The sequence below is a fragment of the Sorex fumeus genome, unplaced genomic scaffold, assembly GCF_029834395.1.
Source record: "Sorex fumeus unplaced genomic scaffold, SorFum_2.1 ptg000122l, whole genome shotgun sequence".
Lineage (NCBI taxonomy): Eukaryota > Metazoa > Chordata > Mammalia > Eulipotyphla > Soricidae > Sorex > Sorex fumeus.
Window position 1 is genome coordinate 22810356 of NW_026606179.1, and position 70858 is coordinate 22881213.

Below are 70858 nucleotides of genomic sequence, written 5' to 3' on the forward strand. Positions count from 1 at the left end.
CTCCAGGACCAGCCACCACCATGCTGAGACCACTCTCCGCACACCTGAAGGTACTGGCAGAGGGACAAAGCCACGCGGGTTCCGGGGCCGAGACCTCCAAGCCTACTCGAATTGGAGTCGAGCATCTTCCACCCAGATCCTCCAAATTCCAGTAGGCGGGGGTCACACCCACCACCTGGCCCCCTGGCGCCGTGTAATCCCATCAGCGGCCAAGACTCAGAGACTATAAAATCCAGATCCCGGACGAGAGCAGTGCAGTCTCTGCCCCCGCTCCTCGGTGTTCCTTCCCGGAGTCCCTTGGAGGGGAGCGGGTTGAGCTTTCCTCCCCGCCCCGGCCAGGGCTACGGCAGCCGGAGACCTCCAGGACCAGCCACCACCATGCTGAGACCACTCTCCGCACACCTGAAGGTACTGGCAGAGGGACAAAGCCACGCGGGTTCCGGGGCCGAGACCTCCAAGCCTACTCGAATTGGAGTCGAGCATCTTCCACCCAGATCCTCCAAATTCCAGTAGGCGGGGGTCACACCCACCACCTGGCCCCCTGGTGCCGTGTAATCCCATCAGCGGCCAAGACTCAGAGACTATAAAATCCAGATCCCGGAACCGCGAATGCGGCCGCGCGACTTCTTATCAAAACTTTTCTTTATGACATCTTATTATCTCATTCCTACTTTGGACAAACTTGCAGGCTGTCGAATGTAGCCTGCCCACAGGGCAGAGTCTGGCAAACTCCCCGTGGCCTACCAAATATGCCAAATACCAGTAACAATGATGGGTCTCATTCTCCTAAAGAGCCCTGAATATAATCTCAGGGCTAGGATGAAAGAGACGTTACTGGGGCCTGCTCGAGGCAATCGACGATTAACAGGATGATGAAATGAAATGAAATTTTTCTTTTAATGGCCGTAGAATCTGTAGAGATGAAGTTTTCTTTTCTTTCTTCTTTTTAATTATTTTTATTAAGGTACCAGGGTTTACAATACTGTTAATTCCATTCTTGATGTATACATCATTCCAACACCAGCAAGCCCCCCACCCATGAGATGACTCTTATCTGATAATGAGTGTGTTCACTCTTTGTAATAAGTTTAATTGCAAGTTTATAGATTGTATATATTGTATAGATAGTCTTTTAAAATAATCAGATTTTTATCTTGCTGGTTTTCTCTATTTTTCTATTTTCAATTTCATCTATTTCTACTGTCTGTTATTTCATTTCTTTATTTTCTTTTGGATTTTTCTTCTCTCTGTCTCTCTCTCTCTCTCTCTTTCTCTCTCTTTTGTTTTTTGGGCCATATCCAGTGGTACTCAGGATTTTTCCCTGACTCTGTGCTCAGGAGAAGGAACCTGAATTGGCCCCATGCAATGCCAACATCTTAACCCCTATATGATTTCTCCAACCCTGTTAGTCTCGTTATGGTATTTTTGGTGAGAATTTAGATCACTGACTTTCTTCTTTATGTTCTTTTTGTAATGAAGAAAGATAGTTTTTATTGAATGAAATTTATTTAGAAAGATGTAAAGGGAGAGAAAGAGGAAGTAGGTGCTCAAAAAAGAATTTGAACTTCTCCAGCATGGAAAATGCAAGCAAGCAAAGACACAAAGAGACAAGCAATTGAGATGCATGCTTAAGGGAGAACATGAGTCTGAACAGAAAGCCAAGTTTCTTATTTTTAAAAATTATTTTTAATCATAATTTTTTTTAAAAAAATACATTTATTTTAATGTAGGCAAAAACCTGGCTGGAGCGATGGCACAGCAGGTAGGGCGTTTGCCTTGCACGCAGCCAACCTGACGGATCCGACTTCAATTCCTCCACCCCTCTCTGAGAACTCTGCAAGCTACCGAGAGTATCTGGCTTGCATGGCAAAGCCTGGCAAGCTACCCGTGAGGTATTCAATGTGCCAAACACAGTAACAACAAGTCTCACAATGTTACTGGGCCCACTTGAGCAAATCGATGAACAGGAGGACAGTAACAGTGACAGACAAAAACCACAATTGTTGGCACAATTCTGGAGTTGAAGTTTGAATTAATTAGATAAATTTCCAATATTAAAATCAATAAGTATAAAAAACCAATTTTATGTGAAAATTGCTAAATCGCTTTAGTGGGTTGTTACGTCCTTGTCTAAGAACTTAGTAAGATGCTTTATGCTAGTCGAACCATCTTCGTTATTGTTTAGTTGACTTCTCTGTTACTTTCCCATCTAATTTGGTGTGCTGCTACTGGAATTTCAATATTGCCAAATTAGTAGCTTTCCAGAGACTTCAGGATCTATATATTCCAGGTCAATGAGTTGACAGCGGAGTAGCTGTGGAGGTGGGCGTGGCTGTCGGGGCTTCGGGAAGTATGAGGAATGGGGAATGTGGGAGACTGCCCACCGGGATCCGGAAAGACCCCAGAGTTCTCAGGCTGGGCACTGGGTACCTGAAACTATTCACAGTTTGGCATCTCTGCAGAAAATAATCGTGAAGCGGTGAAATTGAGCCCGTGGAGTTGAGCCTTGGTATGCTACGGAGGTGAGGTATGGGTGCAACTGAGGGGGCTTCAGCCGGGCGGGGTCTGGGCCCGCCCACCTCCTGAGAGTGCCCAGAGTTTTCAGACGCTGGGACTGGTGCTTCCATGAATTTTAGCGTCTGTAAATTTTTGAGACTTTAAAACGTATCTACATTTGTGCTTTACAGTTAATTTTGGTGAATGATCTAGGTGCTACTGAAAAGAATTTTCATTTTACCATTATTAAGTAGAAAGTGCTACAAATATGTAATATCAAGTTGGTTGGTAATATTGTTTGAGATTTATAGAGAAACATCTATATTTTCCTGACATCCTCATATTTGATCCATTATTAGTAAAAGCAGGGAAATCTCCAACTATCATGTCAGTTTTATTTCTTTCTAGTTTTTGCTTTATTTATTTTGAAGCCCTATTTATTTTTTATTTAGTTTTGTTTTGGGGCTACATCTGACTGTGTTCAGTGCTTGCTTTTGGTTCTTCACTAAGGGGTCACTCCTGGTGGGACTGTAGAAATATATGGGGTGCTGAGGTCATTAAACCCAGGTGGACTGGGCACAAGGCAAGTACCTTACCTATACTCTGGCCCCATCAGGGTCTGTTAATAGTGAACATAATCTTAGTTTTTCATGCCCATTCATTAATTTATCCTTTCGTCATTATATAATGTTTATTGCCAAAAAAACTCTGTCCTGATGTGTCTGTGCATGATGTGCATAGAGCTACTTTATGTTCCATGTACGTATTTTCACCTTATATATTTTTCTATTTTTTATTACTTTTATTTATTTATTTATTTTGCTTTTTGGATCACACCCAGTGATGCACAGGGGTTACTCCTGGCTCTGCACTCAGGAATTACTCCTGGCAGTGCTCAGGGGACCATATGGGATGCTGGGAATTGAACTGGGGCAAATGCCTTACCCGCTGTGCTATCACTCCAGCCCCCTATTTTTTATTACTTTTAACTGTTGGTGTTTTTAATATTTAGAATGTCTTGTTAAAGTGTATATAACTGAGTCCTGGGTTTTAAAATCAGACTCACAATTTTGGCTTTTGGTATCTGGGCCATTTACAGTTGAAGTAAATATTAAATCCACTGGGATTAAATATACCATAGATGTATATTTATATATCTTCAGGTATACACATTTATATTTGGATATATATCATATATATACATATATATGGTTTGTGGCTATGCAGTCCTCAGGGGTTACTTCTGGATCTCTCCCCCTTTTTATATGTGTGTATATGCATATATATATTTATATTAATATATGGGGGCTGGAGCGATAGCACAGAGGGTAGGGCGTTTGCCTTGCACGCAGCCAACATGGCCGACCTGAGTTCGATTCCTCTGCCCCTCTCGGAGAGCCCGGCAAGCTACCGAGAATGTCTCACCCGCACAACAAAGCCTGGCAAGCTACCCGTGACGTATTCGATATGCCAAACACAGTAACAAGTCTCACAGTGTTACTGGGCCCACTCGAGCAAATGGATGAACAATGGGAGGATAGTGATAGTGATTTATATATGGATATATATTTTTTTTGAGCCATGGTGATGCTCAGGGCTTACTTCTGGCTCTGCACTCAGGGATCACTCCTGGCCAGCTTGGGGGACCATATGAGGCTTGGGGGATTTCCCCAATATTTAGGGGTTTCATTCAGTGCCAGGGATGGTCCTCGTAATTATATCTAGATATGAAAATCTGCAAGTTACACTCTCTGAAATGTGGGATTAAAAAACGTTGGTCTGCAATTCTGTACCCTGCAAAGGTAGACTTTAAAATGAAAGTTAAATATATTTTCAGACCATTTTTGAAGATTACCTTTGATAGAGGTAGAAATACAGATTTATGGGTTTGTGGGTTTTTTTTTCTCACTTTCAGCACGTAAAGATTTTTTTTAAATTTCTGATTGCATTTATTCAGAAAAAAAGTTAGTAAGGAACATGAAAGACTGGGCGCACACGCTTGCACATGTGAGGCCCCGAGTTCGATCCCTGGTTCCACACGGCCTCCTGCACTAGAACTCTGGAAGCCTCCCCAGCAGAGCCTGGTGTGATGCTGGTGGCCTCCAGCATCACTGAGCATCACTGAGGCTGAACACAGCACCATCTGGATCACTGGCTGAGTCTCCAGGAATGGTTCCCAGCCCCCTGAATGTTGCATGAAAGCCCCTTTTCACACCCTCACCTGACGCCCAAAGTTAATATGACAAACACAGGATGATCTCATTTATCTGTGACATGTAGAATAACTGAATGAGGACATGTTATGTGGTAAAGGGGGAATCCCTAGCTCACCCTTGACCCCAGAGTTTAGGGAGCAGCACAGAGAAGGAAAGAAATCAAGGCGGGAAGGAAGAAGATGAGAAAGGGAAGTAACGAGAAATAACCCTCACAGCTTCACTTATACTGGTGATGTGGGAGCATGGTGTAGCCATATAGCCGAAGCACGGACTTAACAACACTGAAAACATAAGATCTAAGCTGCAATCACTGGACTTTGTAATGTGCCTGTCAAGGTTGCAGGTGGGGGTAGTGGGGTGGAGGATTAGGGTCAGGGGATGGAATATGGAACACTGGTGGAGAGAAGTTGACACTGGTGGTGGGATTTGTTTGGGGTTTTTTTGTGGGGTTTTTTTGGTTTTTTTTTTGCTTTTTGGGTCACACCCAGCAATGATCAGGGGTTACTCCTGGCTCATGCACTCAGGAATCACCCCTGGCGGTACTCAGGGGACCATATGGGATGCTGGGAATTGAACCAGGGCCGGCCATGTTGGCTGCGTGGAAGGCAAACGCTCTACCCACTGTGCTATTGCTCCAGCCCCTGGTGGTGGGATTTGATGTTGAAATATTATATGCTTAAAATACAACTATGAGTAACTCTGTAAATCATGGTTCTTTACGTACAAAACTATTTTGAGGAGATTTTTTTCAAAGTTAATCTGATTTGTTTCTATTGTATTTGGGGTTTCTGAGATACTTCTATCTATGGATGGGCACTTTTAATCAAACCTAAGATTTTTGATCATTGATTTCTGAAAAAGTTCCTTCCTTTGCTTTCTTCTTTGTCTCCTTTAGTAGTAGAGTTAGACTGTAAGAGGTTACCATAGAGGTCACTGAAACTCTGTGTTTAAGTTATTATTATTGTTATTTTGCTTTAATTTTTTGATTGATAGCTTCAAATTCTATGTCTTGGGCTGGAGAGATGGTACAGGGTTTAAGGCGCTTTCCTTGCACATGGCAGAGCCAGGTTTGATACCCCAAGCAACCCCTGAGCACTACTGGGTGTGTTAAAAAATGAAACCAAAAACAAAAACCCAACCCCCCCAAAAAAAACCCTGGATGCTTGCTATTTTTATTTTTTATTTTCTTTTAGTGTCTATCGTAATATAATATAAATCTCCTTGAGTAAAAATTTCATTTTAAATATGTATTTTTATGACTAGAATTGTATTTGAGTCTTCTGTTTACATAATCCATTAGTCTCATTATATTCTTTTTAAGTCCTTGAATTAGAAAGCACGTTTTTTGGGGGGGAGGGGACCATATGAATCTTTAATTGTAATTAATTGAGCATGTATTGACATGCTCAGGGCTTACTCCTGGCTCTGCAGTCAGGAATCACTCCTGGCAGTGCTTGGGGGACCATATGGGATACTGGGAATCGAACCCAGGTTGGCCGCACACATGGCAAATGTACCTATTGTACTATCATTCTGACCCTAAAAAGCATTTTTTTTAGTTCTCTGATAAATATTATCTGGTAAGTCTGATAAGTCTATAATTTCTGTTATTTTGGGCATATTATAGCACAGCGGTAAGGTGTTTGCCTTGCACACGGCTGACTCAGGTTCGATTCCTCTGCCCCTCTCAGAGAGCCTGGCAAGCTACCAAGAGTATCTCGCCCGCATGGCAAAGCCTGGAAAGCTACCCATGATGTATTCGATATGACAAAAACAGTAACAACAAGTCTCTCAATTTGTTGTGAGACATTACTGGTGCCCGCTCGAGCAAATCCATGAACAATGGGAGGACAGTGCTACAGTGCTATTTTATTTTTACAGTGCTATTTTAGTTATGGTATAGGTCACATTTTCATATGTCTAGTAGTTTTTAGATATTTTTTATTGTTATTTTATAGAGGCCACATCCAGTGGTGCAGACAGGCCTAGGACCGATCCCAATCAGTGCTCACTGCTCATTAGGAGGCAGGAGTCTGTTCAGGAGACTCGAAAGTGCTAGATAAAAGTTCCACTACTGCTCCCAGATCCATCCAGTAGCTTTTTTATTAGATGCTAGACAGTGTTCATTGTTGTTTCCTTTAAAGAATATAATTTATTGTTGTTGTTTTGGGGCCCTACCGAGCAATGCTCAGGGTTCACTCCTAGTGGGCTCAAGGGACCATATGGGATGCAGGGGATAGAACCTGGTTGGCTACATGCAAGACAAGCGCTTTATCTGTACTATCACTCCAGCTGAAAATAATCCTTTTTGTGTCTGTTTTAATTGCAGAGCTGGGATTTGAACTCTGAGCCGCATATGTACATGGCAAATGCTCTACCTCTGTGCTACCTTGTTTTCACTTTGGTAGTGAACTCTGGATACTTGAGGCAAAATTGTTAAGGTTTGTTAGGGTGGTTCTGCACTGGTCTTTATGCTAGGGTTAGTTTAGCTTTAATCTTAGACTTGTGATCTTTTGGGGTATGTACTGCATGGCTTGGGTATTCAGTAAACTCTCTCCACTCTACATATTAGAAATCTAATCGTTCCTAGCTCTGTGTGAGCTCTGAAAAGTGTTTCATTTTTGATTTGGGGGGAGGAAGGGGGCCCTAAAATGGTGCTCAGAAGGCCCAGAAGCCCCTACTAGCAATTCTTAGCCAACCATGCCAGCCAGTCAACCTAAGGACCCAAGGTGTTCAGGCACTACAGTGTTGGAGATTAACCAGGCAGTGCTCGGGGCCTCCAGGTCTGCCCTGAGGTTGACTACATGCAAGTTGTGCTTTAACCCCTCACTGTCTTTCTGAATCTCCACCCCAGCAGTGTTCAGAGTTTAGTGCTCAGGGAATCCCTGAGCAGAGCCCAGGAGACCATAGATAGTGCTGGGAATGGAGCCTGAGTTGACAGCATGCAAAGTGAGCACTTACCCATTATACTATCGCTCTGACCCTCTTTTGATTTTCAGTGGTTTCCTTTTCCCTGATATTTGTTCCTTACTCAACCTCATGGAGTACATGTACATGCTTAATTAATTACAATTAAAGATTCATATGAGATGCTGGAGATCAAATCCAGGTGGACTGTGTGCAAGGCAGCCCCTCATTTTGAATTCTTTTGCCAGCCGTGCAGTCCAGAAGAAGCCTCTAAGCAGAAAACTCAATTCATTTGTTTCCCTTTTCTCACACAATTCTTTTTTTTTTTTCAGTGTATCACTGTCAGATACAGTTACAGATTTAAAAACTTTTGTGCTTACAGTTTCAGTCATACAATGGTTGAGTACCCAATCCCTCCACCAGTGTGTCTCATTGCCAAATGTAGACGTTTACTTGAAATCTTTTATTTTTAAGAATTTTTACATTCTAGTTTTCACCTCTAGGATCCTCCTCTTCAATTATTTAAGAATTAAGTTTTAGCATCCCATGTGAGACTTTACTTTTGCTGTATAAGTGATTCTATCTAACAGTAGTTTTTGAGTGGTTCCCCTTTCTCTGCTCATTTTAAAGTTACTTCTTTCCTAAGCCATTTCTATATTTGCATCTGTCAGTTCATCCTGTTCTGCTCTTGTTTTTCTGTTCCTGGCCCCTTAGTGCTAACACATCATCAGTGAGCCAGTGATCATAATTGTAGAGTAAGGCTGTATTTCTTCTTCTCTCTCTCTCTCTCTCTTTCTCTCTCTCTCTCTCTCTTTTGTTTTTTGGGTCACACCCGGTGATGCTCAGGCTTTGAACTCAGGAATTGCTCCCAGCGGTGCTCAGGGGACCATATGGGATGCTGGGAATCGAACCCGGGTCAGCCGAGTGCAAGGCAAATGCCCTACCCGCTATACTATCACTCCAGCCCCAAGGCTGTATTTCTTCTGAGAGAGAAAATCCTACTTTAAAATTTTCTGGTTATTTATTTGCCTTTCCCTCTGACTTCTAAGACCAATGTCTCAAATTTCACACATGAAAACTATGTGTGGGGGTGGCGCTGGGAGGGGTCGTGGGGGGTGGAGAGAGGAAAGAGAGGTTGCCTTGCAGGAATCTGAGTTCAATCCCTGGCCTACATCTATCCTCTGAGCACCACCTTAGCACAGAGCCAGAGCAAGCCTTGAGCACCGTTGAGTGTGGCCCCCAAACAAAAGGAAACAAAAAGAGAAAGAAAACTGTGCTGGTATTTTAACAGGAAGCATGTTGCATTTTTGCATTCTATATGTTTATATGGAAATTTTCATTGTCTTCATCCTCTCCTCTTTCCATCAATGACCACCGTATAGTCTTCCAAATAATTGAGTTATTTAGTCCTTCTGTAAAGTTGTTCTATTTGCTTGTTGAATTTGGTTTGTTTGTGGGTCACACCTCACAGCCACAACTGACTCAGTGCTTGGGGTGTCACTCCAGCAATGCTCAGAGCATCCTGTGGTGTTGGGCTGGAGTCTGGACCTCCTGCATGTGGTCCAGCCTATTAAACTGCCTGTCTGACCCCTTCTGTAAAGTCATTCATCCACAAAAGTGCTGCATTACCATAGAGGCAGGCTATGGGGGAGGGTGGGAGGGAAACTGGGCACATTGGTGGTGGGAAATGTACACTGGTGAAGGGACAGGTGTTGGAATGTTTTATGACTTAAACCCCATCATGAACAACTTTGTAACTGTGTGTATCACTATGATTCAATAAATAGCACTGTAGCACTCTTCTCCCTTTGTTCATCATTGGCTCAAGCAGGCAACAGTAACGTCTCCATTGTGAGACTTGTTACTGTTTTTGGCATATCAAATACACCATGGGGAGCTTGTCAGGCTTGTCAGGCAGATAATTAGTCGATGACATAAGGCAAAGGTAAAGGCCCTCCCGTTGATCGTCGATTTGCTCGAGCGGGCCCAGTAACGTCTCCATTGGAGACTTTGTTGTTACTGTGTCTGGCGTATCGAATGACATAACACATATAATCTTTTTTTCCCCTTTATTTTATTGAGCTGGTTAGAATTACCAGTACACGGTTAAATGCAAGCAGTTTTATAGTGGATATGTTCAGAGTAGATATAATGAACATATTCCCCTTGGTTCTGACTTTATTTTTTTAATTTGGGGGTTTCTGGGTTACACCCAGCTGAGCTCAGGACATACTCTTGGCTCTGTACTCAGTGATCATTTTCTGCTGGAGTATCCATGCAGGCGGGATACTCTTGGTAGCTGATTCAATAAAAAAATAAATAAATTGAACTATAATTTTTAAAATTGCTGCATTATATTTGACTAACTTTATTCCAAGTCACTTTGAAGATTTTGTTGTGAATGGACTTTTGGGGGTGAGGTTGTGGTATGAGATTGGGTCACACCTGGTGAAGCTCAGTGACTCTTGAGCTGGGGCTCACTTTTAGAGGAGCTTGGAGGATTCTAGCTGTCATCCTTGAGATCAAACATCTCTGAATGGCAAAGCCTGCACCCAGCCCTTTAAGCTGTATCCCTGGCCTGTGAATGAAATTTTTTAAAAATTACTTTTTTTAATTGTTGTTGCCATTAAGGCAGGCCATTTTGGTATGTAATCAGGATGTGTAGTGAGTTTGTTATTCTCTCATTTGTTCTAACTGCTTGCTTCAAGGTTTTTTTTTTCTATGCAGATAATTAGTCGATGATATAACACATATAATCTTTTTTTCCCCCTTTATTTTATTGAGCTGGTTAGAATTACCAGTACAAGGTTAAATGCAAGCAGTTTTATAGTGGATATGTTCGGAGTAGATATAATGAACATATTCCCCTTGGTTCTGACTTTATTTTTTAATTTGGGGGTTTCTGGGTTACACCCAGCTGAGCTCAGGACATACTCCTGGCTCTGTACTCAGTGATCATTTTCTGCTGGGCCTCAGGGGACCACGTGTGTTGATGGAGATTGAACTGGGGTCAACGGCATGCAAGGCGAACAACTTTCCTGTTGCCCTATCTCTCTGAGCCCGATATTATTAATTATTATTATTATTATTTAAAATTTAAAAGAGGGGGCTGGAGCGATAGCACAGCGGGTAGGAAATTTGCCTTGCACGCATTCGACCCAGGTTTTCGATCCCCAGCATCCCATATGGTCTCCCAAGCACTGCCAGGAGTAATTCCTGAGTGCAAAGCCAGGAGTAACTCCTGTGCATCACCAGGTGTGTGCCCCCCCCAACAAAAATAAATAAAATAAAATAAAATCTAAAAGAGGTTATCTTAAGTTTTGTTTTGAAGTCACATCCAGTGGTGCTTGGAAATCACTCCCAGCTTCTCAAAGATCCTTCTGGTACTGGGAATTGAATCCAGGTTTTCTGCATCCAAAGAATATCCTTTTTGGTCATGAGAGTTTTTACATTGTTTTGTTCAGTTTGGAACGTTTGATTTAGTATTTTTATTTATATGTTGATGGTGTGTAATTATTTTCTTTTTCAAACTTGCCCATTTCTTTTCTTATTATTCTAATTACTATAAGTCCTAATCTTTTTATTTCTTTTCTTATTTTTATGGGGAGTGGACATCTGGCAGTGCTCAGGGGGTAGCTCCTGGCTCCTGGCTCCTAAAACTGGCTGTGTCCGAGGGAACATGAGTGTAAGGTATCTAACCTCGGCTTTGGGGCCAGAGAGATAGCACAGCAGATAGAGTGTTTGCTTGCACGAGACCAACCCCGGTTGACTCTCCAACATCCCATATGGTCCCCTGAAAACTGCCAGGAGTAATTCCTGAGTACAGAGTCAGGAATAACCCTGGTGTGTGTGACCCAAAAAGCCAAAAGGAAAAAAAAGGGAAACCTTGGTCTCTTTCATGCCAAGTATGTGCTCAGCCCATTGAGCTATTTCTCCAGTTCTTATTTTATCTCGTATCATCTTATGCAGTTCTGATACTTTCAAAATGTTTCTTTGTTAGCTGGAGAGATTGTTTGACAGATTAGAACTCAGGCTTTGTATGCAGGTGACCAGGGTTCAACCCCTGACACCACATGGTTCTCTGAGTGAGCACTGTGGGTGTAGCCCCCAATCAAATTTTTTATTAAAAAATGTTCATACATATTTTATAGTCCTTTTAAATGTGTTATTTTACCTCAAATTTCTGCGCAAATATTTTCCTATCTGTTCTATCTGCTGGCGATCCTCCTGGCGATTTCTTCATACATAGACTTTTTAAAAGTTGTGACCTCATCTTCAATAGGAATTATGTTTTTGATGGAAGCGAGTTCTGTATACAATGAATACAGTGAGCGATGGGAGTTGCACAACATGATTATGGTTTTTATTGCCAGGAAGCCCAAAGGCTTCACAAAAATCTGTACCAGTCCTGTGCTTCCTTTCCTTAGGGATTATGTCATATACATTTCCTTAGGGATTATGTATTCACATACATTTGGATTTAATACCGATATCTTGGTTTTTATTTGGTGGCCATTACTGTTTTATCTGCTGTTGTTATTGTTATTTTGTTTGTATATTTGGTCTAGATGGGGAAACCAATCTTGTCTAGAGATGCTGGCACAGACCACCCTTCCTTCCTTTCTCCTCCCTCCCTCCCTCCACCCTCCTTCCTTCCTTTCCTTCCTTCCTTCCTTCCTTCCTTCCTTCCTTCCTCCTTCCTTCCTTTTTTCTTCCTTCTTTCTTTTCTCCCTCCCTTCCTTCCTTCCTTCCTTCCTTCCTTCCTTCCATCCTTCCTTTCCTCCCTCCCTCCTTCCCTCCCTCTCTTCCTTCCTTCCTTCTTTTCTCCCTTCCTTCCTCCCTTCCTTCCTCCCTCCCTTCCTTCCTTCCTTCCTTCCTTCCTTCTATCCTTCCTTTCCTCCCTCCCTCCTTCCCTCCCTCTCTTCCTTCCTTCCTTCTTTTCTCCCTTCCTTCCTTCTTTTCTCCCTTCCTTCCTCCCTTTCTTCCTTCCTTCCTTCCTTCCTTCCTTCCTTCCTTCCTTCTTTCCTCCCTCCCTCCCTCCCTCCCTCCCTCCCTTCCTTCCTTCCTTCCTGGGCCCAGCTCTGCACCTCATCCAAACTGCTGCAACTTCTGCTTTAGATCATAACTTGGGAACTGGCTCATTTCTGGCACTCAGGGATTTCTCTTTCTTTTATTCTTTCATATTCTTTCATATACTTAAAAGTGACTCTTACATCCTCAGTCTTTTTCTCTTTTGCTTGGGTTTCTGGTGGGTAGTGGATGTGGACAGTTGCCTGGGAAGGAAGCCTGTCCTTTGGTGCCTCACCACCTCCCTCTTCCCTGCCTCTCTGCTCTCTGACCGAGCGCTGGCTTCATATATATTGTATTGTGTTTTGTCTGCCTTGGAATTTCCCTGGGAGAATTTCTGGAGCCTGTGTTCTAATTCACTGATTCGGTTTTCTTTTTTCTTTTTCTAATCTACCCTGCGCTGACAGCTTCCCTGGCATTTTAAAATTCAGCCTCAGCTTTTTCATCTCCAGGAGTATCTCTGTCCCCAGATATATCCATCTTCGTGACCTTGTGCACTTAACGCCTTTAGATTTCGTCACTTCTCAAGATGATAAGCACAAAATCGACACTTTACCATTTCTCTGGTTTCTTACATGTCTCTGTTGGACTGCTGTGGGGGGAGAAATTCTAGCTCAGAGATGCTGGGCCTATTTATAACTTCCCTGTGGCTCAGCCCCACGCCCCAAGTCCAGCCCCCCAAGACCTGAGACGGAATCCCCAGCCCTGCCACCCATTTGTTCCTCTTGTCCTTCCCCACTGCAGGGAAGCAGACCACCTCTGGGCCTGGCTGCTCACAACCACCCAGGTCTAGAGTTTGTGTGGCAGGGAGGGGCCCTTGGAAATCCCACAGTTGCCCTTTGCTTGACTGGGACCATGCTACAGTGGATTATTCTTGTATAAATAACAACTGGAGAAAGCTCAACTGCCTGAGGACCGCAGAGGAAATACTTTTGCTCTCTGAATTGGTTTTTGTTGTTGTTGCTGCTGCTGCTGCTGCTGCTGCTATGCCAGGCAGAGCCTGGCAAGCTCCCCGTGGCGTATTCGATATGACAAAAACAGTAACAACAGACAACAGGTCTCATTCCCCTGACCCTGAAAGAGCCTCCAATCTTTGGGAAAAGACGAGTAAGAAGAGGCTGCTAAAATCTCAGGGCTGGGAGGAATAGAGACGTTACCGGCTCCTGCTAGAGTAATTTGACCACCAATGGGGTAACAGTTGTTGGGCCACATCTGGTGATGCTCAGGGGTTACTCCTGGCTCTGCACTCAGGGATCATTCCTGGTTATCTTGGGGGGAATTGAAATCCGGTGGAGCATGTGCAAGGCAAACGCCCTCCCCGTTGCACTCTCTCCAGTCCCAGGCTTTCCTAACTGAAAAGCCAGGGGCAGAGCAGGCCGCTGAAGCCCTCCTCCGCTCTCTTTCGGGGAGGAAGGGGGGCGCGGTCTGCTTTCTTCCCAGGTGTTTTTCTGGGACCGCCCCCAGGCACAGCCCAGTTGCTTCTGGAGCTTGAGTGCGCGGAACCAATCTGCCCCTGATCCTGATCCTGCGCCCACCAGAGACAGCTCCCGGTGGGTTCCAGATCCGAGATGGGGCAGCATGGGCAGGTGGAGAGAAGGTCAGGAAGTCCAGCGGGGGTGGCGGAGGGTGTGGCCACGTGGGCCACCGCTCCCTGGCCAGTGTCTGCATGCCTAGGTCTGACACTGTCCGCAGGGATGCTGGTTCTGGGTCTGAGCCCAGGTAACACAGTGTGGATGGAGGTTTCCGTCATGATCCCCAGTCGAGGGGACTCAAACTGGGTCTGGGCCAGAGGCACTGCCCATTGGGACCCAGCGGTCCATGCCCAGCCTCACCTCTTCTTCCCAGGTCCTCATTGCCCACCAGGTTTCAGCTCCCCTCAAGTAGTCAGGCTTGTCTGGGGCTCCGTTTTATTGTTTTTCTTTCTTTCTTTTTTTTTTGGTTATTTATTTATTTATTTATTTATGCCTTTTGGGTCACACCCAGCAATGCACAGGGGTTACTCCTGGCTCATGCACTCAGAAGTTACTCCTGGCGGTGCTCAGGGGACCATATGGGATGCTGGGAATCGAACTCGGATCAGCCGCATACAAGGCAAACACCCTACCCGCCGTGCTATTGCTCCAGCCCTATGGTTTTTTTTTGTTGTTGTTGTTATTTGGGGGGCATCTTGGGTCTTTGGGCCACACCCAGCTGTGTTCTGAGCTTACTCCTGACTCTGTGCTCAGGAGTCACTCCTGGTAGGCTTGAGGGACCCACTTGGATGCCAGGGGTCAAACCCAGGTCACCAGCACTTAAGGCAAGCACCCTACCCACTGTACTATTGCTCCAGCCCCACATTATCTTAATTAGAGGGGCTGTGTGATAACCTTAACACTGTGGAGAATGTGCCCCTGGCCCCATTGTATTCTCCTTTTCTAAATGAATTTTACCAAACTAGGGCCTTTCCATATAAAATTTATTTGCTTAGGTTTGGTTTTGTTTTGAAGGGGTTGGGTCACACCTGGTGGTGCTCGGGAGCTCTTCCTGGTCTGTGCTGAGGATTGACCCCTGGCAGTATCAGAGGCCATCACATGTGGTGCTGGGGATTCAGACCGGAGTCAGCTACAAGCAAGGCAAGCGCCTTAACCCTTGTACTATTCCTCTGGCCCTCCAGATAAATCTTAGAAGAAGCTTGTAAGACTGGGAGAGAGCTCAAAGGCTGGAGGGAGAACTTTGTAAACTGAAACCCTGGGTTCAATAATCCCTAGCCTTGACCCTCACCAAGCTGGGACAGACCAGAGTAGGAATGGCACAAAAATAGTAATAAGCTTGTCTGTGTTTAAAAAGAAAAAAAAATCTTTCTCAGAAGTTTCTAGAAATTGTAACTGATCATTTTAGAGCCACTTTACATCGAAAAGATCTTTCTTAGAATTTTCTAGAAATTGTACCACCGCTTCAGAGCCACTTTGCACCATTATCGTGTTGAGCACCAATCTGAGTAGAGCAGCCTCTCCAGGTCTGGACGCCTTTCTTGGTTTCTTTCATCACTGTTTTGTGATTTTCATCTTACAGCGCTTGTATATATTCTTTTATGGTTTGTACCACAGTGTTAAATTTCTTTGGAGACACTGAAACAGCATTGTATTTTATGTGTTTCACATCTTCAGTCTTTGATGGTGAATGCAAACATTTTCACGTGTTCTTTTCATATCCTTGTTGAACTCACTTATTAGTTGTAGGAGGTTTATTTTGGGCAGATTTCCTTGGAATTTTCCTCGTAGACAGCACATCATCTGGAAATAAAGATCACCTTATTTCTTCCAATTCAATTTTGATGCTATCAGTGTCTTTTCCTTGTCTTATTGCAGGAGTTAGATCTTCCAGAAGTCACATGTCACTTAACCATTAAGATATTTCTGAGACTTATGTTAGTAGCCATTTCCTCATCATGCAAACATCATAGTGCCATTACACTAGATGCCACACGTTATTGATTGAGGCACTGTGATTTATAATACTGTTAATGATGGTTTCCTGTGAACATAATTCCAATTAAGTATAATTGGAACTGCACTTGCATACGGAGTCCACTGGTCACTGCAAAGTCTAGTGATACACACCTCTCCGTATGTTGAATAAGAGTGAAAAGAACAGATTTCAGTTTCTGATCTTAACAAGCTCTCCATATTTTATTGTTGAGCCTGAGGCAAGCTGTTGGTTTCACAGATGCTCGTTAGTTTTTGGTTTGGGGGCCTCATCCGGTGGCGCTCAGAGCTGACTCCTGACTCTGTGCTCAGGGATCACTCCTGGCAGGACACAGGGGACCATCTAGGACGCTGGCAATCAGTCACGTGCACTATCACTCTAGCCCCATGAAGATACTTTTTAGGAAGTTGAAGAGACTCCATCTCTTTCTAGTGGACCAAGAGTTATCATCAAGAGTGGGAGTGTCATTCCCTAAGCAACCAGTACCTTCCAGCTGGACCAAACGCTTAGGCAGGGAACTGGCAACCGGAAGTTGCTGGGTCTGGTCTTTTCATCCACTGGGAGGAAGGCAACTCACACAGGGCTCAGCAATGGAGCCCCTTAAGCAGACCCCACTGTGCCCTGCTGCCAGCTGCAGAAACATCCATTCTGTGGAGGTGGAGCAGGGTCTGACCTCTCTCTGAGGTCTCTTTTGAAGATTTTCCCTTATATGTTCTTTTTTGGGGGGGGTCACACCCAGCAATGCTCAGGGGTTACTCCTGGCTCTGCACTCAGGAATTACTCCTGGTGGTGCTGGAGGACCATATGGGATGCTGGGAATCGAACCCAGGTTGGCTGCATGCAAGGCAAATGCCCTACCCACTGTGCTATCGCTCCAGCCCCTTATTTGTTCTTTACCCAGAGAGAGAAACATTGCTTTGTCCTTTCCTTTTTCAATGAGTATTCCTCGGGAAAGTTTGACCCGGTTGGACGAGAGCTATAAAACACAGAACTTGGAGCAACTCACTATGCCATTGTTCTTCAAGTCCTGAGGTCCTTAGCTAATCCACCTGTTCCTTTGCAGCACTGCGAGTCCTTAAAGGATTGTCTGCAAAATAAATCCAGGATAGTTCACTGCGTAGAAGGCAGTATTTTAATCACCTCATCTCCACACCATTAGTGAGGACCAGCTTCCTGCCCCCAGGGTTGTGGGGATGCTTGAATGCACCATGGCTCACACTGGACAAATGAGCCCCACAATCTGGGAACTGGCACCTTTAGTCCTTGCCCCAGGGGAGGGCACCGCATGCCAGGCGGTCACGTGTACACTCAGGGACAAAGTGAACAAGCAGGAATTGTGGGTGTCAGTAGCATGGTATCAAGGAGATGTGTGGCCCCTGGTTCCCACAGAAGTATGCCATGGGCTTGTGGAAACATTTTACTATTTGAAGGATCTGACACTGGTGTCCGGGAACAGCCTGGATCTGTGTCCAGTTCTTTGGAAAAGGAAAGTCATGAGGGGAGAAGGGTTATTTGGGTAGCAGAGTGGAAAAGGGGCTTGTTCTAGGCCATTCAATTTTCTCCTGGTTTTACCAATAGTCAGAGCTGGAGCGATAGCACAGCAGGTAGGGCGTTCGCCTTACAAGTGGCCAACATGGCTGACCCGAGTTCGATTCCTCCACCCCTCTCGGACAGCCCGGCAAGCTACCGAGAGTATTCGATATGCCAGACACAGTAACAACAAAGTCTCCAATGGAGACGTTACTGGGCCCGCTCGAGCAAATCGACGATCAACGGGAGGGCCTTTACCTTTACCTTTTTTACCAATAGTCAAGACCACACATAACATTGACCTGTGTACCACAAGGAGAAGCATGGAAAAAAAGCATCTCATTCCCAAGCTGGGTTTCAAGGCTCAGATTCAGGAGAATTTTGTACTCTGCACAGGCTGCTCTTCTCTGGGGCTTCTCTTGAAACTTCTTGGGCATCTTCTTGGGCCATCGGCCTGACCATCAGGCCAAGAATCTGATATGCAATTTGAGATGATTTATAAAATGCAATTTAAGTGATACGTTTCTTGAAATGTTTTAACTGAAAAGTAATATGTGGGGTAGGAGAGATAGTATAGGAGGATGGTGCTTGTCTTGCTGAGCCAGCCCGGTTCATATTCTTGGTACCCTGTATGGTTACCCAAGCACAGCCAGGATCACTCCTGAGCACAAAGCCAGGAATAATCCCTCAGGAGTTACTCCTGGCTCTGTGCTCCAGGCTTGATCCCCAGCACCCCATGCTGGGATTTCAGAGCCCAAGTAGGATGAGGAAGAACTTGGTGCTGAAGATGGGGAATACCATGCTGGCTTGTCAGAATCCAAGCGGGACGAAGAAGAATTTGGATTTGGAGAAAAGGGCATTGTTGAGATATTTTTCAAGCTAGGGGAGCTGGGTCTCCTATACTCAAAATAATTATGAATATAAAATATAAATATGAGCAGGAAGAATACTAGACCAAAACAAGTGGAAGCACTGGAAAGAACACATGATTTTTCTTTGTTCGTTTTTTTTGGGGGAGATTGTATTTTATTTTTTATTGATTGAGGCACTGTGATTTATAATACTGTTAATGATGGTTTCCTGTGAACGTAATTCCAACACCACACCCATCACCAGCGTACCCATCTCTCTCTCTCCCAAGGATTCCAATGCCCTTCCTTTTCAAGCTTCCCCCCCCTCTAAATACACCCACTAATAATAAGAAAACTCATTGTATGGACCAGCTTTTCATGTTGCCTTTGGCCCTTTCTTTGTCGCCTCCTTGCTGTGTATCCACCTATGAGAGGTTATTCACTATCTATCCCTTTCCTTCTGACTGACTTCACTCATTGGGCAGGAATGATAGTACAGCAGGTAGGGAGCTTGCCTTGTGCATGGATGACCCAGGTTTTATCCCTGGCACCCCACATGGTCCCCAGAACTTGCCAAGAATAATTTAGGAGCACAGAGGCAGGAGTAACTCCTGAGCATCCTCAGGAGTGCTCCCCCAAAACTAAAAACAAAAAAACTGATTACTTCACTCGGTGTGATCCCCTCTAGTTTCATCCATGTCTTAGCAAATTGCATGATATTGTTCTTTCTCAGAGCTGCATAGTATTTCACTGTGTAAAATTTTGATCCATTCATCTGTAGTTGGGCATTATAGATAGGTGTTTCCATGTCTTGGCTAATTTTACTAGAAGCTGTGATAAACATAGATGTCTATATATCCTTTCAAATTATCATTATTACTTTGTCCTTTGGGGATAGATGCCAAGAAGTGGTATCGCTGGATTGCCTGGGAGTTCTGCTCCTGCTTTTTGGAGAGATCTCCATGTTGCTTTCCATAGAAACTGAGCCAGACGACATTCCCACCTAGAGTAGACAAAGCTTCTTTTCTCACATATTTTTTTATTTTTATAAAGTTGTTCACAATAATTTATTATTTTGAATATTACAACACCAATCCCACCACCATTACTAAACCTTCCCACCACCATATTTAGAATTTTTCCAACCCGACATCCAAAGCCTGACCCCAAAACAGGACCTAAATAATTTATTTTGTATTGCTTGTTAGGAAGAATCTGCTAAAAAAATGATCCAAAAAAAGTTTCTTTAGAGGAAAGCATGTGAAGATTGTTGTATCTCAAAGGATTCCTTTCTCACCCCACTCTGTTTTCAGATTTTTTGATACCTGGAAGAAAGGAAAGAAACTGGCATGAGGTGATATCTCAGTGTTATTTCGATTCTCATTTCGAATCATGAGTGGTGATGATCACTTTTTCATATGCTTATCGGTCTTCTGTCTGGGGAAGTGTCTGTTCACCTTCTCTCCCCGTTTGTGAATGCAGCCTTTGGATTTTTGTTGTGGAGTTTTGTGAGTGCTGTCTGGATCTTAAATATTAGTCCTTTAACTGATACAGTGTGTGTAAATATTTTCTCCCATTCAGTAGAGTGTCTTTTTATTAGAGCTTGAGGGTTTTTTGTTTTTGTTTTGATTTTTGCTGTGCAGAAACTTTTTATTAATTTACTTTTTGTTTGTTTGTTTGAGGGCCCTGCCTGCTGTGCTTAGGGCTGACTCCTAGCTCTGTGCTCAGGGATCACTCCTGGGAGGCTCATGGGACCATAGGGGGTGTCAGGGATTAAACCTTGGTCGGCAGTATGCAAAAGTCCCTACTCACTGTATAATTTTTGGTCATGTTTGGGAGGGGATGGCAGGTCCTGCACTGCTCTGGATTTAGTCCTTGTTCTATGCTCAGAGATCACTCCGGGGCGGGGAGGGGGGTTGTGTGGTGCCAGGTTGGTGGCATGCAAAGCAAGCCCCCTCCCCACTATCCCATGACTATGGCCCCTGAAGTTCCCGTTTTCGGGCCTGCAGGGCAGTCTGAGACTCAGTGGGCTGTGTGGGAAAAGCCTCCTGAAAGGGCAGAGGCCTTCGGAGGAGGAACATGGGTACTGGCCTCACTTCTGCCCTTTGTCCTTCAGTCTCTGAAAGTATTTCTCACTAGCCATGCTCAACAGGAAGCCAGAGGGGAGGAGACCTCCCAAAGACTTCAGCCACATGCACAGGGGCAGTGAAAGTGACGCAGATGCCAGCATCATGGCTGAAAGAAGGCATGTACAGTCCTCTTTGCACCCCTTTCCCCTTAGCACTGGGCACTAGCCAACCTGCGACAGTTCACTTGTTTATGTGATATTCCACGGGAGCAGCAGCCACCAGACCAGGAAGTCTTGTTTTTCATTCACTGCTGGAACCCAAATGAGGACCGATGAATATCTACATCTGGTAAGGCTAAAGCAGCTCCCTAGATGTGGTCGCCCCCGAGTATGTGGACGGGAGCTCAGGGCTACATGGCAAACGGGACTAATGTTTGCAAGTGCAATGACGGAGCTTCTCCAGGATTATCTGGGTGGGCCCAACAGATGGGTGGGTCTGCCCAAGAGTCCAGTCAGAGCATTCAGGAGGCCACAGGGCGACTTGAAAATGAAGAGGTCCAGAGGCTCAGCCTGAAGCCAACCCTTTAGACATAAGGGACGGTGAGCGAGGCCACGCGCTGTTGGCTAGAGTCACCCGGAGAGAACGCAAGCTCTGCGGATGCCTGCTGTGGTCCGGGGAGAGCGTTTCAGAGCGTGACATCGAGAACCACGCCACGATCAATGTGTGTCCTTTCAAGCCTCTGAGTGGGTAGATCTGGCAGAGCAGCCGCTGACAAGCACACAGCGGCTCTGTTCCATGGCAGAGCGGGAGCAGGGGCTGCGGGCCAGCCCGGGCAGCTCTCCCAGTTCGCCGCTGCTCCCCTGCACCGCCCCTTCTCTGGCAGGGTAGCAGCCCACTCCTTTCCCCACACTTGTGCCTTAAGGATTTGGGGAGCTGTCCAGGGCTCTGAGCTTGGCCTCCAGGAACCCCTTCTTTAGGATGAGGCCCTGAAAGTACCTGGCAGACATCCTTGACATTCCTTAGATTGTCACCTGTCACCTTCCCACTGTTCATAAAGCTTTGGGATTCCCCCTCTGCTCCCCATTTTCCTTTTTTACTATTTAAATAATGTGAGGCAAGCTTCCTTCCTTCCCTCCTTCCTTCTCTTCCTTCTCCCTTCCCTTCCCTTCCCTTCCCTTCCCTTCCCTTCCCTTCCCTTCCCTTCCCTTCCCGTCCTTCCTACCTCTTGGGGATGGATTCTGGGCTCTACACTCAGGGATCACTCCTGGCAGGGACCATATGGGTGCGGGGGGATTGGAATCCAGGTCTGCAGCATGCAAGACAAACACCTTCCCTGCAATTCTATCTCTTGGGCCCCCAGAATCTCTTTGTGAACACTTTTCACCTTGGTCTTCAAAACAGGAGCCCCAAGTGGCATAGTCTGGCACTCACCATCGGATAGATGGGCTGTAGACTGCCACCTTAGGGATGCCATGGCCTTGCCCAGGACAGCCAGCCCCTCAGGCCTGCCAGGTGGGGCTGGAAGTGGGAGGGGAGAGGCAGAAGACCAGAGGCAGATTCCCATTCCCATCCAGGGTTGGGCGTGGGAACTGGGGGAGCCAGGAGCAGGGAGCACCCAGAGGGTGTGTGTGCTGTGGCCTCGTAGGGAGGAGGCCAACCCCTGAGTGTGAGGTGGGGTCCCTACCGGTCAGGGTAATCACAGCCAAAGCACCCTCCCTTCTGGGGCCCCATGTCCCCAGTCTGCACACCGGGAGGGTAGTAGCACTTAAGTGTGGAGACCCCAAGCCTTCTGCAGTGCCCCGGTGCCACTTTCCAGGGGGCATCCCTCCTTTTGGCCTCCTCCAAGCTACTCACTGGGGTGCCCCCAAGCCTTCAGAACTCAGAGGGGAGGAAAGGGTTGTGAAGTGGAGCCAACGGGTGAACAAAAGAGGCTTTGCAGAGTGGGAGGCACCTTCGACTTGGCCCCGGGGCCTGGGGAAGTGAGTCACGGGCCCCAGGGGGACCCACCCATAGGGGCTCTGCCGACCCAGAATGCAGCGCAGCTGCAGCTGCCCGGGGCCCGGGTGCCACTGGGAGGACAGGTCTGGAAGGCGCGTCCGGCTGTGCCCGACTCTCCTTCTCGACCTGATTGTGTGGGTCCGGCCCGGAGGCGGCCCTGGCAGGCGGGGTGCGGCTGGGCAGAGGAGTGGGGCGGGGGGACGTCAGGGTGGTCCTCTTCACCCAACTCGCTCTTTCTTCCCTGAGTCCTCGAGTGAGCGGGGAGGTTTGGGGGGTGGGGAGGCTCGGGACCTTCTCCGGCTCCCGCGGAGCACCACCCCCCCCCCCCGGGGACCCACCCGACGCGGGTGCCCTGGCGCAGGGGCTGAGAACCCCGAGGGCCCTCGCAGCACGCCCCGGCTTCGCGGGCATTGCGCAACCTCCCCCAATTATGCTCCGTACCCTGTGTGGCAACCGGGCGAGAATTCCAGAACCCTGTAGCGACTCGCCTCGCTGCTGTTTGGCTGCGGGGCGAGGCGGGGCGCTGCAGGCCCCGGGAAATGGGGGTGTGTGCGCGTCCAGGAGGGCGGGGCGGCGTCCGGAGCCGGAGCCGCCGCCTCTCGGGGCCGGGCGCGGGGTGCGCCCCAAACCGCAGCTTCCTCGGGAGCCCTGGACCAGCTCCAGGACACCGAGCAGGAAGCGCCCGCGACAAGAGAGACAAGGGCGTCGAGCCGCCGGCTTGGCCCGGAGCAGCCCGAGCGGGTGGCAGGTGGCGCGACCCCCCGGCGGTGCGCCCCACCTCCCGCGCGCGCGCGCGCGTTTTGGGGTGCGGGCGGGCACCCTCGGTGGCGGCGCTGGGCGGCCCACCCCGGCCCCGCCCCGGCCCTTGGGCTCTGTGTCCCGGTTTCTGTGCGGTGGCCCTGGGAGGCGGGTCTGGCTGACCCAGCTCTTGTCCCTCAGTGGTTCTGGGTCAAGGCAGAGCTTTGTCAGGCGAGGCCACGTGGCAGTTGGGTGAAATGGAAATAAAGACCCAAATCCTCGTGCCACCAACCGCCAGCCTTCCCCGTTTGTGAACCGTGCCCGCCTCCTGCCCTGGGTCTGGTTAGAATTTCAGGGAAGAAACAAAAACAGACAAAAGGGGGGGTCGGGGGCAGAGAGGACAAAGGCCACCGACAAGGGTCCATCCCCAGCAACGCACATGGGCCTCTAAGCGCCTCCAGGAGTCATTCCTGAGCACCGAGCTTGGAAAGCAATAGTCCCTGAGCACCGGAGGATGAGGCCCCCAAAACAAAACAAAAAAAAGGAAAGAAAAAAGGATTCAGGGAAGTCCCTGTTGAGAGGACAGCCTATGGCTAAGAGGGCCCTTGTCTCTCTGAGGTAGTCAAGGAATTTGGGGTTCTTCCTTGCTTGCCTTCTGAAAACGAACGTGGCTTCTCTAGCAGATGATGCCTTTGCAGAGCCTGGAGGTGAGGTAACTGTGGGGATGAACAAAGGACTTTTAGAGCAACGGGATAGTCCCGGGGCTGAAGGAGTGCAGGCTTTGCTGGAGACACAGGTTTCATCCCTGGCTGGCAAGATCTCCAGAGCACCACTGGCTCCACCACGTGTAGCCCCCCCAAAAGATCTCTCCCCTCAACAAACACCCCCCTCACAGAAGGCTGCTCCTCCACTCACAAGGCAAGACACAGGGGGCCGCCAGTGCTGGAGAGATGGAGACCCCTGTAACAAGCCGAGACCCCCTCCCCCAGGGCCAGACAGGGTAGCCACATCAGGCCACTCTTTGAAAGCGATGTGACCACACACCTTTCCTCCTTGGTAGCATGGCGGGTACAAGGCGGAGAGGGGGCACATGGTCCCCCCCCCAGGCAGTGATACAAGGTATGTGCCCACTCCATGCCGGGCTGTGCTGAGAGCCTCACTAGGAACCAGGATGATGCCATATTGGTTCATTTCTGGGGTATCGGCTGCCACCCGGTGTCCCTAATGAGAGGGGGTAGGACTTGGGGATGGAGGAGAGGTGACACCCAGGTCCCCCTCTCCCCGCCACCGGAAACCCTTAAAGCACCCCTGGCAGAGAGTGCGCGGGCACCAAGGCAGGGCTGTGTGCCACGCAGTTCCGACCTGCCAGCTTTTCCTTTCAGACCTGCAATCCCCACTGGGCTTATGCTCCCTTTGGGTCCATTTGATGTTCTACAACTTGAACATCATGCCTGTGATGCAGGCCTGTTCTCCGAATGGGAAAGAGGGCACTGCCTACCCCTACCTGCGTTGCTCCCTGGGCCCATAAGTTGGCACTCGATGGACATCACTCCCCATTGCTCACACCTGTGTCCCTTGGCACTCCTGATTCAGTTTGCACACATGCAGCCGGCAAATCAGCCCAGTACAAAAGGTCCACCCTGGTTTGACAGAGGTGAGGAAGTCCACGTGAGCCTGGTTCCTACAGGCCTGTGCCAGGCACCCTATGTGCTTAGGGCCAGAGACCCCATTGGTCTCATACATTGGCTAATAAGGGACCAATCCAAGTCCCCAAGCATGAGATCCAGTGGCTCAAAGGCATCTTTTTGAGGCTGTCTCAGTGGGTTAGAAACCAAGAGCTAGAGCTCTGTGTGTTGTTTAATAAAATAGCCTTTATTTTACGGAACACTCAAGTGTAGTTGCAAAAACACGCTTCGAAAGACCCTACTGGAGTGTGACCTGGCCCGAAGCGCTGTGGGCAGAAGGGCCCATGCTGCCTGCCACACTGGCAGGCTCAGGAGGAGACAGGATGCACAGGACCAGCTGCCTCTCAGCAACGATGGTTTCGAGATTTGTAATGAGCAGGGGCACCCAGGATGTTGGCGTTTGACCCCAAGATTACTTATACCCATCCCTGAAAGCATAGTAAAGGTAAAGGTAAAGGCCCTCCCGTTGATCGTCGATTTGCTCGAGCGGGCCCAGTAACGTCTCCATTGGAGACTTTGTTGTTACTGTGTCTGGCATATCGAATACTCTCGGTAGCTTGCCGGGCTCTCCGAGAGGGGCGGAGGAATCGAACTTGGGTCGGCCATGTTGGCCACGTGCAAGGCAAACGCCCTACCCGCTGTGCTATCGCTCCAGCATAAGCCTATTTTAATTTTTATTTATTTTTGGTTTTTTTGGGGGCATACCCGGTGACACTCAGAGGTTACTCCTGGCTCTGAACTCAAGAATTACTCCTGAGTGCTCAGGGGGCCATATGGGATGCCGGGGATCGAACCCAGGTCAGCCGCATGCAAGGCAAGCGCCCTCCCCACTGTACTATCACTTTGGTCCCCAATAGGCCTATTTTAAAAGGAATGGCTCGTTTGCACTTATATTTGGAGACTATGCAGATCAGCATTACCGTGGGAGCCCAGTATTTCTCTACAAATTTAGAAATTCTGTAGTTTATGTAAAATTGTGCTTCCTGACTTTAATTAGCAAAGAAATAAATTAAGAGTAACATTAAGTAAGGTAGTTACTTTTTTTTTCCCCTAGCATGACAGTTTAATGAGAAAACTGGTTTGCTTGAAATGTTAAGGGAATCCCCAGCAATCAGTTGCCACTCTGGTTACCAGTCCAGAAAACTCCATATAAATAGTGCTGAGCTGTTTTCACTTCTTTCTAATGAACACGTTTTCTCCTCCTCTCCGATAGGAACCTCAGAGGCCGAAATGCAGATGTGCCAACTGCAGGAGCGTTGCTAAGCAAAGCAGACAGTGAGTCGGTCGAGCAAATTAGATTGTCCGGCAGGCTGGTGTCTGCTCCAGGGCCTCTGCCAGGACAAGGCAGCTCCCTCCAGTGCCCTCAGCCCGAGGCTGGTTGAGGCTGGGGGTCCTCCCAGGATACAGGAAAGGGTGTTTGGGGTTAGCACCTACAGGCTCTGAAGAAACATCCCGAGGACCATTCATGTGACAGACCTCATGGAGGCTGCGAAGTGTCTTCCCTTGGCAACACTCAGGTCCTGTTCTGAATTCTGACCATGCTGAGGCTGCAGGCTGCACGTCCCCCTGGTCAGACCAAGCCGACTGCTCAGTGGGGCCCTAACGAGGATGAGAACCTCAGGGCAAAACCCAGAAAGCACCTCGCTAACCCTTAAGATGGGTCCCAAAGCCCCTGGCTGCGTCTCTGCCTCTGTCCAACAGCCACCTCTGCTTCGGGGCTGTGAGGCAGAATTGAGAATGTTCCACGCAGGACACAGACTGAGCAGTGAGGAAACACCCAAATGCAATCAATAAAGCTGGGGCCACCTCCCCCCCCCCACTCCCCCAAGTTCTGCAGCCTGTTCTTCCTCCACAACGAGGGGAGGCCCACCCAGCCTCCCTGCACCCCGGCAATGCGGGGAGCCGGCTGCAGCTTTGACACAGGATGGAGCCTCAGTCATTTGCTCGGTAGCATCATTTATGGCATGAACTAGGAACGCAATGTGTTCACACAAACACATGACAGTTGTACATCAGCATCTTTACAATATTAAAGGAGTCATATACAGGTCTACAGGCATCGGACAGAAGGCGGGGCCGCCAAGAAACCCCACCCACGAGTAGTTCTCCTGGTTCCTCGGGAAGCGTGACAAAACTGGGGTGTCCATCTCTGGGCCTGTCATCTGGGAGGCAGCAGGTTTCTGAGAACCCCTCGGGCCAGTCCTCATGGGAACGGGGGTGGGGGGTGGGGGGGGAAGCCCTGGGTCTGCCTGTGAATGGGTCTCATGGGCAGGCTAGTAGGCTAGTATAACAAGAGTTCATTAAAATTCAGTGTGCATATTCGTATGGAAAAAAAATAAATGGAGCTGGGGACACTTCCTGAGCTGGGGACCCAGAGGGCGCTGCTGATGGCCTGGCCCCTTCACCCCTTCGCGATGGGGGCCCATGCCTGAGGTAAGGATTGCTGTGGCCCTGGGGAAGGCCTTGCCCAGGAATGCCTGCACACAAGGAGGGCTGGACGCGTGCAGGTGTGAGGTCAGCCAGGGCCTGGGGCAGCCACAGTTGACTTCTCAGATGGCTCCAGAAGCCCCGGCCCCCACTCCCTCCCTCCCACCCACCACACTGCCACCCCCAAGTCTGTCCCTAGCACAGGGCCCCACCTCCCAACCCCGAGAGTCGCAGGTCCAGTTGAGAACTGAGCACCAGATAAAGAAGCGGGGTCCTTGTCGGCCTCTCGGCCTTGTGCCGCTATGGTTGCTTCTGTCTTAAATACTGTAGAAAAATAAGCCATCTCAGGCGCCAACGGACCTCGGCGCCTGCCCACGTGGCAGAGGATGCAGCGCCTTGCCGGTGGAGGCCCGGCAGCCTCGGGGCGCCACACCAGGCTGGGGCCCAAGGGCCCAGGGGGAACCGGTGGCAGAGTTCCCACGGCGCTTCTCTAGGTGCCACCAACAGTCCCCGAACAGGCACCCGCGTGCCTTTGGCACCTCGTGTCCTGCAGGGAGAGCACCAGGGTCGTGGGGCTTCCTGGGCCAGCTCCAGCCCCTCCAGCCCCACTGCCAGTCTCATGCCCAGCCGTCGGTGGGCACTGTCTGTGGGCAGGCGGCAGGACCTAGTCCAGGGGCTCCTGCTTTATCCGCACGGCGGTGGGGGTGGGCTGCGGCCGCCGCTCCTCACGGCACAGCACATACTCGCTGAACTGGGATGAGTCCACACCGCCGCCGCACGACGCAGCCACGGTGAACCCACGCTGGAAGAGCCGCTCCAGGACCTGCGGGGCAGAAAGGCGTCAGCCTCAGGGACTGGCCATCAGGGCTTGCCACGGGGTGGGGGTTGGGGGTTCCAGGCAGCAGACGCAGCACTGCTCCCAGTGGGGTCCAGAGTCGTGAGCCCCGAGAGCCCCGAGAGCCCCTCCCTGCCCTAGCCCAGCTCTCACAGTTCTGACCCCCATCTGTCAAAGAGCCGGGAGCCCCCTCTCTAAGTCCCGGGTGTGAGAAGCACCTAGGCAGCTTTTCCACCAGGTGGTATTTAAAATACAAACAAAACAAACAAAACAAAACACCTTGGTGTCAGTGCAATAGTACAACAGGAAGGGCGCTGGCCTTACAATGACCAGGGTTCAATCCCATACGGTCCCCTGAGACCTGCCAGGATTGAGTCCTGAATGCAGAACCAGGAGTAAGCCTTGAGCACTGCATGGTATGGCCCCAAACAAACCCCCACTCCCCCAAAGTGAGTAAAATAAAAACACATTAAAGATCATTAATATCATGACTGAAAGGACCCACATAGAGTTAAATCAACACAGTGGAAAGAAAGCACTTCCAAGTGGCCTGGCCAAGTGGGTCCAGCCAGGGCTGCAGGCCCAGCCGGTGACCTGCTACGGGTTTCTGCAGAAGCACTTGGGCAGGGGGCGGCGGGGGTGGGGGGCTGGGGGGGTGGGTGGGGGTGGGGTTGGGCAACCAAGGGGAGAGGGGCAGCCGGGCCGGATCTGGGTGGGTGGAGAAACCCCCATCCTGTTGCTCTGGGCTTCTGGTCTGGGAAGCCAGGAAAGAACCTTGATGGGGCCCATCGCTTTTCCGGGGTGTAAGCTGCCTCCCTCCACTCACATTGCCCCCTCCCACAGACGCCTGTCCCAATTACAGAGCCACCCGGCCCCTGCCCCGGGGCAGACACCTGCTCCCCTGAGCTGCGAGTCCCAGCTGGTAGGAGGCCCGGGAGCACAGGGCAGGCAGTCAGGGAGCTGTTGGGTCTGGGGGCCCATATCCACGTGGGTCTGTGCCTTTGGGGGGGGAGGGGGCCACATGCCTAACACCCACCCACCAGCCCCCGCCCCTCAGACTCCATCGGATCTGCAGAGGGCCCTGGGAAGTGGCCCCCTCCTCAGACCCATCTGGGGCCCGCCAAGCCAGATAAGCTCTGGGCAGCCACACAGAGCAGCCACATGGTGTCTGGGTCCCTGGGTGAGTGGGGTAAGGAAGGCTCCAAATGCCCGGGGGCGCCGCCCCTTCCCCCCACTCTCAGCTCCTGCTGACCTGCCTCTCCTAGCCTGCCTGGGTCTAATGGGGGTCCAAAGTGAGACGCTGGGTATCAAATGGGGCACAATTTGTTGAAAATACTCTGAGGCCATTTTTATAGAACATCTTTTTGGAACAGGGGGGAAAAAAGAGCACCGATAAATTTTTTTTAAGTCCACCCCCCAGGCACCATCATTTAATTATGAGAGGGCCATAAATTATGCATGGACACATTGTTGCTGCCTTTTCCACTGTGGCTGGGCTGGGCAGGGCTGCCCTCCCTGCCCCTCCCTCCAGGCTGCCCCTCCGGGGCCTCACCTGCACCGAGTTGAGCCGGCAGTAGCCATTGAGGGGGAAGCGGATGACGTGCGTGGGGTCCTGGTTCCAGCCGGCGTTGACCGAGTTGCACATGACGTCGCCCGTCTCGGGGAAGACCTCCTCGATGAGCGCCTTCTCGCCGCTGAGCGCGATGCGCTCGCCCAGGTCCGGCGTGACCCGCACCACCAGGCAGTCGCAGGCCCGGCCGCGGCGCCGCTGCTCCTGCTCCTGCTGCCAACGCTCCAGCTCGCGCACCATGGGCTGCAGCTGGTAGTAGCGCGCCTCCTCGTACAGCAGGTGGAAGTCCTGTGGGCGCAAGGCAGGGCATGGGGGCTGCCCGCTGGGAGGCAGGAGCTCCCCCCATCCCCTGCCTCAATGCACCCCGCAGGGGTCGTGGTGTGGACTGGGGTGGGGGCATCCATGGGGTTGGGGTTCCGGATGCCAGCCCCAGGAGTTGAGACGTGACCTGAGGAGGGGAGGGGAGGGGAGGGTGCGGGGGGGTGGGGCTAGCCGGGGTGCGTGAGAGCCAGATCCGCTGAGACTGGCAGTCCCTATCTGAGCCTGTCCGTCCACACCCGAGCCTGTCCATCCACATCCTGGGGCCCGGAGCAAAATTCTGCATCCCTACCCCCACCAACTGCAGGGACTGGGCAGTTGGTGCTCACCCGCCTGGAGGGCCTCAGCCCAGCGTGGATGGAGCAGACCTGGGTGTGTGTGTGGGGGGGGGGGGGGGGCTCCCCCACCTCTGCTAGCCTTGACAAGTGGGGGTGTCACAGACTTCTTCGAATCCCTGTTTCCCTGCATGTGAACTCAGCTCAGAGAGGGGCAGGAATTATGACACGGTCAAGAGTCTGGAGATGTGACCCAGCAGCCCCCTCCCACACACACCCTCCCCCAGCTTTAGGAGAAAGGCTCCCCCACCTTCCTCCCGAACACACACGCACCCCAGCCCAGTGGCCGAGGACTGCTGGCACCTGCCACTGACTAGGGCTTAGCTCAAGGTCTTCAGAGGAAAGGCAAGGAGACCAGTGGGGCCCCTCCACGGGCCTAAAGCCCTCCTCCCTCCCCCCCCCCCGCCACACACACACACCAACACTGATTCCACCCTTTGGAACTCTGTCCCCTTTCCCCTAGGAGGCTGGCTCTGCAGCCTTCTGGACCTCCTCCATCCGCGAGAACACCCTTACTCCTTACCCTCCTGGACCTCCTCCATCAGTGAGGACACCCTTCCTTCCTCTCCTGGACCTCCTCCATCACTATGGGCACCCTAACTCTTTTGGATCCTCCATCGGCCTCTCCGACAGCATGCCTCAGCCTTCCTCCAAGATCCAGTCTAGCCGTTTAACACACGGCTGGGTCTCTGCACAGGAAGGGGTACATTCCTGCATCCTGGTTCACCCCAGGCCTCTGTGTGTCCCCCTGCAGACCATAAGGGTCCTTTGGGAAGCCCCTCAAACCCCACCAAGACACCCGCATCCCACTCCTTTTGCAGCCTTGGTCTAACAGCAGAGCAGCTGTGTTTCCCCTCCTCTCCGCTGACCCTCTGCACCCCCAGTTCTCCCCCACACACCATCCCCACTTCTCAGGTCAAAGGTCAAAAGCAAACACCCAGGTGCCAACCCCAACCCTGGCCCAGTTCCCACCTGGTTCCCACCCTCTCCCATTCCTGGGGAACTTTGGCTCAGGCACCCCCCCCTTCCTCCCAACACCCCTCCAAGTCATCCCCATAGTCAGCGCCCAGAGACACAGCCTGAGCCTCGAGCCCCCAGACGTGGTCTCCCAGGACTACTCCCCCTTGGGTTGTGCTCCCTACCGAGTAGGGAGAGGTCAGCCCCAGGCCTCTGTAGCGGATGGCAAGGCAGATGGGACATTTGGGGGTTCATGCCCCATAAGCCCAGGCTTGTATCCCTCCCCTACACTCCCGAGAGGCTTGCTGAGCACCCTGGGGTGCCTCCTACCTGAACTAGAAGGGGTCAGGGTTGGATTGGGCCTTTCTCTGCAAACTGCTGACCCGGCACCCATCTGGGCACCCCCAACTCTGGACCACAGATGCCCACGAGAAGACAACCATGCAACCCAGGGAAGCCAGGCGGCCAGTGCCCTAATTGTTGTTACACCCCGATAAATAAGCGAAAAATGTGAGAAAACAAAATGAGTTTAGCCAAACTGATTTTGCCCTCGGCTTCATCGTTTAACTTTTGGTGGTTGCTATGACGACCGTGGGTCCATTTATTAAGTCCCAGCGTCCCCTGTGTAACGGCAACATGGCGCTGGGGGCCCCCTGGCCACAGACTTACCTTGAAGTCCTCCGGGAGCAGCAGTTTCGACGTCCGCAGGAAGCTCAGAATGTAGCGGAAAATCTCGCCGTCCCGGTCAATGAAATAATGTTGCTTCAAACTGTCCAGGACGATGGGCTCAGTGCCATTGAAGAGGCGGCTGATCCTGGTGGGGAAGACGGGTGCTGCTAAGGGTGGGCTCCACACCCATCACCCATCCATCCACGGGGCCAACCGGTAGGGACTTCCCCACACCAACGGTCACCAGATTACCCTACAGTGGTACATGCCACTCACCCACCCCACTGCCACATCTAGCTGTGCCAGCCAGCCAGTCCACCCGCCTGCTCTGCTTCCCATCCTAAAAATCGGTTCTGGTGAGCAGGAGCGATAATACAGTGGGTAGGCACTTGCCCTGCACTTGGCCCACCCGGGTCTGATCCCCAGCATCCCCTACAGTCCACCAAGCACTGCCAGCAGTAATTCCTGAGTGCAACAGAGCCAGAAATAGGAAGAACCTCTGAGCATAGCTGGGTGTGGCCCCCAACAACAACAACAACAACAAAAAAGAAACAGCCGGAGCGATAGTTCAATGGGGAGGGTGTTTGCCGATCTGGGTTTGATCCTCGGCAGCCCAGAAGTCCTCTGAGCAATGCCAGGACTACTGAGTGCAGAACAGGAGAAACCCCTGAGCATTGCTGAGTATGAGTCAAAAAGCAAAAAATAATAAATAAATAGATAAAAACCCATTCTGGGACATAGTCCCCCTCCCTCAGTCTGACAGACCCCTCCTGCAAACTACTCCCCACCCCCCAATTGACACTGAACCCCCAGCTGCAAGCCCCAATGCCAGCCAGCCTGCCACACAGTCACCACCCCAGCCCACCCATAGGGAGGATGCTCACACTCCATCTCTTGGGGGAACAGTCCCAGAGTCCCCACCCATGAAACACACATCACCAGCCTATCCAGGGGCCTCCAGGCAGAGGGCACAGGCTGATGGGAGCCAAGTGAGGGTTTGGCTGGATGGTTTGGCTGCAGCTGGGGAATGGGGTGTAGGAGGGGTCTGTCAGACTGAGGCTGGGGGGCGGGGGGCATGTGCCACACACCAACTCTCAGGACCCGCAGCCACGCCCATGCGCGCCCAAGGGCAGTGTGTGTGTGTGTGTGTGTGTGTCCCTCCTCCTGCCCCAGGGGCCGGCATGGAGGCTGCCTGTGGGACCTCGTGTAGACATGCCATGGTGCACATACACCATGTACAGCACACGTGAGGCTCCCGGCTGGTGCCTGTGCCCATTCAGCCCGGGGCAGAGGCGGCGGGTTTTGATCTGACTAACTACTTTCCCTGCAGTTCCCAGGCCCAGCTGGGGACAGTGAGGTGTCCTGGTGGGGGTGGGACGGCCAAGGGTGTGGCCTGGTGCAGGAGTGAGGCTGGCCATGCCTGCTGGGTGGACAGGTCCCAGCCGGCCCCCAGGGTCTGCAAGACCTTTCTGCTCAGCCTGTGCAAGTCATGGCCCTTATCCCTCAACCCTGGCCAGTGGCCACTCCTTGTCTACACCGGGTGCTGGCTCCTAAGACACTGCCCAGCGAGCCAGGACACACAGTGGGCAGACGCTGAGGGTGAGCATGTCTGACACGCCCCCTGTCCAGGGTCCTCCTTGCTGGTGGCCCAGGTGAGGCCATCACCTATGGGGGAGCCAAGCAGTCCTACTTCTCATCCTGTGCCCCTGGCCCACAGGGGCGTACCATAGGCAGATGGAGGTGGTCTGAGCTGTAGAGAGATGCGGAGAGGCCGCCTGAGACTGGAGGGCCTGGCCTGCAGTCATCCAGATACCAGTCAACAGAGAAAGTCAAATTCATGGGGCTGGAGAGATAGTACAGCGGGTCGGGTGTTGCCCGGGTTCAATTCCCAGCATTCCCCCTAAGCATTGTCAGGAGTCATTCCTGAGTGCAGAGCCAGGAGTAACCCCTGTGCATCACCGGGTGTGACCCAAAAAGTTAAAAAAAAAAAAAAAAAAGTCAAATCATGCCTCCTGAGCAAGCCCCCAGGCCTGGGGGGACGGACAAGTACCCAAAGGCTCTTCTGGAAGCCTCGTTCCAGCCAGTCCCACAGCAGACCTTGGCAGATGTGAGTGTTTCACTCTCAGGGTGAGGGCCCCTGGCTTCCTGGAGACTGAGTCTAGGGGCCGCCACAGGTGGTCTCAGAGCCGAGACACAGTGGGGCAGCCTCGGAGCCATGGCCTCCCCACTTTCTGGCTGAGCCGCAACTCTGCAGTGAGCAGACTCCCATGGCTGGCCGAGGGGCAGGACCCACAGCGGGCCAGGTTGTTGGGGCTTCCAGACCAGCCTGAGGCACAGTTTCCAATGTCTTCACACCGTGCACCACACTGGCCCACAGACCGACAATGGGAACCAGTTAAGCTTCTCAGATGGCAGGAGAATCCTGGCAGGCAGGAAGAACTCTGGAGGGCTGACCGGGGCCGAGGTGACTGTACGGTCAGAGGTGAGAAGGGTCCTGGTGTCTGACGGCAGGGGGGTGCTGGTCCCAGATCTCCCCGAGCACAGTGTCCCCAGAACACCAAGAGCCTGCATCTCTCAGGGCCTGGGGGATGCCAGCCACAGGTCAGGTCTTCTGAGTCGGCTTCTCCCCAGGCCCACCCTCCAGGTAGAAAGCACTCTAGAGATTTGGGGTGGCGACCACAGGACGCTCCTGGGAAGAAGCCAGACAGTTGTGACGCCTGCTGACAGGGTCATCCTTTTTTTTCTTTCTTTCCTTCATTTTAAAAGTTTGTCAGCTCCAACTTCCCGGATGTTTCCATGGAAGGTTCGATTCGTTCTCAAACACCTGGGGCCGCAAGAGCAGCAGGTAAATGATTTTGGGTGGGTACCAATGAGGGTGTGGGCACCCCGGGAAGCCAGTTCAGGGGCCAGACCAAACACCAGTCTGTGGGAACCAGCTCTTGGGCCTCCAGCTCTGACCCACCCTGCACACTAACGCCCCCTCCAGGCCAGAACCCACAGGCGTCCCAGGGACTTTGCATCAGTGCAACTCCATCCTCAGTGGCACTGGATGAGTAACTGATCTTTGTGTCCAGAACTGGGAGGGGAAAAAGCTTTATTTTTAGAAAGTTTAATAATTTGGCCATCAAAATGAAAGAAAAAAAATTAATAACTTGGGGCCAGAGAGATAGTATAGCAGGCAGGGCACTTGGCTTCCACACTGCTGACCAGGTTCGATCCCCAGTAACCCATATGGTCCCCCAAGCCCACCGGAGTGAGTCCCCCGAGTGCGGAGAAGGAGTAAGCCGTGAGCATCGCCAGGTGTGACCCTAAAACTGAAGGGGGGGAAGGGAAGACTTAGTAATTCAGATCTGATGGGTGCTGCCAACACAGCTGCCCCCTGACCTGCCCTGCTTGATGTTGGAGATCACATGCCCTGCAGGCCCAAGACCTGTCTCACATGAGCCAGAAGCCAACTGGCAGAACAGATTCTTCTAGAGCCCCAGCCCTGGGAAAGAATGCAGCCAGGCACCCCCTCTGAGCACACCCTGCCTGCAAAGGGGCCCCCGGGAAGAGGACTGAGCCTCCGGGGACAGCTGCCCAGAGGTGAGGGGCAGCCTCGGTGCAGAAGCAGTGCAATGGGCAAGGGTGAGCAGGGGGCTCTGGGTGGGGCCGGGCCCCGGCCCTGTTCCAGGCCACAGCCTGGGGACAGGAAACCAGGAGGCTCGGGCCGGTCTGCAGTATCCAGTTTTCTGAAACCCCAGGTAAGGGGATGGTGTAATTCCCTCGAACACTGCCCCCCAATGAGGGGATGACCCATCTCAACTCATGACGACCACAAAGGCAAAACTTAAATTAAAGAAGCAGAATTCATCTCCCTCCTTGTTGGGACTTTGCAGGCCAGAGCTCAGGTCCCAGGGCTGCTGCCTTTCCCAGCTACGGCCCCCGAAGTTCACAGGGGCTCCTGGGTGGGGCTGAGGGTGGTGCCCGGCCACCAGCTGTACCCTGAATTTCCAGACCAGATCCTGCATGCACCTGAGCCTTCCCTCCTCCAGGAAGCACCTGTGTCTGGTGGAGGCCCCGTACCCCGGCCAATGCCCCTCCCAAAGCAGCCTCCACCTACGAGCAGACCCCAATTTATGCCAAAGTCACCTGACAAGAATTCGATCCCAGAGCCCAACCCCGGGGCGGGGGGAGGGGGGTGTTAATGAACTCCTCGCTCCCCCTCGTTATTTTAATTGAATGAAGCAGGAGCCATGACTCCCCACATCAAGCCCAGCTGGGCCAGGGGCAAGCAGCACCCAGCAGAGGCTCCCAGACCCTGCTCACCTGGGGGCAGCCCTGCTGGCAGGCATAGGTGGGCCCGGGCGCGGGGAGGGGGGTGGGGAAGGGGAGAGATCCTGAGGGGCACAGTGCTCAGCACCTTCCAGACATCCCAGGAATCGGGGCGGGGGAGGGGGAGAGGGAGAGGCTGTACCTGAAGACCAGGAGTCAGGCACGTGCTTTCCAGCACCTCAGGTAGTACTAAACATCATGGAACTCCCAGCCAGCCCCTGTTCCACCAGCCCAGGCACCTGCTGGCTCTTGGGGGCCCAGGGGCAACCACCCAAACAGCCACCCACCCTTCTCTCTGCACATTCCCCAAGGTTGGAGGTGTCCACCAGGAGCCCAGGGGCACTTGGTGCCACACCTACTTGCTGCCCTGCAAAAGTCAGGCGAAGTCTGGCATAGGGGCCATGTGAAGGGACAATCTCCTCCATCACCACCACCCTGCCTCCCCAACCTCACCAGAGGGCCTCCAGAAACGTGGTCTCTGACAGGGGTCGGAATTGACTAACAAGCCACTTTGGGGAATAACTCCTTAGAGGTAACTCCACGCTCTGTGGCCTTTATAGGGGAAGAAAAATTACTCAGTGACCCCCTTCTTTCGGCAAATAGAAAGTGCTCCCTCCTCCAAGGCACTGAGTCTAATGCCAGCCCCTTAGGCCCTGGTGACGATGCCCACTTTGGGACACAGTGATCAAGGTTGACCCATGACCCCAGGTCAGGGGCACATGCCACGTGGCTTTCAGTTCCCAGGTTGTCAAATGTCAACCCCCAGAGCCCTGTGTGTCAGCTGGCAGGAACCGGGAACAAGCCACCTCATGCCGCAGGTCGGCTCTTACCTGGAGTCGGGGTATTTGGTGAGCGTGGCCAGGCTGCTGGTGTACATGTGACCACCCACGTCAATGTGGACAGGTGCGTTGGACTTGGTGAGCTGGGCAGGCAGGGGGATCCCCTGGGCCGCCAGGGGAGACACGGGCGACCGGGTCAGAGACAGCCGGGACATGCTTCCTCCTTCCTGCAGGGAACAGGCAGAAAGACCCGAGTTTGCCCGCGCCCCCCGGTCACGCACACCCTGTGCTATGCTGCGCCCACGGACCTCATCAGATCACTTCGCCTGTGCCTGATCACATATTCAGCTGACAGATTATGGCCACCACTGTAATTAAGAGTATTTGCATCATTTTCTTCAAAGGACCAGAGGGGAGAAAAGAAAAAAAAAAAGGAAAGATGCTTATTAGCAATAAGAAATCAAGAAAAAAAAATTTTTTTTTTCAAGGTGTCAGCCTCCAGGGGCATAAAACAAACTGCAAAATTCTAATTAAAGGTCGTGGGCTCATGTGTTAGATGTGAAATATCCCCTGACAAACGAATCACCAATTTGTGAATTGGGATTCAGGGGTTTTTTGCAAGTTTGTCTCAGTAACGAGACACCTCTAAATTAGTGACTTCCTCAGCACCTAAGGCGCTGAGTCTTCTCCATGTAGTAAATTTCACATCAAATTAAGAGCATTTTTGTTTCAGAAAATACATAACCGTATCCAGCCAGTCAACAGCCATCGCCCGGAAGCTGGGGCGGCGAGGCAGGGCACGCGGTGAGCAGGCGCGGGGGAAGAGGGGCGCAGAGGGGGCCGCGCCGCTGACCCAGCCCACCCTCCCGGCTCTCACCGCGGCGCCTGCGCAGCCTTGGGCGTGATGCGAGGACCCGCTCTGCCGCTCCTTGCGGTGAGGCATCTAGGCTTCCATCGCGGCCCAGAGTATCTGTGGGAAGCACCGACAAAACCAGGGGGCTTACTCCTCTGGCGTTGGCGGGGGAAGGGAGGGACGACGGTGTCTCCGTGGACTCTCCGCCACCCCGCGCTCCAGTCCCTGGAACCCAAGCCAGCCTGCAGGACCCGGCCTGGATGGCTCGCTGGCAAGCTCGCCCGCCCGTTTGGGGGTGGGGGTAGCTCCGTGTCTGCTAATTCGGCTAATGACAGGACTGAAACATATGCTCACCATTATTGCCCCCAAATGTTTCCGAACAAATCTGATTTTCGTGGTATTTTGGTTTAGAGCCATTTACCAAGCGTGTCTCCTCTTACATCAGCAAGAGAACCTTATGGGCTGTGGCTGGGGAGGGTCCCCCTCCACCACCACCCCCTCCCGACCCTCCACCCTTGGTGGGTTCAAGCCAGGCAGTCAGGACCTGTCAGAGGAGCAGCCCCATCTCAGAGGCAATGACAGTGCAGCAGGCAATGCAGAGAGAGAAGCGTCTTTAAGCAGAAGCCAGAAGTCACCTATCTCTCTCCCTCTCTCTCTCTCCTAGGCTCCTACCATAGGAAACTTGTCTTTGTTTGCCTGACCAGCAACTCTGCAGCTTCTCCCAGACCCCTCGAATTGTCTGTGCCTAATGCATTCCAGACCCCCTCAGGATCATAGCCCCTGAGGCAGCAGGGCGCTGGCCGGCAGGAAACAGAAGGCAGCTCAGCAAAGGGGCCAGCTCCTCTCCTCCCCGGGCAGCTCCAGGGACTTTCTGCTGCAGTCTGACCCAACCAAAGGGACAGAGTGCCCCTCTGCACCCCTATGTGGGAGGGGTGGGGCTTATACCTCGGATCTGGGGGTCCCTTCATGGGGGTTGGGGGGAGGGAGGTGGGAGAGGGGAGCTACCCAATGAATATCGCCCCTCTCTTTCTCAGACCTACCCTTCTCTTAGCTCGCCCAGGGGGACCACTGAAGGAGCAACCTCCCTGGGAGACAGGCTCAGAAGGCTACACCCTCCTGGAAACCACTAACCAAGGGCCAAGGAGAGTCCAATCCTGCACATTGGAAGTTAAGGTGACACTCTGAGGATTTCTTCTGCCCTGGGGAGCCTGGCAGGGTAGATTCCCGACATAATACCCGGGGTGGGGGTGGCAATTAGGATAGTGCAGGGTAATGTATACACACTTTGGGGGGGGGGGGCAGGGGAAGTGGTGCTTAATGCCACCCTGAGTTCCAACAGGCTTAAAGAAAAGCAGGTCACTTATCTCAAGGAAATTCTGAAAACCAGAGCAGATCTCAGGAATGGCTGAGTTACTCTGCCTGGGAAGCTCTGCGAGGGGCAGAGGAAGAAGGTAACGGAGGGCCCGCGGGGCTGCAAGGTAAGACATTCCCGGGAGGGAGGCAGGGGGACGCCTGAGAATGTGGACCCCACTCAAGAGTGACACCCAACACCAAGGCTCCATCCATCTCAGCAGCTGCTGGTGGTAGCTGAGCCCCCACCCTGGCCTCATCCAGGCAAGCACACCCCTGCACCCCTGGCCAAGGAGACACTCACCATTGGAAGCCCCAGGCTTTACGCCTGGACCCGAATCTCCAGTGCTCTCTTCCACAAACTCATCTGCGCTGGACAAGGCCCCTGTCCCTGAGACCCCTGCTGAGGCCAGAAGCAGAAAAGTAGTAAGAGATGGAATAAGAGACACAAGCGCATTCCACATCAGCACCACACCCCAGACCAGCCCCCATGGCCAGGGCTCTTCAAAGGCCGGGCAGCCTGTTGCAGGGGCCTGGGTGGCAGGACAGCAGGCTGGGGACCCGACTGGGAGCAGCCACAGCGGTGGGAGACCCCGGTTCCGAGCTTGCCACCACCAGGCCCCCGCCCGCCTGCCTGAGCAGAGGGAAGTGAGCAGAATGCCACGCTCATTTACACACAAAATGATTTTGTGTCCCATTGTGCTCGCAGTTGTTCAGCTCTCTGGGGGTGATTAAACTGGCTGAGCTGCGGCAGCTTGAGACGATTTCACTAAATCGCTTCTTCGCGAAGTCGCTTCTTGGGCTAAGCTGTTATTTTAACCATAAAAGGTAAACAGAAGACGCCTCCTGTGCTCCCTTCGGCTCCGCGCCCTGGGCGCCAGCCCCGGGGCGAGAGTGCCAGGGGCCCGCGGAATGGTCCCGGAGCTGCGCCCCCGGGGAGGCGGGCAGGCGGCCGGGCCACCTGGTGCGCGCCTGCCCAGCGCCCAGCCCGCCGGCCGCGGGGAACTTCGGGGCGTCTGCAGCCGGCTGGGCCGAGGCCCAGACCCAGAGGGAGTGGGGGGCGGCCCCGGCACCCCTGGAACCTAGCGGGCGGGGGCAATGGGGGGGGGGGCGTGCGGCGGGGGCGGGGCGGGGGCCAAAGTTAAATCCAGAGGCAGACACTCCGAGACCACAGATGGGAAGCTCGCCTAATTAAGGACGTAAAAGCGCTTTTGTTCTCAAAGTTTATTGTTGCCGGGGTTCGGATGGTTGGGGGGAACGGGGAGGGGGGGATTAAAGGAAACTAATGCTGTTCTTCACTCGTGCACTTAAATTCCTTCATGCACATTTGGAGACCGGGAGTGAAAACTTGGGGCTTCTCTGCAGTCGGGGCGGGAGGACGCGAAGGCGCCGGGCTAGGTGTGTGCGTATGCGTTGTCGGGTGGCGGGGCTGTGTGTGTGGCTGGGGTGGGAGGAGGGGGGGGTGTCTGTGGTGCTCGGCCCCGCGTGCGCACCCAGGTCAGGGAGTCCCTGCGGGCGGCGGCTGCGTGTCCACGCCGCGGGCCCCCTGCCCCGGGCGGCCGGGGCCACAGCCGGCGCGCCAGTCCCTCCCGCCCCCTTTCGGACTCGCGGTGGTGGGCGTCAGAGGACGCACGTCTGTCCCGTTAGAGACTTTTCCCTCGCTCTGATTTGGGCGCCCGGCCCGGCCGGCTCGGCCCCGCAGCCCCCAGCTGCAAGAGCCCGGCGGTGACCCCGGAAACTCGCCGGCCCTGCACTGACCGAGGCCCGAGCGCCCGGCCCTGCAACACGCACCCCCGCGCCCGGCCCGCGCGCAAGCAGAAACCTCGGCGCCCGGCCCGCGTGCACAGGGGCCCCCCGGGGCCAGGGACAACCCACGTGGGCCAGCCCCCCTCCCGCGCCAGGCCTTTGTGCTGGGTCCCCCCGCGCCGCCTGCCCCCCGCCACCCAGCAGCAGCACCGGGACAAAGCCGCCGGCCGGCCCCCCTCCCCCTGCCCAGGTCCGAACCCCGCGCGGCCCGGCGACTTTCCGGCCATCGCAGCCACTTTGGGGACACGGGGGCGCGGTGGCGGCGCGGTGGCCGCCCGCGCGGGGCTTACCTCGGAGCCGGAGCGGCCGATCGGGCGCCCCCGCCCCCCGCAGCAGCCGGTGTCGGGCGCCGGGAGCAGCCTCGCCGCCTGTGCTCGCTCAGAGCGGGTCGCTCCGGTCTCGTCCTGGAGTTACTTTCTCTCTCGCCCCCAACCCTCCCCCCACCCACCCCTCCCGCCCCGGCCCCCGCTTCGCGCGGCCCCTCGCGGCGCGGCGCGCCGGGGCCTCCCCTCCCCGCCCTCCCCTCGCCTCCTCCCCTCCTCGCGGCCGCCGCCGCCGCCGCCGCCGCCTCTTCGCGCCGCTCTCCGGCTGCCCTCCCGCCGCTCCCACCTCCTCTCCTCCCTCCTCTCTCGCGCGCGCGCTCCCTCTCTCTCTCTCGCTCCAGCGGCCTTCCCCGGTCGCCGGCGAGAAAACCCGCTCTCCCCAGCCCTCCGCGCGCTGCGAGCCGCTCGCCCGCGCCCCGTCGCGGCCCGGGCCCGGACGCCGAGGGCAGCGATCCGGCTCCCACTTCCCCAGCGCGGCGAGCGAGCGAGCGCGCGGGCGGGAGCGCGCGGCGACTCCTGGCTCGGGGCTCGGCTGCGCCGCGGGGCAGAGGATTAGAGTCGCAATTAGCTCCGCGCGCCCGCGCCTGCCGCGCTCGGCGACAAAAATGCGCCGTTCCCACTCCTTTCGCCCGGGTGGCTCCTCGCCCGCCCGCCTGCCCGCCCGCGCCTGCCCGCCGGGCCCCCCGCGCCCGGGCCCTCCCGGGAGCCGCGCGCCCCGGCCCCCGTGCGCCCCGGCCCCCCGCCCCCCGCCGGCCGGCCACGCGGCGCCCGGGCCTCCTCCGGGGCTCGGGAGGGGGCGGGGGAGAAGCTGATTTTAATCATTGTCATTTCATCTGATGTAATATTTCCCGGGGCGCTTTCAGCTGGGCATAAATTTTCGGCTCCCAAATAAGTAACACAGGGCACGTTTCTCACATTTCTTGACTCCTCGGTTACAAAGAGGAGAGCAGCCGCCGCCACGGCGCCCGCGGGCAGGGGCGGGACTGGGGGGCGGAGTGGGGGGGAGCAACTGGGCTGCGAGGCGGCCGCCGCTCCCACCGAGCCCCGGGCCGGGCCGCCCTTCCCCCCTCCCCGGCCCTCCTCCTCCTCCCGGGGCTCGGCCCCGACATCCCCTCTCCCGGGGAGCAGCGCCGCCCGCTGACGTCTGCCGACACCCCGGCGGCAGCCCCGCGGCCCGGCGCGCCATTTCCTGGGCGCGCGCCTGTGTGTGCGCGCGCGCGCGGGCGCGATGGAGACGGCGGCGGCCGGGGCTCCCCGCTGGCGCCCGGGGCGTCCACTGCGTGGAAATCGAGGGGGCCAGCTCCTTCCTCCTCCTCCTCCTCCTCTCCTATCTCCGCCCCTTGCTCTTTCTCCTCTCTCCGCTTTGCGCCCCACCCGGCCCTCCTGCGCGACCATTCCCCGGCTCCTAGGAAACGGAGCGCGGCGCCTCCAGCGCGCCCGGCCTGCAGTGCGCCCCCGTCCGGCTCCGGGGACGCGGGGGCCCGAGCCCGGCTCGGGCGGGGGCACGCGGGCTCCGCGCGGCGGGGAGTGCACCGCGCGCTCCAGCCGGACCCGGACGCCCTCTAGTGGCCTCCTCCACCCGGGGTGGTGGTGATGGGTGCGTGGGTGGGGGGGTGCACGCGCGGCCGGCCGGGGGACTTGGGGGGCGCTGGTGAGAGCGACCTAGTGGGGGCCTGGCTTCCCTCGACTGGTGGGGAATCTTAGCGCGGCCGGAGGATGCTTCTGTAACTTCAACACGCGGGCAGAAGCCGAAACTTTGCTCCTAAGGGAAGGTTTTATTTATTTATTTATTTTGGAGCAGGAACTACAGGAGAAAAGAAGGGGGAGGGGGAGGAGATTTTCTCATTAAAGTTACATCCCTGCAGTTAGTTCAATTACTTGATATATGCAGAAGATGTTGTAAATTTATAGATTTAAATAGCTTACAAAGATGCCGCGGGCCCCATCAGTTAATTTCCTTAATTTATGGATTCTTAGCTGCTCCTAGAACTGAAAGGGGCGCTGGAAGTAGGTCAGGGATCTGCTTGGTGGCTCCAGCACGACCCATGAGCTGCCCACTCTGCCCCCATCCCCACCCTATGCCTCAGCACCACTGCACTTGCGGCTTTCAGCCCGGCCCTGCCACCATTCTGCTGGTTCTACCCAGGCGGGGCCATGGAGCTATCTCCTTTCCACTGTCCACTCGGCTCCGTATTTGCCCCCCAGCTCTGGAACAGCAAAGGAGGGTCCCTTCACAGCCAACCTGACTTGAAATTATCAGAAGTGAGCAGTTTCCTGATACTCAAACCTATTCAACCTTCCCTTAGCATTAGTTGGAACCCTAGAGGAGAGCACTGGTACCTCTTAAGGTCAGCGGCAGAATCTTCCTCTGCTAGACCTTTGAGAATAGGGGGTGCAGGGGAAGGGGCACCCACTGACAACCTAGCCATGGCCCAAGTGGCCCCCAACGTTCTTCTCTTCTGTCAGTCTCTCCTAAGTGCCTACTAGAGCCGCTTTGTTTTGTGTTCAATATGGATGAATATATACATATAAATTAATACTTAAAAGATTGGTATAAACGAAACTGTTTTAGGAAGCCACATGGCAATGAGATTAGTATTGGTATTCATGATTTAACATTTCTTTTCCCACTAGATGAAGTTTCTAAGATTTGCAAGGTACATGTCAAGGACGGGTGTATAAATGGATTTTTATTTATTCACAACTCCAAGACTAATTGCTTCTCTTTGCCTCAAGGCCACGAGATGGGTTTTAATATGACACTTCAAAAGTATTCACAGAACTACAGAAATACTAAGTGTCATTGTTTTAAGAGACAAATCTCACTGTGGTACTGGTGACCCTGAAAAGTGGATGCACTGCTTTATTTTAAATTCCCGCATGTGTTTTTTTAAGAGGTTCACTTTTTACCTAACTGTATTAAAAATGCACAATTTAATCGAAACATGAACTGACCATTTTGAAGGAACTCTATTTCCTGAATATGGCTGGAATCTTTGTTTTCATATGCCTGGATCCTTTTATGAATGAGCCGAACTTTATACAGGTCATTAAGAAGCTTCAGTTTGGGTCATAACTTATTCTCAAGTGTTTTCAAAGTTCCTAGCTAAATGTCAACATTCTTTTACCTTGAGACACTTGGGTGTGGACCAGGGTGGGCCATTCTGGAACTGTGGTCCCATGCAATAGTTGAGACGTTAATTTTTTTTTTAAATCTAAGATAGATAATTAGTACTAGAGTTACTGAAGCATCTTGTGAAAAAACATTACTAGTTTACTAGTTCAAGAGATGATATTGGAGATGAATCTAATCAGAAGACATTAAGACTTGACCAGCACTTAAATCATTGGGATTTTAGCTTTTGAAAAAGTAGGTTCAATCCTGGGCTAGCTTTGGGGCTTCTCCACGGAGCATGATGTAAGCATGATGTAAGTCAGGCCATGCCTTAAGAGACCACTGATAAGCCCCCGGTCTCCAGATGTTTCAGAGCAGCTTCCAGTATGATACAATACTTGGTTGTGGTTGCTGTTTGCAGACTGTTAAAAACCAACAAACTAGGGTCTTGAGGCCAGAGATAAAAGTTTAGCAGGTAAGGTAGTTGCATTACACGCAGGCAACCCACATTCATCGTCCCTGGCACTGCATAAGCCCTGAAAACGTATGAATCTAGGACCTGAAAGGGTATGGCCCCCCAAAACGATATGAATCTAGGACCTTAACAGGGAAAGTAAAATGAGCCTGTAATAAGAGCCCAGGCCAGTGAACTTGACCTTCTGGAGAAAGCTAACCAAGGGAGGGACACAATGGCTGCCCCCTGGTGGGGAGAATGGTTGGGGTATTCAGACAGAGCTGTCTCCTCTCTTCCCTCCAAACTCTTGGGGTTCAAGCGGGCACTCGGAGGTCTGCCCTCCTGAAGACTCAGAAGACTTCTCACTATGCGAGCCTTGAACCATCCTGGCCCAGAGACCACAACCCGATGTTCTCTAAGCCTGTCTCAGCATCCTCCCACTTTCACCTTCCATCTCAGAGAACTTGGGGACTAACGGGACCGTTATGCTGTCCTCTCCCTCCACAAACCACACCTCGTGTCTTGTTACCCAGCCACTCCCCTCCCTAGACAGAAGTGGCCCAGACCTGCACACTGGCTGGAGCCCTGCACCTACATCCTTGAGGATCACAGCACTTAGGGTTTCCCACCGAAAAGGAAGTGGAGGGTGCCTCCTTGCACCCCTCTTTTCCAGTCTTTGCCTACAGCTAAATTCCTCTCAGAACCCAGTCAGCCCACGCCCTCCACCCTCCTCCCCTGGCCAGAACTGGGGAGACAGCAATGAGACAAGCACAGACCTCATGACCCGGCAAACCCTCCTCGATTGCTCGACACTTTGCCTTTTCCCGCAGGAGAAGGTCAGTGCTGCCACTAGCTTCTCAAAAGTACGTGTGAATTGGGGTGCAAGTACCAAATCCTACCTCGGAGTGGCCGCGGGAGGAGGAAGGCGATGATCCGTGGGACTGACAGATGGAAGCAAAGTGGCCAGAGTGGATTCGGTTGCTCCAGCAGCGTCGAGGAACCCGGCTTCCTCTGCTTTGCCCCGCCAGTCTAGCACTGGGGCCATCCACACGCAGCAATCCTGCGCTCAGGGTCCTTCACACCTAGCTACTCCTGGAGCATCCCACGGATCCACACCCCATCGGCCAGAACTGGGTCACATGTCAGCCCGCCAGCAGCCAATCCCTGGAGAGTGGCTTGGACCAATGAGGTTGGGCCCTGCCTGTCCTGGGCGGGGCTAGAGTTTCGCCCACCGGGAGTCCTGTAAAAAGGTGGACCGTGCCTACCACTGTTTGGGGACCAGAGCGGATGGGTTGGGTAGGGGGCTGGGCCCCTCTGAGTGCAGAAATGAAAAGAATCCTCAGCAGGAAAGGAAGTAGAGGTGCACAGTGAGGAGAGGGCCCCTCCCCTGACATCCCTTTACAGGGAAATCTGGCAGGGTCTTCTGGAAGACAAACAACGGGGTGACCCTGCAGAGCATGGGGGTGCTTCCAGGCAAGCTGGGTCAGGGTTCTGCCGTCCTCCGCTGAGGCTTCCCCTCGGGGCTGCTTTAGGGAGATCAGAGGCCTGGTGTGGAGCAGAAACAAGTCCCCCCACCCCCCATCGCCTGCCCCGCCCCATGTCCGGGTGGGCTGCAAGCAGCTCCCCACCCTGCCCAGCAGCCCTAGAGGCAATTACTGAGGCTGCAGTTCCAAGCAGCAGCCTTCCCGCCCAGTTCTGCCCCCCAGCAACTTCCTGAGGCTGCTATGCTGGTTCCAGGGCCTGCCCCAGGGGGAAACAGGGATCCCGCTGGTCTTCTGCGCCTTCCAGGGGGCATGAGAGGATGCGCAAAGCTGCCTGTGGTCAGTGAGAAACTCAGGCCATGTCCCTCGGGCCCAGGCTTGGAGTACTCACCCTCTTCCTAGTCACATGCAATGCCCACTCCTGGGCCTGACTGGTTCACCGAGATCAGTGTGCGTGATGGAACCCGCAAGGCCAGCAAGGAGGCCCTTTTCTGGGCCTCCCCCCTGTGAGAGATGGGAGCAGTGAGAACTGGGAGAGTACTAGGAGGGCAGGGCCTACGGGCCTAAGTGGCCCTGACATGTGATGGCTGTGGAGATCTTCCTGCTGACCTTTCACAGCCTCAGGCAGCCCATGCCCCTCACCCCTGCCTCCGGGCGCCAGGGGCCCAGCACTTAACCAAGGTGTGCTGGGGGCCTGGAAGGTGAGGGATGGTCAGTCCCCCCTGAGTGAGCCCCTGCCTGTGAGGTTTGAGGGTTAAAAACCAGCTGAGACCCTGTGTTTGAGTAATTAAGATAAACACAGTGCACTTTAAAGGGGAGAATGTAAAAGTTGCCTAACATTTAAAGATAAAACAAGGACTTCAGCCAAATGTCCCGCTTGCTTTGGGCTGGGGTGGGGCTCACAAGTGTCCTCGGGCAGTTCTCCTGGGCCCTGGGGGTGGAGGGAGCAGGGAAGGAGGGCCTACAGGCAAAGAAGGAGAACCTCAGGGCATGGAGGCAGTGCTCCAGAATTCTTTTCATTTTTTCCAACTAAGATCTCTTGACTATCTTTTTAAAAGTCTTTTAAGATGTTAATAATTAATGGTTAGCATGGTGTGTGTGTGTGTGTGTGTGTGTGTGTGTGTGTGTGTGTGTGTGTGTGTGTGTGTGTATTTGGTGTTTGGCTTTGTGGCCATACCTAGCAACACTGGGAGCTTACTCCTAGCTCAGTGCTCTCCGGTTGCTCTGAATCAAGTCCAGCCAAAGCATCAGTTGAGCAATCTCTGACCCCAGAGATGACTGTTTTTCAAAAAAGATATGGATCCTAGTCCCCTGGCCAGAGCAAAGTGTGCCAACAGTTTAGCATTTGCCTCACCAGTCAGCTTCCTGTTCGCGCACACGTAGGCATACAAGCACAGGCACACCTGCGCAGACTCACGTTCAGATGCTCGGGACCCCACAGAGAGCCAGCACGGGCATGCATTCCTCTACACAGACACCCACAGATCCACATGCAAGGTGCAGACCCAAGAAAATGCAGGACCACGATTAATGTTCTGCAAACGTGGGTACACGCAGAGGCCACAACCCGTGCTCAGTCACTGAGAATCATGCATACTCACCTCAGACCTGATTTATCAATTGATTTTTGGTTTTGGGGCCCACACCTAGCAGTACTCAGGACTTATTCCAGAGGCTCTATGGTCAGGGGTCATTCTTGGCCAGCTCAGGGGGACCATATATGAGGTGACAGGGATCAAATCTAGGTTAGCTGCAGGCTGTACAATCACCTACTGCTACTCTATTATTCAGGACCCTTAAGCGGCTGGGGAGATGTTCCAAAGAGTCAGGGTGCAGGCACATAATCCTCAGGGCCTCCCCCAGCTTTACTGGAAGGTCCCTAAAAAAAAAGCACTGCACTGAGGCACTGTTCCCCCATTGTTCATCGATTTGCTCAAGCGGGCACCAGTAACATCTCACAACAAATTGTGAGACTTGTTGTTACTGTTATTGGCATATCGAATACTCTACAGAGAGCATGCCAGGCTTTGCTGTGCGGGAGAGATACTCTCAGTAGCTTGCCAGGCTCTCCGAGAGGGGTGGAGGAATCAAACCCAAATCAGGTCGGATGCATGCATGCAAAAAAAAAAAAAAAAAAAAAAGAATGCAGGCCCCCTTTAAATTCACCAGCAATGAGAATACCCTTGAGTATGTTTTTCTACTTTTTGTAGCACATGCGTGTCTTTATAACATTATACATGTTTGGAACTGACTTCAACAGATGTAAGACTTCTTGCATCTGCTTTTTTTTTTCTTTTCTTTTCTTTTTTGGGTCACAACCAGCAATGCTCAGGGGTTACTCCTTGCTATCTGCTCTCTGCACTCAGGAATTACTCCTGGCAGTGTTGGGGGACCGTTACTCCTGGCATTGCTTGGGAAACTGTACGGGATGCTGGGGATCGAACCCGGATCGGCCGCTTACAAGGCAAATGCCCTACCCGCTGTACTATTGCTTCAGTCTTTCCTTCTATCTGCTTTTCCTGCCTGTTTTTCTCACCCCTGTGGGGAGGAGGTGCCCTTTCGGATAACCTCTTTCATCTGTCTGAGCCTCTGTCTCTAGCCCTGGCCTGAACCCTCCCTAGCCAGCAGGATTTCTATCCAGGGGCCCCGAGGACCCTCCCTGAGGAATGGGGCCAGGGATAACTACTGGAAGGGTGGTTTCTGGCCATGAAGGTATCCGAGGAAATGCTCCACCTCACACTAGCTGTTTTGATTTTGGTTTGGTTTGGACTGGTTTGGGGGCCACACTCAGCAGTGCTCTGGAGATCATATGGGATCCTGGGGGTCCAACACAAGTTGACTGTGTGCCGAGCACCCTACCCCTATTCGCTATGCTACAGCTTCAGCCCTCCCACTTGCTGCTATGGAAGAGGCATTGCCTTTTGGGTGGGGAAAGCCCCTTTCTTCCAGCTTTCTCCTCTTCCCTCCCCTGTCACCTTTCCCTCCTCTCCCCCTCCCCTTTCTCCTTCTTCCCACTTCTCTGACCCACTTCTTCCTCTCCCTCTCCCTCTTCCTTTTCTTCCCCTCCCTCCTCCCTTCCACCCTCCCTCCTTCCACCCCCTCCACCTCTGGACAGGCAAGCCTCTGGCTAAGAAGCTGGAAGGTCACCCCAGCTAGTACAGAAAGAAAAGGCATCTTGATATATTTCAAAATATTATCTCCCTACGAATGTTGCCTGCTCTGTTTTCACATGCAGTTTCTCTTATCCTTTTAGAATGAACGCTTGCTTCTGGTTTGAGGTCAGAATCTAAAAGAAAATTTGTTTTTTAAGATAGCCAGCTAGTCTTCCAGGTTTTTTTTAAAAAAAAAAAGAAAGATAGAAAGGGGTGGGGGAGGTTGGTATATTAGGATTTTGCTTGAAACTGGGCAGAATTGAAGTCTTTTTATTTGTGCTCGATTACCCAGGGAACATGGGGAATATGTGTAAACTACAAATAATTAAAACATCTTTTAGTAATTAGAGTGAGTTCTGCATTAGTTCCCGCACCCCGGCAGGCTCCATCCCTCCGTGCCAGTCTGGTGTGCTCAGTTGCCCCGCGCTGCCCTGCCCAGCAGGCATCAGACCCTCTGCCGTTTCCTGCTGGCAAAACGTGCTTCTCAGCTCCTGGAGACGGCCTTCGCAGAGGAGATTTTGCAGACCTAGACGTGGCATAAACAGTGTTGTTTGCTTCTGTGCCTGAGGACAATGGACCTGCCCCAGCCTTCGGGGACCCCGCGGGGTCTGTGGTGTGGTGCTGCTGAGTGTTGCCTCTGGGTGCCAGCATCCCCCACAAATGCTACTCGGATGTCAAGATTCGCTTCATCCTGCCACTTATAACGACAGAATATACATTTAGTATCTCTGTTCAAGATGGCAAAAAAGAAAAAGCGGTGTGTTTTACTTAAGGTATGCTGGCTCCAGCCCTTACTCTGAGGGCCCAGAAGGGAGAATGCATGGAGACCTCCAAGGCTAAATACTCGAAACGGTCAATTCAATGAGACATGGCCTTTGTCCACCAACCTGGACAAATAACAGCCTTGGGGGGGCTGGGTGCATTGGGGTTTGGGGGTTCTTCAGCATGCAGGGAGGCAGTGGGATGGGAAGGATGAGCTGGGCCAGACCCCTTTTCTCTACTGACTCAGCTTCGTCTCTGTTGCAGGGACTTTCTGTTTGTTTTTTTTTTTAATTGCAGCACTGTGAAATACACAGTTACAATGTTGTTCATGATTGGGTTCAGTCATACAATGTTCCAACACCTAACCCTTCACCAGTGTACATTTCCGGTCCCCAGTTTCCCCCCACCCCACCCTCTAGCCAGCCTCACTCTGTCTCTATCTCTCTGTCTCTGTCTCTATCTGTCTCTGGCTCTCTCTATCCTTTTTAGACATTTTTTTTGCAATACAGATACTGAAAGGTTATCATGTATGTTCCTTTATCTACTTTCAGCACTCAGTTCTTGTCCAAAGTGATCATTTCCAGCTATCATTGTCACAGTGGCCCCTTCTCTATCCTAACTGCCCTCCCTCCTGACCCCGCTCACCACTTGTGGCAAGCATCCAGCCATGGACCAGTCCTCCTGGCCCTCATTTCTACTGTCCTGGAGCATTTAGTCTCATTATATATATATATATATATATATATTTATATCCCACAATATGAGTGCAATAATTCTATATCTATCCCTCTCCCTCTGACTCACTTCATTCACTCAGCATGATTCTCTCCATGTCTATCCATTTATAAGCAAATTTCATAACTTTCTTTTTCCTGGTGGCTGCATAGTATTCCACTGTGTAGACGTACCATAGTTTCTTCATCCAGTCGTCTGTTCTCAGACACACGGGTTGTTTCCAGGTGCTGGCTATTGTGAATGGTGCTGCAATGAACATAGAAGGGCAGATGGCTTTTCTGCATGGGGGACTTCCTGGAGATGGGAGTGACACCTTTGTGGCATACGCTGCTTCCACCCACATACCGCACCGGCAGCCATCCTTGGCTCTTGTCATTCCCCTGGGTGCTGCTCCCCACAGAACAGAGCTCCCATGCAGGCCTGAGCCCAGGCAGTACTGTTGGGACAGGAAATACAGGCGGGGGTACCCTGAGACGGCACCCCTGGCCCCTGAGAGACCTCTCTTCCCCAGCAGCCTGTATCTCCTATTTGATGGGTCATGACCATTGGCTTCATGCATAGGTAAGTCTCTCCCACAAAAAAAAACAGCCTTTTCCTGCTTGGCCTATCTCCATCCTGCTGCTCCTGTGGTGGGAGACTGGTCTACACTGGGTCTCCTCACCATCCAGTTCCAATCACTGCCTGGACTGCAGTCCAGTAGGGCCCAACACCTCTTGTCCAGGGCCCCAATGTGAAAGCTCAGTGCTCATGTCCGTGGACTCCTGGGGCCTTTTATCAGCTCCTCCCTCCACACCTTGGTGCCTGGTGCTGCCTGGGAGCCCCACTTCCTCCTCCCAAAAGCCCCCACTTCCTTTTCCCCCCGAAAGCCCCCACTTCCTCCTCCCAGGAGCCACACTTCCTTTTCCTTGGAGCCCCCACTTCCTTCTTCTGGGAACCCCACTTCCTTCTCCCGGGAACCCCACTTCCTTTCCCTGGGAGCCCCACTTCTCCCCGGGCTTCGGCTGCCCTTTCCTTGGGCCGGGCCACTGTGAACACACAGCTGCAACTGAGGCGGCCTGGGCTCTCTCCTGGCCTTCCTGGAGGCCAGCAGGTGGCTGATGAGCAGAGATCCTGCTTCCCCACACTGGGCCCAGGAAGTGAGGGGAGGACCCTGTCTGAATCAGGGGGACTGATTCCTGCAGCATGACCTCACCCTCTGCTGACCTCTGCTCTGACCTTTGCACTCTGCCGCTGCAACTGCCAGCCCCCTCCGCCAGCCACTGCTGCTCAATTCCCTCACACTTTTCTCTTTTCGCCTCCCCCCTCCCCTCCCCTCTCCTCCCTCCTCCTTTCCCTTTTCCTCCCCTCCCCCATCCCCATGCCCTCTGCCCTCCCCTCCCTTTCTCGCTCCTCCCTCCTCCCTTCCTTTCTCCTCCCCTCCCCCCACACCCCTGCCCTCTGCCCTCCCCATCCCCCTCTCCCCCACCCCTCTTCCCTCTCCCCTCTCTCCTCTGTCATGGGTGTCACCATGGGCCTCTCCACAGTGGACACTTCCCTGGGGTTCCCCGAGATTCCTCTGACCCGCCCCTCCCAGTACCCCATCCTGTAGGCTCTTCTGGGAACACCCTCCAGAAGCTCTTCCCCTGTTCCCTGGCCCAGCCCATCCGCCCAGGGCGCCCTCAGGGCCCAGTCCTGCTTTTTCCCCGAGACCTGGACCATCCCCACCCCATCACCGCCTGTCAGATCCCGTCCTCTCTCCTGAGGCTAGCGACAGGATCTTCTGCCCTTGCTGTTCTCTGCGTTCCCCGGGGCAGCAGGAGGGATCTTTTCAGAAGATGGAGTAAAACACTCAACACTAATTTAAAGAGCTCTATTCACTCCTGTGTTCACTGTAGCATGGTTCCCAATCACGTTCTGAGTGCTGGGAACGAACCAAGTGCCCGGGCAGAGATGGACACACTTACACACACACACACACACACACACACACACACACGCACGCACACACGCACGCACACATGCACACATGTGTGTGCGTGTGCATGCATGTGCGCGGAGAAATTGAACTGATGAACTAAATACAATAGATATCCTTGACCGTAACAACAGATCAGAGGCTGGCAGAAAGTTCCACCCAGGAATGGTGGGGAGGAGAAGGGGCAGAAGTGGGGGAGGTCTCTGCTGTCCGGCGAAGGACAGAATGGACTTTCAGAGTACGCAGCAGGGGTGGACTTATAACGACACGGTAGGTCATTTTAATTAATCACCCTCCCTCCCCCAGCTAACTGTCCTAAAGCAATGTCCCTTCAGCGATAATCAAGAAAAAGCAAATAAGAGGACAGAGTGATAACACAGCAGGTGGGGCACTTGCCTTGCACACCGCTGCCCCAGGTTTGATCCCTGGCACCCTGGCATGTGGCTTGTCTCCTGAGGATTGTCAGGAGCGATCCTTGAGCTCAGAGCCAGGAGTAAGCCCTGAGCACTGCCAGATGCAACCCTGCCAAAATAAAGAAAAAGAAAATTAAAAAGTGTAAAACAAACAGGAAACTTGCCAAGGCTTTCCTTGCTCCCAGATAGGATCCCCCTTCCCCCCACCCTTTATGACCCACTTCCTCTGTCCCCCACTTTCAGTACCCAGGAGAGAGGCCTTTACAGGGCAGTGCAGGGGAAAGGGGGTGTGGGAGAGAGCAGGAGTGGTCAGGCTTCAGCGGGTGCAGCATCAAAAGGGGCCTCTGGGTCTCCCATGCCAAGACAGGGTGCCAGCGTGCCGGGCGCTGCCCTCTGCGCCATGAGCTAGACAGGCATCATCCTTCACCTGTTGCTTTCCCGGCTGACTCTCCAGCAGCAGCACCAGGAAACTAGGGGGCACGGTTCTTCCTCACGGAGTGGGGAGAGAGTACACCCCTATCTCTGACAGACAATCTGTCTCGGTGGGTCCCTCCTGGGGGGCAGGGGCCAGGAAGGTCAGAGGGCCTCCGGGTTCTGAGTGATTCCTTGTCTTTGCTCTTCACTGCTAACTGGGAACACCCCTCCTCCCCCCCACACACACACCTTGGTACCCCAGCATCTGCAGATCCCTGCTCTGTGCGGCTCTGTGGGTGGAGGGTTGGCCAGGCCCTCATCCCTGAGGATTCTGACGGCCTGGTCAACAAGGCCTTGACCAGAGCTGTGGTGTTTGTCCCCTCACTGTGGCAATTGGGCAGGGGAGCCAGAGCTTGCCACCCTATTCCTGATGGCCGGTAATGGCTCCTGACCTCCCTCAGAAACCAGCGCTCATACACTCCACCTTCTCTCGCTCCCTGGTACCTTGGGCCCACCTGGGCATCTCAGGCTGAGATATCCCCATCTTTAGACACTTAACTTAATGCCCTCCAGCCATTCCCGCAAAGCCTCTTCTGCCCCTGAAGGAAAAAAACATCATAGTGAGGCTTTGAGACCCCATCCAGGCAGATGGCTGTGAACCAATCATCGGTTCCAATTCTTGTCGGATCAATTAATTTTTTCTCTCTCTCTCTTTTTTTTTTTTCTTTTTGGGTCACACCCAACGATGCACAGTGGTTACTCCTGGCTCATGCACTCAGGAATTACTCCTGGGGGTGCTCGGGGGACCATATGGGATACTGGGAATCGAACTCAGGTAGGCAGCGTGCAAGGCAAATGCCTTACTGTGCAATTGCTCCAGCCCCCAGATCAATTAATTTTGTTTCACACCTGGGGTGCTGGGGACCTGTGTGGAGTTGAGCCCAGAACGGTTGGTGGCGCACGTGCTCTGGGGCCTTACGGTCTATCTCCCTGGCCCCGACAGTGGGTGGAGATCCCGCCCTTTGCTCTGGAGAAGAGCCCACCCTCTTTGCAAAATAGCACCTGGCCAGGCTGGAACCAGTCCTCAGGCCTGCCCGCCCGCAGCCCCCGCTGCCCTCCCCGCTGCCCTCCCACTGCCCAGGCTCCTGTGCCTCAGGGGGTCACTGGGGCCGGGTTTCAGGAAGAGATTGGAGAAATACTAAAACACACCGTCTGTTTTCGTCTGTTTTCGTGGGGCCAGGCATATGGCAGTTCATCGGCGTGTGCGTCTTACCTCACCCCCACCAGCCTCAGCAGCATCGCTGCTCTTCCTCCTTCTTGGACATCTAAGTGGGAAGTGGGGAGGGGCACCCCGGCTTCTGGGAAGAGCATGGCCATGACCCTGACTGACGACTTAGCTTCTTCTGTAGTTCCTTTACTTGCCTTTGCTTCTTGGATCTGTCTTTTCTGAAGGTTCCCCTCCCCCCCCTCAGTGATCAGGGGTTGTTGAGGCTACACCCAGTAATGCTCAGAGAGTTATTCCTGGCTCTGTGCTCGGGAATTACTCCTGGCTGTGTTCAGGGACTGTATGGGATGCTGGGGATTGAACCCAGGTCGGCTGCGCTCAAGGCAAGTACCGTGCCCGCTGTACTGTCGCTCCAGCCTGGATCTGTCTCTTTTGAATCTTTTTCCTTTCTTCTCTGTTTAACTTAGGCACTATTATTTGCATGGGGCTAGAGCGATAGCACAGCGGTAGGGCGTTCGCCTTACAAGCGGCCAACATGGCCGACGCAAGTTCAATTCCTCCACCCCTCTCGGAGAGCCCGGCAAGTTACCGAGAGTATCTCGCCCACACGGCAGAGCCTGGCAAGCTACCCGTGACGGATTCCATATGCCAAACACAGTAACAACGAGTCTCATGATGGAGACGTTACTGGGCCCGCTCGAGCAAATCGATGAACAACGGGAAGAACGTGACCCTGACCGTGACCGTGATTTGCATACTTGTTTATGCTTGGTCTCAGGCACCCAGTCTCCCCTCCTCCAGTCCCAACGGTGCATGTCCCCATCCTTCCTGACCAACTCCAGGTCCCCTCCCCCCCCCCCACCTGACTCCTTAACTGGTTTTTAACAGATCCTTTGCCTCTACACTACAGAGGGGTCCAAGGCCCCCATGTTACTTCCAGACCCCCTCTTCTTGCTCCCCCATCCCTTTCCCTCTTTCCTTGGTACTTCCCACACCTCATCCCCCGTAATTCAGTGCTTTGCCACCTTTGCTACCTACCGTTCTGCTTTTGGTCCTTAGGGAATGAGGATGTCTCTGAACCGGACGAGTCTCTTCTAACTGTACCACCAGAGACGCCAGCCTCTCCGAGCCGGGGGCATGGGACAGTGGGTGGGAGGAACGACATCAGGGGCTTCTGCTGCTCCCCACACCATCCCCTGGGGGTGCTCACAGCAAGCGACAGCTGCCCCCATACACTCACAGTGACACACACACCTCACACTGCACCCGACAGACACACATACCACACGGAGACACACACCAGACACATACAAACACACCCCACCACACACCACAGAGACACACGCCACAAAGAGACACGCATCACAGGCACATGCAGACACACCCCACACTGTGCCCGACAGATACACACACCACATACAGAGACACCACAGACGCACGCAGACACAGCTCCACACCACACCCTGACAGACACACACACCACATACAGACACACACCACAGACACATACAGATACAAACAGGCACACTCCACACCAGTCCCGACTGATACACTCACCACGCACACACCACATAGGAACACACACCACTGACACATACAGACACACCTCACACCACAACCTGACAGATACACAAACCACACACACCCCACATACAAAGACGCACACCATAGACACATACAGACATGCCCCACAGCACCCACACATATAGAGACAATACACTTCCTCCCCACATCCCCCGCACCATAAGATCACACACACCACATACAGATACACCCCCACAAATAGCCCCCCACATACACTACCCCTTAATCCCCACATAACATGGACACCTCCCAGACACACACTACATACATATACACCCCCAGAGACACACACAGTGAAAGATACTTCCACAGCACACACACACACACACACCAAAGACAACCTCCTGACACCCATACACACCAAAACACACACACCCCTACACACAGAGACACACCGACACCCCCACAGACACCCGTGCACACAGAGGCACACAGACACCCCCCAGCCCAGCCTTCTCTGCAGCACCATTCTCATCAGCATCAGTAGAGCACTTGGGCTGTTATCTTCTCACCCAACCCCGCCCTGAGGATTCCCCTTCCCCATTCCTTGCCCTGCCCTGAAGAGGCCATGGAGCAACCCCGTCAGTGCAGATGTGGCTGTGAGCACCTCCTTCTGACCGATGGTCTCTGGGGCCACTCCCGTAAGAGACAGCCCCAGCATCCCCAGATGTCCCAGCCACCCTGCTGCTGGGCCCCCTACTCTCCCGGACCGGGTCATCTAGGAAGGTCGCATCCTCTCGCCGGGCCAGCCGTGAGTGGGGGGCAGTAAGCCCCATCCATTCCCTTCTTGCTTCTTCCTGCCACCGCTACCTCTGTGAGCCCTTGCTGGCGTCCAAACTCCCTTTGGAGCTGCCCCATAAATGCTCATCTGTCCACCCCACACCTACTCACCCACCTGTGCCCAAACCTGCGTACCTGCCCGCCCCACACCTGCTCATCTGCCTGGCCCACATCTGGTCACCTACTCACACCCACCCTGCTCACCTGCCCACACCCACACCTGCTCACCCACCCGCCCCCACACCTACTTTCTTCCCACCCCACACTTGCAACTCAGCTGCCCCCACACCTGCTTACACACCTGCCCACATACCTCTCACCCACCTGCTCACATACCTGGTCCACAATGCACCGCGTGTTGTATGGTGGATACTCGGGGTTCACTTAGCATGATGGCCCTGATAGACCAGCTCAGGCTGGACACTGCTGTGGGTGAATGGGTCTCACCCCACCCCTCCATCACGTGCTGAATTCTCCCCCTGAGAGGATGGGAGGAGAGGTGGAGCCTATAGGAGAGTCTTCCACATACTCTAGAAAGATCCCAGCCCCTTTCACTAAGTATGCATACAGCAGAAAGGCAGGACACCACTGACTGTGGAGAAAGGGGAGAGAGGCCCTCGGCTGGCTGCCCGGCTCCATGCCTAGGACTCCGTGCCTGGGGCCTGTGAAAAACAGGCATTTGCTGCGGGGAAGCCCTGGGATGGACCAAGCCACCCAGGAAGTTTGCACTGTCATAAACCACTAGGTCACCAGTGTAGTGGGGGTCGGGGGCAGTGTCTGTGTGGGGCTGTCAGGTGCCAGGAGTTGCTTTTCCAAAGCTCATCATTTTCTATGTGGCAGAACCTATGGACAGACCTGAGACTCTGAAGAGCCGCATTGTAGCTCTCTCTCGGGGCTAGGGGAAAGCACCACCCCGTGTTTTTCCCAAGGTGGGTACCTCCCACCCCAGAGGGGCCCCCAGACCCCATCCAGCACATCCTCCCATGGGGCCCTAGCCCCTTTAAGCCCTGTATTGTCTCTCTGGCCCTACGACTTTGAAAATGGTTATTTTGGCATAATTTAATTTATTTACTTTTAATCTTGGGCTGGAGCGATAGCACAGTGGTTAGGGTGTTTGCCTTGCACCCGACTGACCTGGGTTTGATTCCTCCATCCCTCTCAGAGAGCCCAGCAAGTTAGCGAGAATATCCTGCCCGCACATCAAAGCCTGGCAAGCTTCCTGTGGCGTGTTTGATATGCCGAAAGCAGTAACAAGTCTAACGATGGAGATGTTACTGGTGCCCGCTCGAGCAAATCAATGAACAATGGGACGACAGTGATACAGTGCTACTTTTAATCTTTATGTAGCTATTATTATTTTTTTTTTAATGAAGGCACTGTGATTTACAAAGTTATTTATAGTTGAGTCACAGGCATGCAGTGTTCCAACACCAATCCCACCATCCGTGTCAACTCCCCTCCACCAGTGCCCCCCTTTTGCCTCCCACCACACAACTTTCTTTCCTTGACAAGTGCACTCTTTTTGTTTTTGTTTTTGATTTGGGGGGCCCTACCAAGCAGTGCTCTGCACTCAGGATAACTCCCGGTGGGCTCAGGGAACCATGTGGGGTGCTGCGTTGGCTGCATGCAAGGCAAATGCCCTACCAACTGTACTATCGCCCCCAAAGGGGCATTGTGAAACTTGGTTGTTGTGTGGTGTATTTAAAAAAGAATTTAATTTTTCAAAGTAAAGATGACAATTCAGATCACACGTTTCCAATAGTGCTAAAGTGTACAGCTTTTATTCCCAATTCTCTTTTCTTTTTTTTTTTCTTTTTGGGTCACACCCGGCGATGCTCAGGGGTTACTCCTGGCTTTGCACTCAGGAATCAATCCTGGCGGTGCTCGGGGAACCATATGGGATGCTGGGAATCGAACCAAGGTCAGCCACGTGCAAGGCAAACGCCCTACCCGCTGTGCTATTGCTCCAGCCCCTGATTCCCAATTCTCAAACATCACCATGACCAGAGTCCTTCTTCCGAGTTCCAAGGTGCACCTAAGCCCACCTCCCCTTGCCTCGTAGACCCCTACAGTCTAGTACTCTGAATTTTGCAAGCCAAGGCCAAGTGCCCCTCATCTTTCCACACTGTCCTGCTTGTTTTGTATCTATCTATCCACCACAATAAGTGAGGTCATCGGTATTTGGCCTTCCTCCGACTTACTTCATTTACCTTTACTTCATTTAATGTAAGTGAAATTTCTCCAAGTTGCAGTCTTTCTGACAACTGTGCTTTAGGTTTTAAAAGGCTCCACAATTTACTCTACAACTTTACGTGTGTATGTATGTGTGAGTGTGTGTGCGCATGGGTATGTGTTGGGGTCTCAGTAGCTGGCCTGAGACTTTGACTAAATCCCCTGGCCCTGAAAGAAAGATCTGGCCCTGTTAACAGGGGCACGGGGGCTTGCTCCAGCACTCCACACACATAGGCACTCTGGTTGAGGATGAGGGATGTAATAGTTATCATCGACCTGAGCTAATACACCTGGCCCTGAGAGTGGGAGATGTAAATCATTTACTAACCTCTGTATTGAGCCTGAGAAGGTAAATGTAATACACGTAGATTGCCCCCTGAAACTTATGTATAAAACCCCCTAGAGCTAATAAAGGGATTGCTGTTTGACCACCAGCTTTTCCCCTGCCTCATGGTTCTTTCTCGGTGGCAACGGAGTCAGGGCAGAGGCTTCTCTCCTTCCCACTCCCTTTCCTATAAGGAGTAAGTCTGGCGACCGGGGGCTAACTGGCCAGGACCCCAACAGTTTTGTGTGCATGTGCGAACCTATGGACAGACCAAGCAAATTGGCTCTCTTGGAAAGGGTGGCCCTCCCGTTGATCGTCGATTTGCTCGAGCGGGCCCAGTAACGTCTCCATTGGAGACTTTGTTGTTACTGTGTCTGGCATATCGAATACTCTCGGTAGCTTGCCGGGCTCTCCGAGAGGGGCGGAGGAATCAAACTCGGGTCGGCCATGTTGGCCGCTTGTAAGGCGAACGCCCTACCCGCTGTGCTATCGCTCCAGCCCACCTTCCAGGGCATCCTCTTAGTCTGCTCTGCCACAAAAGCCCTCATCCTAGGACAGGGCGTCCAGATGCAAACTGGGATGACTCTTCTGCATGCCTGTCCTGGGGCTGAGGATGTGACTCCAGTCCCAGGGCATCGGCCTGGCAGGTGTGAGGCCCGGAGTTTTGCCTGTGTGGGGTGACCCCCCACCCCCCGCAGCCCCCAAATGACCCTGCCTCCACTGCCCAACCGAGCCAAACTGGCCTAAAAAATAAAGGTTCTGTCTGTTCTAATGACATACTTCGAGGTGGGGGTATCTGAGGGAATCTAGGATCCGGCAGATCCACCGTAAGCCGGGCCTGGGCAGCATTCCACTGACACCCTGTGACATCATGCTTCAGCATGCAGTGTCCACACACAGCCTAGGCGGTTAGGGTGTCCTCTTTTGGGGGACTAGGGTGTGATCTCTAGATAGGGTTTGTAGGTTCATGGTGTGTGTGTGTGTGTGTGTGTGTGTGTGTGTGTGTGTGTGTGTCGGGGGGGGGGGAGCTATACCTTTCCTCCTGTCACCTGAATCCTAATTTGCAAACTCACTCTGAACCCTGACTTTGTCCCAGACCAGCAGGAGCTCCTGCTCACCCAGTCTAGTTCCCCTGAAGGCACACGGTGATGGGGACATTGACTCGCTACCCATCCCTCTTGCCTCTGAGGAAATACCCCAGACCCATTAACTGCTTCCACGGACCAACAGGCAGATGAAAATGCTCTTTAAAACTAATCATCAAGGAAACGCAAATCAAAACAACAATGAGATCATTCCCACCAGTGAGAACGACATCCACCAAAACCAGAAGAAATAACCAGACTGGAGGAGATATGGGGAGAAGGATCTTCAGAAGTTTGCTGCACAGTGATGGCAATCTGGTTCAGCCTCCATGGAAAACAGAATGGAGATAGTACAGTGGGTAGGATGCTTGCGGTGCACGTTACCAACCTGGGTTTGAACTCCAGAACCTTATATGGTGCTCTGAGCCCCACCAGAAGTAATTCCTGAGTACAGAGACAAGAGTAGACCCTAAACACTAATGGATATAGCCCAATCCCTCCCCCTCTCCACCACACACACACACACACACACACACACACAACTGACTTTCCATGTGACCCAGTAACCTTACTTCTTGGTATCTATCCCAGAAGCCCAAAAACAATATTTTGAAAATATAATTTCTATGTTCTTTGTTTTTATGTACTCCTATGTTTATTGTAGCACTATTCACAGTAGCCAAGATTTGGAAATAGCACAAGTGCCCTAGGACATATGAGTGGGTAAAGAAACCAGCCCACACCTGCAATGGAATACTACTCAGCCCTGAGAGAGATGGCACCCTTTGGGCACTGAGGGAACCAGAGGGCATCGGGCTGAGTGAAGCTGTCGGGAGGAGAGGAACACACACAGATGATACAGGTGACCTTGCTCACAGGTGTGAGAAAACTGCACAGCAAGGGAGTGACAAATGACCAATACTAACGGAGCCTGGGAGTTGGCCCACAGGACTGTTTGCCAAGGCGGTGAGGTGGGCATGGAAGAGAACCTTGGGCATTGGGGGAGGGACTGCTGACACTGGTGGAGAGCATAGTATTGGAACGTTGGATTGGATGCCTGAAAATGGAAAAAAAAAACACAAGGCTTTGTTGGTGAGGTGTCACTACTCCAGTGGGTGACACCTCCCAGTGGGTGAAGCTCAAACATACATGCACAGACACATCCATGAATAGTCTGATGTTTATTCACTTATCCATGCACACATATATCCATACTGACATGTACGTATATAGATCCATGCACACACATGAACACAGTGGCATGTACATACATCTACATGTGCACATCCATATGAACACACTTAAATGTAAACACATCCATAAACACATACTGACATACATTTACATACATGCATATGCATGAATACTCAATAACATGTACATACACCTATATACACACATGAACATTCACAGTCATGTACACAAATGAACACTCGCTGACATGTACCCACATCTATATGCACACATAAAAACTGACACAGGCACACAGCTACATGCATACACATAACACGCATTGACACACACATCTACATGCATTCATGAACACTTACTGAGAAGTACTCACGTCTATATGCATACATATGAACACTCACTGACATGTAAACATACCAAATGTACACACATGAACACTCAATGACATGTACACACACTTACAGCAACACACAGAAACACTCACTGACATATACACACTCTTACATGCATACACACAAACACTCACTGGCATGTACACACACAGCGTATACATAAATACTCACCGGCATGTACACATCTACATGTACACACACGAACACTCACCGACATGTACACATGAACACTCACTGACACACACACAAATCTACATGCACACATGAACACTCACTGATACGTACACTCAACTACATGCACACACGTGAACACTGGCTGACAGACACGACAGACACACACACTCACATCCACCTAAAAGCAAATAAGAAACCTCCGACCAGGCTTCCCAGGCGAGGTCTCATGTCAGGACTCGCACCTGCGCTTCTGATGGCACATGTCCCCACCGGCCTCCCTGGCTGGGCTCTCGCCTGCATGCTCACTATGGGCCATGCCTGCTGCCCGTGCCCCATGGCCAGCACATTCCCGGGTGGCCGGACCCTCCAGGGAGCCTCCCCGAGTCCTGCATTCAGGTCTGCGTTGCATGTCCTGGGTGCCCTTTCCCCTGACCTCACACGCCGACCAGCACATCCGGAAGTGGAGCCATGTCCCAAACCACAGCCGTTGCTTCCTCCTAAGCTTCTAGAAGCTTCTACATGGGTTTTGCAGTGTCTCTGGGTCTTGCCCGGCTGCTGCTGTCTGTGGTCCAGAGGATGTGCTCATGTTTTAAGGGTCTCCGACCCCAGGTGTCCCCCAGTCCCCGCAGCTCAAGTTCGGCCTGAGCCCCAGCACCTACAGTCCCCCCACTTATGCCCTCCTGGTCCTGCCAGCGGGCCCCATAGCCCTGCTGCCCATCCCCACCCCGCACCCCTTCAACAGAAATGTTGGGGTTGACCTACTGCCAGGTGGCCAGAAGGGGGCGCAGTGGAGGAGGCTATGCACCATCCGGCAGAGGCAGAGACCCGCTTTCTGAAGTTCTTCAAGAACTTGGGGGAGCAGAAGCCTGGAAACAGAAGACGGGCCCCGCCCCGCGGCCTTAGAGACTCAGGGCAGTTCCGGGACCTGTGGCTAGGGGACCTGTGGCCTCAGATTGCCCCTTTTCAAATGTCAGGGGTCCTGCCTCCAGGTGGAGAATGGCAGTGATCCCTGGCCAGCCTCCCCTATGCCACGCTCCTCTCGGGAGCTGGATGCCCAGCCGTGCCCTCTGCCCTGCTCCTCAGCTGTGCTCAGCCTTCCCTTATCTCTTTGCAAACGTTCCTCAGCCGCCTAATGCCACCGTTTGTCTTTCCACAGACATTTGTCCAGGTTCAGAGTCCAGAGCCCCCAGTATTGTGTGCCCTCCGCAGACAAACACCACCCAGCCCGGGGTCTGGGGATGTGCCCACAGTTCCTGGTGGCTGTGCTCTCAGTCCCCCACCCCAGCACTCCCACCATCTGTTGCCTGGGCCTTAATGGGGGTGGGGGGCTGGCTCCCAGGGTCAAGAGTGAAAGGAAGGGGGCTGGAACAATAGCACAGCAGGTAGGGCATTTGCCTTGCACATGGCCTACCCGGTGTTCGATTTCCAGCATCCTGTATGGTCCCTTGAGCACTGCCAGGAGTAATTCCTGTGCATCACCGGGTGTGACCCAAAAAGCAAAAAAAAAAAAAAAAGAGTAAAAGGAAGTGGGGCTGGAGCGATAGCACAGAGGGTAGGGCATTTGCCTTGTACGCAGCTGCCCTGGGTTCAATTCCCAGCGTCCCATATGGTCCCCTGAGCACCGTCAGGAGTAATTCCTGAGTGCATGAGCCAGGAGTAATCACTGAGCATCGCCAGGTGTGACCCAAAAAGGAAAAATAAATAAATAAATAAATAGAGTGAAAGGAAGGGGACAGTCTGGCAGTTTTGGGGTAAGCTGGGCTCTGGTGTCAGCTGCTTTGAGGGGCGCTGCTAGCCACCCCCAGCACACCCTATATTCATACCTCTCTCCTGGAGTGACTCAGTCTGGCTATGTTCCACTGGAGACACTCAGAAGAACCAGATACCTTCCCTTTTCTGGTTTCTAGAAGCTTCCTTGGCTTGAGGCTCTGACCTCTCCCTTCTGCTCCCTGCCATAATGAGCTTCCGGGTTACGTTGTGCCCTGCTGGATAGTCCCAGGTACCTCCCACCTCCTGACCCTTCACAAGAGAAGGGACAATCTCTCTGGTTTAGAACATGGACAATAGGCTGGGGGTGGTCATTGCTCTGGGAGGCTCGTTGTGGACACGGGTCCTTCCTGCAGTCACGTTGACTAGTCAGTGAGGAGTAGGGAGGTCCCATGCAGAGCGGCCCCCAGAGACTGGGGTCGGCAACCCTGAAGGGGTCCAGGTGACACATTGGCACCCCACCCCTTCGTCTGCCCTTACCTGTCAGCCTGTCACCTCAGGACATTAGGACATGCTCGTCCCTTCCTCTCCCTCTTGGTTTTCTACTCCCAGCTCCATTGCCACTTCCTCCAAGCCCCATGAGCAGGGGACAGAGGAGACTCCGCAAAGTGACCTGCAGGGAGGGGTGTGAGCCAAGGAGAAGCCACTGCAGAGCATGTTGTTGTTGTTGTTGGTAGTGGTTTTAGGGCCACACCCAGTAGTAGTCAGGGATTTCTCCTGGCTCTGCAACTCAGGGATCAGGGGACCTGGCAGGGCTCAGGGGACCCTCTGGGGTGCCGGGGATTGAACCTGTGTCGGCCTCGAGCCTCTCCCCGCTGTGCTCCATCACTCTGGAGTCTGAGCTGTGGCAGGTGAGCCCAGCCCCTGTTCCCGCAGTTGCAGCCGACCTGTGGGCACCGAGGGTGGGCGATTGGTGCAGTGCTCACAGTGGGTGCTGGGTGCTGGGCTGGTTCTGTGCCCAGAGCGTACCCGGATCGTCACCCCCTGGGCCGGCATGGTGCCCCCACACCTGCCAGCCCAGGAAGCCAGTGTCAGATTGTTTCCCATCCATCTCAGAGCTCATCTTTTGTTTCCTTACCCTAACCCCCTTCTCCCATCCCTTCTGTCTACTGTGGTGATAGCTGGGGGTGGGGTGCGGGTGGCTCTTGGTGCTCACTGGGTCACACACAGCTGGCTCTGGAGCAGGGTTGCCGGGCAGTCGAGCTGCAGGGGCTCCACAGCGCACAGTGGCGGGGGGTGGGGGTCAGACCCAGGATCTCCGTGCCCGCGACACAGGTGCTTTGTACCACTGTACCACGGACCCATGCCCCGAGCCCCCAACTTTGAGATTCCTGCAACTCCCTTCGCAAAGCCCCCCTGGTGGCTTCCCATTCTTCGGCACAGATGCTGCCTCATCAGGATCCTGGCAGGACCCCGGCGCCCTCCCCAAAGACATGCAGGGGCTCCCCGGACCCCCACTGTCACAGTGTCCGTACCCTCACCCCCACAGCCCCTCTCTGCCCTCCTGAGCAGGTGGGGGGGCAGAGGCAGACCCCCCACCCTCGAGCGTTGCCCTTGGCTCCTAGCACTCCAGCTCAGCTTCACCCACCTGACCCCATTAGGCCAGCACCTCGGTGGCAAACCTGGGGCAAGCCCACCCCCCGCCCCCGATGAATGATGGGAGCCCCGTCCCGTCCCGTGTCATTAATCCTCCTGTGACCGTGACCTTCCCTGAGGTGGGTGCGGGGCCGCCTGACGGATGGTGCCTGCCTGGCTGCGGACGGGGGTTGCTGGCAGCAAGAGGACAAATGATCCTGAGCTGGGAACTCGGGGAGTGGGGGTCAGGTCGGGGGTGCAGGGCCCCTGGACTCTCGCCCCGATGGGCAGGGCCGTGCGTTCTCTTCCCCCCGGGGTCCCCAGGATCCCCCAGAAATGCTTGCCTATTTCCTGCCTGAAACCTCAAACACAAATAATTTTCAATTTGCCTGAGAGTTTCAATCGCACAATCCAATGTTAAATAATAGATTAGTGGCCTCGGGGAGAGAAACAGGATTTAAGAAGAAGAAATAAATAAAAGGAAAAGTATAATTCAGCACATGGGCCTCGGGAGTGAGACACAGCTGGCCCATCTCCCCCTCAGCCCCGGGGCGCCCCCGAGGCAGGTTCCAGGCGTTGGCAGCCCCACTCCACCCCTCACACACCCCCCTCCCAGGCTCCGCACCCCAGGGAGGGGATGGCCACCTTCCCCCGGCACACAGCCAACCCAGCGGTCACGGGGAACTGGCTGCACACCCAGGAGGGCAGAGCAGATGGGAGGCACGGACGGACACCCTCGGGCAGGCTGGTATGTCTGTCGATGGACATGTCCAGTCTAGTCGGCCTGAGTCACCTCTGTCCGGTGACCTTTCCCTGTGCATGTCCTGCCCCGGCACCTCCAAGGTCACGGCCTTGCTCCTCTCGCCCCTCCTCCACACCGCCCTCCTTCCCTCTGCCCTCCTGCCCTCCTCACCTCGCCCCTTCCTGGGCTGGCCCCAGGCAAGCGCTTGAGCCATTGTTCCTGGGTCCCTTCCCTCCTGCACCAGACCCAGAGGAGTCTGGCTCTGCCCTGCACGGCTGCTGGGGAGGGGTGGGGTGGGAGGGGCATCCATGCTGAACCACCCTGCCAAACTGCCTGGGGGCGGGGGGGTGGGTGGGTGGCTGGCCCCTCAGATCCTCTTAGTGCTGGGTGCTCAGTCTCTCTGTGCCTCGGTTTCCTCTGCCGGAGGTGGGGGCGTTTAGAACGCCGGTGCATGAGTTCAAATCCCAGCTGTCACCTCGCACCGTTGGAGGCAGCTCTGCTGTCAGCCCCTGCAGCGCTGCCACTGGTCTCCGGCCTCACGGCAGCCAGGTGTGTGAGCACTGAGGGTCCAAGACGCTGCAGAGCACCTAGCGACACAGAAGCGCGTCCCCCAGCGAGCGCGTGCGTAGGCGCCGCAAGCAGCGCCCTCTGGCGAGCTCCGCGAACATGGCACCACCCGGGGCCCACATGGGCTGATGCACCGGGCAGGAAGGGCTTTCCCGGCAGACAGAGACTCGCGTGTGGCGTGTGCGGTGCCCGGCGACACAGCAGCTGTGGGCTGGCGGCTGGGGAACGCGTGGGAGGGGCTAGAGGTCAAGGCTGGGGTGCAAACTTGGGGTCCTATCTGTGTGAGCCGGAGCATGGGGTGCAGACAAGGGTGGCCTGTGAACCGGAACGTGGGACTGGAAGGCGGCAGAGGGCAAGGGGCAAGGGGAGGGTGTGTGCGTGTGTGTGTGTGTGTGTGTGTGTGGCTGCTGGGCGGAGAAGGGGCAGGAGAAGGGGGTGGGGGTGGAGGGTGACCTTTGAGAGGGCAGGGAGGGCTGAGGGGGACAAGAGCTCAGGGAAGGGGAGCAAAATGTTACTGCAAGGTGACTGAGGGCGGCCAGGTCCTTCCCACTCTTTCACTGTGTGGTAAGAGATCCACTGTTAGCTGTGTGGAGTGTGTGAGTGTGAGTGTGTGTGAGACTATGTGTGAGTGTGGAGACTAAGTATGAGTAGGAGAGTGTGTGTGAGACTATGTGAGAGTCCGTGAGAGAGTGTGTGGGTGTGCATGTGAGAGTGACTGTGTGAGTGTGAGAGAGTGTGTGTGAGACTGTGTGAATGTGTGTGAGTGTTTATGAGACTATGTGTAAGTGTGAGAGTGTGAGAGACTGTGAGTGTGAGTGTGTGAAACTGTATGTGTGAGTGTGTGAGTGTTGCGAGGTTATGTGTGTGAGTGTGAGAACATAAGTATGTGGTATGTGGGTGCAGGAGTGTGAAAACAGGCGAGTGTGGGTGAGAGTGAACGTGTGTGTTTGGGTATAAGAATATGAGCGTGCCTGTGAATGTGAGAGTGAGCAAGCGTACATGAGTGTGAGAATGTGAGTGTGTGTGTGTGGGGGGGTATGAGAATACGTGAGGATGCATGAGATGTGTGGGTGTGATAGTCTGTGATTGTGTGAGGCTGTGGGGTGTGAGAACGTTAGTATGAGAGGGTGTGTGTGACTTTGCCACTATGAGGGTGTGTGAGTGCATGTGTTGGTGCGCCTGGCAGTGCCCTGGGTCTGAGCGCCTGGGTGGAGGCCAGGAGAGTGTGACAGCATGGTAATGTGCGTGTTTGTGAGGAGGAAGGTTGTTGTTGCGTGTCTGCTGGTGCATGTCTGTCTGTTCTGGGCGGTGTGTGGCTGTTGTGTTGGGATTCCAACAGGTTGCGGGTGGCTCTGAGATGTGTGATGGGGGCGGCTAGAGAGGGGCAGGGCTGGGTTTCTGGGGGGCGGGGGAGGAGAAAGGCAGGCTTTCCTGTGGGTGGGGGTGCACCCCCAGCCTCGCCTGCCAGAGTGCAGCGGATGGAGCCCTGCGAGATGCCAGGGCAGGGGCTCACCTAGAGCTGTGGGACCTCTGGGGTCTCCCGGGCAGGGAGGAGGGCAGAGGCCTGGGAGCGAGGGGGAAGCTGCGTTCCTGAGGCCCAAGGATGCTTGTCCACAACCACACCCCCCATCTCCTGCCCCGCGCACACGCCCGGCAGCCCCGCCCCCGAGCTGCAAGTGAGGTTTCGCTGCCACCCAGCGGCTCGGCTGGGCATGGCCAGGTCGCTGCTCAGGTGCGAGGACGTAGCGCCCTCTGGTGGCGAAGTGCTGTTTTACCAGGGCTGCCCTCAAATGCAGAGGTGATGGTGGGGGTGGGGGGTGGGGATGTGTGTGGGGGGGGGTGTCGTCACCAGAGCCAGGAGCCCCGTTCTCTGAGCCAGCCTCTCTGAGAAGAGGCATCAGGCATGAGTGCTTCAGAGATGTGTGACTCAGGTGAACTCCAAACCTCTGACCCGTGACCTTTTCTGCACCGCCCCTCGCCCCTTTCCTGTCCCGCCCTTCAGAGGTGGGTGGTGGGACCGGGCCTTCGGTTCCCAGAAGCTGTTTCCTGGGAAATGTAAAAAGCCCCTGGGCAGCTAGAAGAGTCACGGGCTGAGGAATCAATTGAGCAGCCTTGAGCAAGTGTGTGTATGTGGTTGTGCTTGAGTATATGTGCACGCATGTGTGTGAACACATATCTGTGTACATGTGTGAACGTGTGCCTGTGTGAGCATGTGTGTATGCATGTGTGTGCATGCATGTGCATGAGCATGGAGAGTGTGCGAGCATGTGAGTGCATGCACGGTGTGCACATGTGTGTGATCACGCACATGTGTAAGCATGTGAGCACTTGAGAGTGTGCATATGTGAGCACGTGTGTGCATATATTTGTATGTGTGAGTGTGTGTGAGCATGTGTGTGTGTGTGTGTGTATGTGGACTCTTGAATCTTCAGTGCTAACCCATCTCATGGGCCCCTGGGGCCATCTTTCTCCCTAGCCTGGTTCCCATCAGCCTGGGACCCCGAAACTGGACCAGCAGGACTGCCTGTGGCAGGACCATCACAAGGACCCCAAATGGCCTGGAAGTCCAGGAGAAGCACCAGCCTCAGGGCATCCTGAGGCCCCTCTCCCCGCCAAGGGGAGCTCCCTCCCTCCCACAAGCCCAGGCAGTGGCACAGTGGGGGGCTGAGGTTCCTGGTTCTCTCACAGACACTCCAGGGTCCTGGGTGCGCAGTCCTGGGGGTGTCTATTCTCTGGAGCACTTGGAGAGCAGGATCCCAGTGGAGGCCAGAGTTGGGGGGCTTCACTGCAACCCCCAGGAAGGCCCCCCTGGAAGAAGCAGGGGAGGCTGGGTGCTGCTCCCCCTTCCAGGGTCCCTGAACCCCCACTCCTCTGCAGACCACTCTCACAGTGGCTCCCTCTGAGCAGGTGGACAGGTGGGCAGCACACGATGCCCTGATAGCCAGGATCACACATGCTCACAGTCACACAATCACTTGCTTACACACTCATACATGCTTACACAACTCACACATTTATAAGCTTATAGTTACACTCTCACATTTACACGTGTATACACACCCTCGCACACTCACATGATTACACAATCACAAGCACATGCTCACACACATTCACACCCATGCTCAAATATTTATATGTCTACACTTACACCCTTACACACATGGTAACACAACCACATGCC

At 53.4% G+C, this 70858-nt stretch overlaps 1 protein-coding gene across 4 annotated transcripts; it reads right to left on the minus strand.

Annotated features, from left to right (window-relative positions):
* Positions 1 to 27910: 27910 nt before the first annotated feature.
* Positions 27911 to 41683, minus strand: KCTD15 (potassium channel tetramerization domain containing 15). 4 transcript variants are annotated; one of them, XM_056136261.1, is made up of 7 exons: positions 41526 to 41683; positions 39734 to 39829; positions 38104 to 38196; positions 37278 to 37453; positions 32134 to 32278; positions 29837 to 30142; positions 27911 to 28272 (listed from the first exon to the last, which is right to left on the minus strand). In XM_056136261.1, exons 3-7 carry the CDS (start codon positions 38167 to 38169, stop codon positions 28114 to 28116), a joined length of 852 nt encoding a protein of 283 aa, XP_055992236.1. In that variant the 5' UTR covers positions 38170 to 38196; positions 39734 to 39829; positions 41526 to 41683; the 3' UTR covers positions 27911 to 28113. The 4 variants fall into 4 exon arrangements, with proteins under 4 accessions (XP_055992236.1, XP_055992237.1, XP_055992238.1 ...); XM_056136262.1 differs by having other exon boundaries at positions 39734 to 39832; XM_056136263.1 differs by lacking the exon at positions 38104 to 38196.
* Between the last annotated feature and the right edge of the window lie 29175 nt (positions 41684 to 70858).

Coding starts and splice junctions, on each gene's coding strand:
- KCTD15 (XM_056136261.1), bottom strand. CDS start 38,169: ATGCCTCACCGCAAGGAGCGGCAGAGCGGGTCCTCGCATCACGCCCAA. Junction 32,279..37,277: donor ACCAAATACCCCGACTCCAG/GTAAGAGCCGAC, acceptor CTTCCCCACCAG/GATCAGCCGCCTCTTCAATG. Junction 28,273..29,836: donor GCCGGCTCAACTCGGTGCAG/GTGAGGCCCCGG, acceptor TCTGCCCCGCAG/GTCCTGGAGCGGCTCTTCCA.